At 47.5% G+C, this 72,089-nt stretch overlaps 1 protein-coding gene across 1 annotated transcript; it reads left to right on the top strand.

The window, feature by feature from the left end:
- Nucleotides 1-25,954: 25,954 nt before the first annotated feature.
- On the top strand, nucleotides 25,955-55,937 carry LOC142771401 (uncharacterized). Its single transcript, XM_075872880.1, has 5 exons — nucleotides 25,955-26,126; nucleotides 48,460-48,596; nucleotides 48,663-48,730; nucleotides 51,702-51,785; nucleotides 55,763-55,937. The coding sequence occupies exons 1-5, from the start codon at nucleotides 26,052-26,054 to the stop codon at nucleotides 55,918-55,920; spliced, it is 522 nt and encodes a 173-aa protein (XP_075728995.1). The 5' UTR covers nucleotides 25,955-26,051; the 3' UTR covers nucleotides 55,921-55,937.
- Nucleotides 55,938-72,089: the final 16,152 nt, after the last annotated feature.

Genomic DNA, 72,089 nt, shown 5'->3' on the forward strand with positions numbered 1-72,089 from the left:
GCGCGCTCGCGGTCTTCTCGATAGCTTCACATATGCCGAATTTGGAGGTATGTGCCATCAATAGATGATGAAAGTATATGGCTGCTCCAAAGGTTAGATTCATGATTCACGTGTGACGAAATAAATTCAGAACATACGCCGCCCATGATGCGCTCGCGGCCATTTCGTAAGCCTGGCGTATACCATATAGAGTATCAAGTGACGCGAACGGATGATAAAGGTAAATGACGCGTCCAAACATGATGTTCGGGACATTCGGGTCAAGAAAAACATGACTACTTGCTTCGTTCGTAGCACGTGGCCATTTCTGTAGCTCCTCGTATATCATATTTGGGATTACGTTACGTGAATATCCGAAGATTGTAAATTACACGTCTTAACATGTTAATCGTGACAAGGGATTCGTGTACGGCATATTTTAGGTCCGCCTCGTAACGTTGCGCTAATTTTAGGGTGACCTACCAACACTGCTATTTCGTGCTTCGCATATCATCGATTCCGAAAGTACGTGGTATCTGCAACGTTTTTATCAAGAGTGCCGGGTAACTCGAAAATATGCAAGGAAGCCGCAAACTTCTGTGAAGTTAAGCGTTTATAAAACTGACATATGTACCTGTACGTCGAAGCGCAGTTTTATTTTAGTCGATAAAATTAACATCGCTTGCCTTTGGGGCATCAATATGTTCCAGTGCCTGCCTTTAGAAAAAAAAAGAAGAAGCAGACTGGGCTCTCTTATCTAGTTTCTTTACCAGCACCACGCACGTGATCGAGTGCAGTCGTGCGGGATTCTGATTCCCGTTGTATGGCGACGCAACGAACAGATAAGAGAGCACTGCATTCGCTGCCGGCAAGTCAGGTAGCCACCGGTCGGACTTACTGTCCCGTAGTTTTCGCTGTCGCCGTGTAGTACGTGTTAGCTTCATTTCGGGCTTTTTGGGACGTTAAACCGCACATATCAATCTATTCGTTTCCGCCACAAGTCAGCTCAATAGGTTACCTTTTTAATTCCGGTCGTGGTCTCTCTCTCTACTGGCCTGTGCACCGTGCGGCGTACAGTCAACTACGTGACATTTGGTGGAGTGCTGATGTTTCGCACAACACCATCGCACCGCGACACCAGCCCAAGTGCCTCCCAAGTGGCTGACACTGACGAAGCCACCACAGAAGACAAGAAAGAACAAACACGCAGTAGCCGCCTGCTACGAGGGCTAGGAGCAGAGTTGAGACCACTCCTAGGCACTTTTCATCGCATGAACCACTGCTCAACTTCACCTAAGGAGGCCGCCAGTACCCCACCCCGGTATTCATCCAGCAGCCTTGCCAACCCCCAGTGTTTCATGGTTTCGCTTGCGAAAATCTCCTGTACGGTCCACTGTTGGGTAGAACACGGTGACTGTGGTCCGCTTGGCGCGAACTGGTTGCGAGATTTGTAAACGTGTCGCACGTGACTAAATGCATGAAGACGGCGCTAGTCGGATTTCACCTGCTTTTTTCCGCGGCTGAGCTTGCCAAGCACTTCATGTTTAATTCGCATGGCAGATCTTGATCATGTTTTTCCTCTCTGAGCGGAGCAATCACATTCCAATGGCAGATTGAGAGCGTGAATAGTGTGTTCTAATGGCAGATTGAGAGAAACCGCAGATCAACGATCGCTCCGTGGATCAAGAATTCTTGCTCCGCCAAAATCAGCTATTTGACCGGAAGTTCAAGGGAAGTTTTATGTGCGCCTGACTTTCATCCAATCACTGATTGATGCCGGGAAAACGCCTTGCACTCTCTCGCCCCCTCTCGTGCTCCCTTGCTAGACTTCCGCTCCCGTCGAGACTTCCGCTATATCTCGCTCGAATCTGCGTGCTCCATTCGCAATCCGGCTCAGCGCTCGCAATCTGCCATTAAAGTTCAACATTAGTTTTTCGGCAGAGCGATTTAAGCCACCGATAGGCTGCTGGCATCCCTTAAAGTGGTCAGTAGGCGCATAAAAGGTCCCCCTTGCTTCATGTGTAGTATCCGCCCGTATTTAATCAATGTGTTTAACAACCACAGTGGTTGAATTGCAATTACAGGCGATGCACAATAGAAAGCCATGCGATTGTATTTAGAAGCATGCTAATAAACACCTAATAATAAGAAATTTTGGAATTTACCATCGCAGAGCAGTGGTACAACTATGAGAGAAGCAATGAAATGCTCCAGAAATTTCAACCAACTGGGGTTGCAATCAAAGTACACGGGCCTCCAATATTTTCCCCTTCAGTGATAATGCGGCTGCGTGGCCAGGATGTAATCCCATAACGTTAGGCCAGCTGTCAAGTACCATAACCCCTATACCGTCGTGGCGAGTTAGGAAAACACTTGAGGATGAAATCTCTTTAATGAATCAATATGGCGTTATCCCGATGTTCTGCCTCTCACTGGCTGCATCCTGGCAATTATTTTTGCTAACGTTCTAAATCTTGTGAATTTTTTATTAAAGGAGCAACCTCTTAAGAGGCCCCAGATTTTGAATTGCGATAACATGCACTTTTATGAAAAGTGCAGCGCTTCCCCAACATTGCAAAAGTGCAGCACTTCCCCAACGCAAAAAAGGAAATGGTCTCTTCATTTTTGTGATAAAAGATAAAGCAGGCCAGATATACGCGCTCCTAACGTTACAAGAATGAAAATCTTCGCTCACTATCGGGTGATGTCATCTGCAGGGTGGAGTACGGCCTTTATTCTTTCAGGCGGAGATGAGTACAGAACTACCGTCAAGGATGCATTGCGCTTAAGCTGCTCCCACTCTTAGTTTACGGAAGCAAAGAGGTCATCTATAGATTTGACGCAGACGGTTTGGCTAGGGAGAGAGATGATTTCATTCTTTCCCACGCAATTTCTAATAGGCTGAAGTCAGGAGACTGGGGAAAAAGGGGCACATAAGCACCATCGTGGTCTTTAGTGGCCTGTTAACCACGGCAGTGACAGCATTCTGACTGTATCCTTTAGTGTAGAGCTTGACTGTGAGAAGCCTTTTATCCCCAGGTGCGCTGGCCACACGTAAGAGCTGGCACCACCGAAAATGCATTCAGCGAAATATTACGCTCACAGCTGTGGAATTCTGTGAAAGTGATAAAGTAGCCCATCACTTGCGTAATGCTCACAGAAATTTTAGTCGTAAGTTTGAATTTCCACAACGCTCCAACCTGCCGGCTGCCTTTGATAACAGACATGGAAATGAGTACTTCATGCAATGAGCCTAGCCGGATTCTTCAAACCGTTGAACCATAGTACGGCGTTAGCGCACACCGAGCGCAATAGCAGGGAAGTAGCACCCTACGCAGGGCACGAGGTTCTCACGCGATTCTGTGCGCATTCTCTGCGTTTCCAATGCTCGTCAGCAGTTGGCGCCTCGCGGACCACCTGCCGCGTGCTCGCGTGTTCCCCCTAACAGTGAACCGCACTATAAGAGGCTGGCTGGAGCGTTACGAGCGAGCCGCTGCACTGAACAAGTGGTGCGACGACGACCAACTTCGCAAAGTTTTCTTTGCATTAGAGGACTTTTCTAGCACGTCGAATGAGAACCACGTGCCCTACTTGACAGGGTGGGATACCTTCAAGAGACAGGCATCTAAAATGTTCGAAAATGTCCTGCGAAAATAACGACCTGAGGCTTTGCTTCAAACTCGCCAACAGCAGCCAAACGAGCCCATAACAATCTTTCCTGAAGAAATGCAGAAGCTATTCTGCCAAGCGGATGGGAACATGACTGAAGACAAGAACCTTTAGTGTCTTATGAGGGCCGTCAGAGAGCAACTTTTTCTGGCTCCCATTCGAAACACGCCCAAGAGCGGCGCAAAGTGGTTTATCCAGACCATTGTCGTAGAGAAGACACTTGAACTACGCCCAATTGAGTACGACCATAACAACTTGCTTTACTATCAAACTTCAATGATACCCGTTCTCCTATCACAGATTCTATTTGTGACACTATTCGTGCTTTTGTATGCGTAGATCTGCGGAAGCTCCTACCGAGTACACTACCCGCAACTTTATCGCTTGCGGCCGCCATACGGGAAGAAGTTAAGGAAGCTCTAGGAAGAGTTGATTCTACCAAAACATACTCGCCCACATCACTATCCATTTCGGAGCCAGGTGTTCTGACCTACGCCGAAGCCTTAAAAAGGCAGGTAAGACCAAGTGGCTAGTGACGAGATAGCTACACGCGTGACACCCAGCCTGCCATGGCCACGCACGCTACAACCCACTCGTTCTGCAACATACCAACAAACCGCACTGCGCAAGACTGATGTTTGGAGGACCCCAGATTGACGACCCCTTTCTTTCCACTGCAGTGAAGTCGATCACCTTCTGTGACACTGCGCATATTGCCAGACGTACCTTCGCGGATACCACATCAATGCTCCACCACCCCTACCGGTTCAACGGCCTCATGAAACTGAGGCCTACCTGTGAGAGGCCAACGATATGCGGCGACGGGGTAGGCTGACGACGCACCTCCACGTCGCTTCAGATCTTCGCACTTCTCTACCGCAAGTTTGCATGGCGTGTGGAGTCGTCCATCTACACCAATGTAGAGTGGATGTGCATATCTGCAATTATAGCGCGGAACCCAAACTCCTCAACAAAGGCACCATGGTAAGTGACGCTGTAGCGCTCTCCGATTCCTCCCAAGCAGCACCTTCAATAACAATCAATGAAGTGAACTTTGGCATTAACCCCAACTTTTGACAACACAAACGGAAGAAGTTACGTCGCATCTTCTTGGAATATATGGGATGCTTTTCTATGTCATTGAAGATCCAACAGACGCCATTAGCGGAGCACCGTATAATAATAAATGAATCAGTACGTCCAATCCGCCGAAGTCTCTATAGCGTTCCAGCACGAGAACGTAATGCAATAAAGACGCTAAATAAAGACGTTAAGGAGATGCTTTGCCACGACATGATACAAGCCTCCAAGAGCCTGTGATCGTCACCCGTGGCGCTTGTGAGAAAGAAAGATAGTTCTTTACGCTTCTGTACATATTATCGGCGACTAAACAGCGTCACCAACAAGGACGTCTACCCACTACCGAGAATATACTATACGTTAGACTGACTCTGCAGCGGCCCGCAGCGGTGGTCTAATGACTAAGGCACCCAGCTGCTGACTAACAGGTCGCGGCATCAAATCCCGGCTGCGGCGGCTGCAGTTCGGATTGAGGCGTAAATAAAGAGCTTTAGTACTGCGGAATGGTGCTACGTACGCATCACGCAAGCGCCTTGCGTTACGTGGCGTCGTTTGTCACTAATCGGCTTTTAGTACGCCGTAGTACCCGCGTACTTAACGAGCGTGAACCGTGTTGCGTCATCTGGTATATTAAAATAGAAGTACGTGTTGTTGACAGCCAATGTGAGCCAATCCAAGTGTTATAGCCAGATTATGGCCATATTTTAAGCCACAGAGCCGGTCGGTGCTTGCCTTCTATGCCGCCATTTCGCAAAACGAAGTCTCGCGCTGTCGCGAATTTGTTCGAGAGTGGCGCGATCACCTCATACGAACGCACGCACGCATCTCATGCGTGCGTACGTAGCAGCTGCGTACGTAACGCGATACGTGTGCGTTACGGTCTGCGCATGCGCACTACGCAGAACGTGGCGTCCTTACGTACGCAATGCCGCCACGTACGCAGTGTACGCAGTACTAAAACTCTCTAATGTTGCAGGCTCGTGTGCTCAGATTTCGGTGCACGTTAGAGAACCCCAGGTGGCTGAAATTTCCGGAGCCCTCCACTAAAGCTTCTCTCACAACCATATTGCCACAAATCAAGCACCGCAGAAGACGAGTGCAACAATTTGCGTTTGTAAAAGCCGCCACACAAGTAGCAAGAAAGCCCCGCCATGGAACGCCGTCCTGCACGCGCCACGATGCTACGCCACGGGACCGGCACAAGACTCGAAGTGAAGAAAACGAGACTGATGAAATTGGAGACAGCGAGTAAGAGACGTTTTGGCTGACCATTTAGTTTTGAGTTTACGGGCACAAGTTGACTCTAAGTAAATAGTTTGTGTAGTACCAGGTGCTACATTTTTTTGTAACATTCTGGTGGATTTGTTGGGTATGATTTCAAGCCCACCACAGCCCCGATCCCGGAATATTGGAGCCAACAGAATTAACACCTGTGCACCAACGCACGAGCCGCCAACTACGTGGTGAGCAGCCCGAGTTTGGCCCCCTAAGTGATCCATCAAGACCTGTCGAGACCTCAAGCACGAGCGTAAGTGCAATTGCCACCCAGTCGATGCCATTTGCATCCAACCTCATGGTGGATTCACCACGTAAACCAGAGGTCTTCCACGATGACACTTTCGAAGATGCCAAGGACTGGCTTGAAGGCTTTGAGCGCGTTGCACATTTGAATGGTTGGGATGAAGCCCGGAAACATTGCTACGTTTATGTCGCCCTGCAAGATTCGGCACATACGTGGTTTGAGAACCACGAAGCGTCCTTGCTGTCGTGGGACGACTTCCGACGAGGGGTAATTGTAACCTATCCAAACACGGACCACTAAGAGAAGGTAGAAGCTGCGCTTCAGGCGAGGCACCAATGGAACAACGAGAGCGTGACCATGTACATAGAAGACATGTCGCGGCTCTTCTGCCGAGCCGACCAAAACATGGCTGAGGAGAAGAAGTTGCGGCGCATAATGCGCGGAGTAAAAATAGAGATTTTTGCAGGCCGGGTGCTTAATCCACCGCGAAGTGTGGCTGAAATCTGGTTCAAAGCCACGACCATAGAAAGGACACTACAGCAACGTTCACGACTGTACAAAAGAAACTTCGGCGTCTCTTAAAGTAGGCCGGAGTCAACAACCCTTACCCAAAACGTTGAAGTCCTCTGGGAAATGGTCCCGGTTATCGCTAAGGAGGACCTCAAAAAACTGCAACTCACAAAAAGTCCTCCAGCGACTCCCTCAATCGCGGACGTTGTACGTGAAGAAGTGCGGCAAGCAATTCTGCAACCACAGCTTCAGGTCCCCCAACGCAAGCAACCGGAACCTCAGCCACAGCTGTCGTACGCGCAATTTGTACGGCAAAACATCAGACGCCCGAATTTCGCACAAGCTCCCGTTATGTCACCGACGTTGCCTTGCAGTACGTCACCACCGATGGCAGAAGCGAGGCCCCATAAAATTGATGTATGGCGCAATGCAGACCGGCAGCCCCTCTGCTACCACTGTGAGAAGGCAGGTCAACTTAACGAACATGCCACTACCGTTGGGTCGAGCTACGTGGCTTCCCTGTGAATGCAGCTTGCCCTCGTAATGGTGAGCGACCTCATGAATTTGAAGAATATTTATCTTCGCGCTATGCTTCTCCAAAAACTCACAGACATGAATCGCGGTCGATTGCACGAATGTGCAATAGGTCGCCGAGTCCACATCCATCATCTACTTTCTGAGGCATCGTTCACCAAGCCCACGACGGAAAAACTAGAACCAGCGACCTGTGGAGGCACGGCCGCTGATTTTCGGAAAACTGAAAACCCTGCATCGTTAACCAGATCAGATGATGACACTGAGACAACAACGAATAAGACGGGCAAGTGCAGTAATGGCGACATCACATCCAAGCCACAAGTCAGAATCGACGACTTCAAAACCATTGCGTTAATAGACACTTGTGCAAACTACTCAGTAATGAGTAACATGCTCGCAAAGAAGCTGAAGAAAGTGCTCACTCATTGAACCGAACCGCAGATTCGCACCGCCGGAGGGCACTTAGTCAGCCCCATAGGATTGTGCACAGTGAAAGTGGGAATAAAAAGCCCTGTGTACTTTTATTGCTCTCCTCAGCACTTTTATTGTTCTCCTCTAATGTTCCCGTGAGGCAATTCTGGGCTTAGACTTCCTGCAAGCAAACAGTGTCATCATCGACTTGCAAAAATCCCAAGTTTTCTTATCTACAGAGATTGGTGTTGCCGTGCGTCATGCGGAGCAACCAATCATTTCGTCTCTTCTTATTGTGAATGAAGGCATAGGAGTGCCACCACATAGCGGCGTGATTGCTGCTGTGAAGAGCGACGTTTTTCATGAATATATTGGACTAGCTGATGGAAATATTGCAAAGAGGATACTGCTAATCGGAAACGGTATACGTGTGGCGAGAGGTCTAGAGAACCTGCTGAACGGATACACTGAAGTGCTATTGACTAACTTTAGAAATGAGGTGAAGTATGTGGCAAAAGGAGCAGCCATAGCACCACTTCATGACTACGAACAAGTCTCAAATGTTTGTACCATAAAAAAAGCACCAACTTCCTCAACAGGGGACAGTGTCCTCCAGAGAATACATATTGACCGAGAGCTTTCATCTCCGCACAAAGACCCGATTGTGGAGTTCATCAAAGAATTCGCAGAGTGTTTTTTTCTTCATGGAAAGCCGAACGTACTCCCACAGCAATGCACCGCATTGTAATCAAAAGACATGTTAGACCAGTATGTCAGAATTCGTACCAAGTAGCTCCGAAAGAAAGGGAGGCGATAAAGAAGCAAGTACAGGAGATGCTCGACGACGACGTCATACAGCCCTCCAAAAGCCCATGGGCATTGCCGGTAGTACTTGTGAAGAAAAAGGACAACATCCTGCGTTTCTGTGTTGACTACAGAAACCTCAACCTCGTCACGAAGCGGGACGTGTACCCACTCCCATGAGTCGATGATACGTTAGATAAACTGCGCAATGCTCCCTTTTTTCATCGTTGGACCTAAAGGACGGTGTGGTGGTTCTTGGGCCCTCAGACGCAGAAACCCAAGACAAGGACAAGAGAAACATCTATTGACTTCACACACAAAACAATCACAACACTGTGGCTATCTGTACAACACACTGGCTCCGTAATTCAGTCATACAGTCATTATGTCTACGCGCCCGCGAGTAACCCACGCGTCCTCACTACTCGGAAGTCTAATTCCGTCTGGTGCCACTCACGCTCCCGCTGAAGACGATGGCGTCGACGACGCAACCTCGCCACGGGAAGGTTGCCAAGTGCACGGAAGCTCACGAGCAGACCATCAGCTGCTCGTGCTGGACCAGGCGGCCTCACGCTGCGGCCGACGCAACACCGAGGTCGCACCTTCAATTGGCGGTTGTGCCGGACCGGCTCCGACGTGGCACCGTGGCCACGATCTCGGTGACTGGTTGTGCCGGACCCGAGTCTGGACAGGATCAGCCGCTTGCCCTGGCCCGCACGCTCGTCCGCCACAGGAACAGCATCTCAGGCCCGGCTCGGAACCGCCACTCGCCTCAGGAACATGCCACGCTCGTCCCGGTTGGGTTGGTGACACCCGATCGTTGGTTTGGTCCCCTGAGGCACAACGCCTAGCGCTCTTGCTAGCTGGCCGCGTTCTTCCTCTGCCCGTCGCTGTTCCGAAACTCACGCGCTCACGTTCGTCTGACCCCGTGCACACTTTCGTCTTCGTCGGTTATTTTCCGCTGTCGGTTTCACTTCCAGTTTCGATTTTGGTTGTGAGAAGCACTCTTACCACAGACGGTTACTGGCAAATAGAAGTCGACGAACGAGATCGTGGGAAGACGGCGTTTGTGACACCCGACGGACTCTACGAGTTCAAAGTACTCTTATTTGGTTTGTGCTCTGATCCAGCTACCTTCCAGAGGATGATGGACACTGGGCTCTCTGGCGTCAAATGGCAGTCATGCCTTGTCTATCTTGATGACGTAGTAACTTTTTCCACTACGTTCTAGCAGCACGTACAGAGTACTGGGCGCCATTCGCATGACTGCACTTACGATCAAGCCCGAAAAGTGCCATTTTGCATTTCGTGAGCTTCGGTTCCTCAGGCACAATGCCAGTTCTAACGGTGTCCATCCAGACCCGGATAAGATCACTGCGGTTGAAAATTTCCCAAGGCCAAAAGACAAAAAGGCTCTGCGACGTTTTCTGGGGATTTGTGCCTAATATAGGCGCTTCGTCGAAAACTTCTTCAAGATTGTGGAACCACTGACACGGCTTATGAAGGAAAGTGTGCCATACATCTGGCAGCAAGAGCAAGAAGACGCCTTCTCTGAGTTACAACGGCGTTTGCAGTCACCTTCCATATTTGCTCATTTTGATGAAAATGCCAAAACAGAGATTCATACGGACGCCAGCAACACTGCCTCGGTGCTATTCTTGTTCAGTGGCGAAACCGAGAAGAAAAAGTTATTGCTTACGGAAGCCGCACTCTGTCGAAAGCTGAGTATAACTATTCAGCTACAGAAAAGAAATGTGTCGCAGTTATAAGGGCCATCAGTAAGTTCCGTCCATAGTTAAAGGTAGACCATTCTGAGCCATCAGTGATCATCATTCATTGTGTTGGCTTGTGAACGTCAAAGATCCTTCCGGAAGATTTGCTAGATGGAGCCTGCATCTACAGGAATATCGCTACGCCGTAGTCTGCAAGTCTGGCCACAAGCACAATAACGCAGATTGCTTGTCAAAAGCACCAGTCCGGTCCTCATCTCCTGAGCATGAACAAGATTGCGCATTTCTTGGAGCTGTAAATGTGTCAGAGATGGCTCATGATCCGCGAATGAACCCGGAGTCAATTCTGCTCATTCAATACTTAGAGGGGCAGAAGGTCGAAGTACTGCGAGTTTTCATCTGTTGACTACGTTCCTACGTCCTCCACAACAACATTCTCTACAAGAGAAACTTCGAACACACCAGTGAAACGTTCCTGCTTCTGATACCATTGTCACCGCGAGCGGAAATTTTAGAAGCGTGTCATGATGACCCATCGTCAGGTCACTTGGGCATTAGTATGATTTTGGCAAGAATCGATCAGAGATATTACTAGCCAAAATTGATGTATTCAGTACAGCGCTATGTGAGATCATGCCGAAAACGCCACAGGCGCAAAGTACCGCCCCTAAAGCGCAAGGTCTCTTGAAACTGATAGAGCCACCGAAAGTCCAATTCGAGCAGGTCGGAATGAATTTCCTAGGACCATTTCCTATGTTATCCTTCGGGAAGCGCTGGATAGTTGTATAAACTGACTACATGACCTGGTATGCCGCGAAACGTCATCTCTCACAAAAGTAGCGGAAATATGTGGCTCAGTTTTTGTGACCCAGATAGTGTTCCGACATGGTGTACCTAAACTCATTAAATTGACAAAGGAACTGCGTTCACTGCCAGGCTAGTACAGTCTGTCAGGATACTAACACACACCGTCCACAGAAGAACTACAGCACACCATTCGCAAACTTACGGTTTAACTGAAAGGCTTAAATGGACGCTTGCTGATATGATCGCGATGTATGTGGACCTCGAGCATCGTACTTTTGACATCATATTACCGTATGCTACATTTGCATGAAATACCGCTGTACAAGGGACAACCCACTTCCCGCCATTTCAACTTGTTTATGGCCGGAAAGTAATAACGACATTAGACGCGATGCTCTCTGTACAGCATGAATTAAGAGTATCCTGACATCAGCGAATATGTAGGAAGGGCATAAGAGCCGCGATGACTAGCACAGAACCGCATCATTCAGCAGCAGGACGTCGACGCCCACGATTACAGTTCAAGACGAAGGGACGTTCAGTACTCCCCAGAAGATCAAGTTCAGGTCTGGACGCCTGTACGTGCACGTGGCCTATCAGAAAAGCTTATGCGGCGCTATTTTCGCCCTTACCGGGTTCTTCTTCAACAAGGAGCATTAAACTACGAAGTGATCCTGAAGGTCAAGTATGCACAACACGACGCATAAATTTCCCGGAAGTTGTACATGTAGTGCGAATGAAACCGTACTACGACAGAAACTAAACAAGCGAACCGACTCACGTCGTCTAACACAAGGACAAGTCCCACTGTTTAGAGACTGCCAGCCGACTGTACGCGTCGGGGTGATGCGTGCTACGAAGGCGACTAATGCCACAGTTCTAGCACCGCAGAAGACGCGTGCAACAATTTGCGTTTTTAAAAACCGCCACACAAGTAGCAAGAAGGCTGCGCCATGAAACGCCGTCCTGCATGCACCACGATGCTACGCCATGGGACCGGCACGAGACTCGCGGTGAAGGAGAAAGGACCGACAAAGTTGGAGACAGCGAACAAGGGATGTTTTGGCTGACCATTTAGTTTTGAGTTTATGGGCACAGATTGGCCCTAAATAAATAGTTTTTCTAGTACCAGGTGCTATAAATAATGGTAACAATATGGTGGTTTTGGGACATTAAACCACACATATCAATCAGACAGACTGTGTGGCGCAAGGTACTTTTCTTCGATGGAATTCAGAAGCGGCAACTGACAGATCGAGGTGGACGAGAGAAAGCGTGAGAAGACTGCTTTCATCACGTTGGATGGCCGTTACAAGTTTTAGGTTATGCCGTTTGGCCTACACTCAGCACCGGCGACATTTCAGCGGGTAATGGACACAGTGTTACCCGGGTTGAAATGGCAGACATGTCTCGTATATCTCAATGATGTTGTCGTTTTAGCATCCACCTTCGACGACGAGCAGCTTAACAGGCTGCAAACAGTACCAGAGGCGATCAAAGCGTTGGGACTCACTTTGAAACCGCACAAATGTCGTTTCCCCTAAGAGCTCCTTTTTCTGGGACATGTAATCAGTCGCGAAGGCGTCTGCCCCGATGACAAGAAGACGTCAGTCATTAAAAATTTCCCGACGCCCCATACAATAAAACTGTCCATAGATAATTGGGCCTCTCTGCGTATTACAGGCATTTAGTACGAGACTCCTTAAGGATCGCCGAGCCTCTGACACGCCTCACGAAGGCCGACATTTAATTCACGTGGCAGAAGCCCCAAGAGGACGCTTTACGTGAATTTCAAAAACACCTGCATCCGTCGCCCTTACTATGTCCCTTCGACGCAAGGGCCGACACTTAGGTCCACACAGATGCAAGCAGCGTAGTACTCGGCGCAGTCCTGATTCAGCGAAAACACCGCCTCGAGTGAGCCATCGCCTCTGTCGAAAGATGAAGTAAACTACTCAATGACAGAACAGGAATACCTCGCTGTCACTTCGGCAGTCACAAAAGTTTGGCCGTATCTTTACGGGAAGCACTTCAAGGTTGTCACTAACCACCACTCTCTGTGTTAGCTTGCTAGCAAGAAACCCACCAGATAGGCGTGCTTGTTGGAGCCTGCCACTATTGGAGTAGGACGTCACCGTTTTGTGTAGGTCAGGTCGAAAGCACACAGACACCGATTGCCATTCGAAAGCACGCATTGATACCGTCGGGCCACGCGATCATGACGGCAACGATGTTTCATTTCTTGAGCCTGTCAGTTCCGACACGTTTGCACACGATCAACGCACTAAACCTGATTCACGTGACGTGCTTGAGTACCTTGAAGAAAGACCACTTCACCGCCAAAGGCGTTCAGGCGCGCTGTTTCGACGCTGTGGCTATGCCACGAAGTGCTTGTGAAGAAAAACTTCACGCCGCACAAAACAACCTACCTAGTAGTGGTTGTAGGCACTTCGCGGCAAGTGGTTTTAGAGGCATTTCACGACGAGCCGACAGCAGGACATCTGGGGTTCATTCGCGCACTGCGGCGAATTCAAGAAAAATTCTACAAGCCTGGCTTGAGCGTGGATGTTGTAAGTTACGTGAAAACCTGCCGAGGTTGCCAACGTTGAAAAACGGCATCAGAAAAATCCACCGGCTTTCTACAACCGATACAACTACCAGGGAAACCATTTCAGCAAATTCGGATGGATCTGATTGCTCCTTTCTCGACTTCACCCTATGGGAACAAGTGGATTGTGGTAGCAACAGACTACCTGACACGCTACGTGGAGACCGCGACATTACCATCCGGCAAAGCTAGCGAAGTCACAAGCTTCTTCCTAAAGAACATTCTCCTCTGGCATGGCGCACCCATGGTCCTTTCCACTGACAGAGGTACGGCATTCACCGCAGACCTCCTACAGCTGCTTATACACTTAAGCCATACTGTTCATCACAAAAGTACAGCCTACCACGCACAGAAAAATGGCCTAACGGAGCGTTTGAATAAGACGCTCGAGGACAATAAGACGCTCGAAGAATTATCCGACGACCAATTTACGGTCGCGTAAAACACCGCAATACAGGAGACAACGTAGATGACTCCTTTCGAGCTCGGGTTCGGCCGTCCAATCACGACCATGCTGGATGCAATGTTGCTTCAGGTCCACAACATGGGCATCCAAATGAATCTCGCCGGCTTCCTTCAACGTGCCGAGAAAGCCAGCCAGCTTGTTCAAATATTCACGCGCGTATCTGCCACTGGTGGCGACAACTAAGCAGCACGGGTGTCCTTGGCTGAGGGCAGAGACGAAGAATCTGTTGCAGTCTTAGTCCTGTAATCGCTAAAGCGTATTTGCACGAGGTGCTTTGTATGCTCGTCCATCCCGCGTTGTTAACTGGGGAAGGTGCTGGCTAGTCTTCATGCTTGACACCCCTTCGCGGACGCAACATTCGAGCCCGGAATCACTAGCACGCGTCGACACACCAGTCCACCGTTTCAGTCGCCGTCTGCTAGGCCTGGCTCCTGAACTCAATCCCCTTCGAGCAACTGCCGGAAATCGCTTGCCTCCTTCAGCCACCATGGCCACTGCAGCTACAGTGCACATGACACTACAGAATTCCATGATACCTGATTGTTTTCATGGTTAGACTTATGAAGATGCCCAATACTGGCTGGACCAGTTCAAACGCTGTGCGAAGTACAACCAGTCAATCACCCCAGAAGACAAGCTCGCGAATATTTGCTTCTACCTGAAGGACAACGCCCAGACGTGGTACATCAATTGAGAAAAAAACTTGGCTACGTGGGACGACTTCCTGAACCAGCTGGTTCACACACCAGTCTCGACAGAAAAAAAAATGCTCAGCGCCTTTTGGAAGTTCGAATTCAAAAACCAAATGAAAGCGTTGCTATGTTCGCCGAAGACATGACCCGTCTTTTCGGCAGGGCAGATCCCGAGATGTGCCCCGCCGCGGTGGTCTAGTGGCTAAGTTACTCGGCTGCTGACCCGCAGGTCGCGGGTTCAATTCCCGGCTGCGGCGGCTGCATTTCCGAAGGAGGCAGAAATGTTGTAGGCCCGTGTGCTCAGAGTTCGGTGCACGTTAAAGAACCCCAGGTGGTCGAAAATTCCGGAGCCCTCCACTACGGCGTCTCTCATAATCATATGGTGGTTTTGGGACGTCAAACCTCACATATCAATCAATCAAACAATCAGATCCCGAGATGCCGAAGACAGGAAGCTGTGGTATCTAATGCGAAGCGTGAAGGAGCAACTGTTAGCTGGGCTTGTGAGAAATCCAGCAACCACATTAGCTAAGTTCAAGAAAGAAGCCAAAGATAATGAACGGCTCTACAACAATGGTACCGCCAGCAGAATCTCGTCACCTTTCGAGCGAATTGTCCTGTTACGGCTGCGGCAGCCTCTCCGACAATGACAGGCCACTGCGGTAAGTCATCCGGAAGATTTTGAAAGAGGAGCTTCGGCAGCTTGGTTTAGTTCCAGCAACTGAACCGGCTCCGGCATTGTATTTTGTCGCCGATGTTGTCCGGAATGCGGTCCGTCAGGCTCTCTGTTCATCCGGCAATGGTGATGTGCGATGACACCTTACTTATGCTGATGCAGTCCACCGCCCCATTGTCACGCCTTCGGTACAGCGGACTCCAATTACTGGGCCACCACCAACCCTCCAAACAAAGCCGCTTTCAGCGCCGATGACTTTCCCAACCCCGCCGATCTCTCCGACAAGACGAATGCCGTATAGCCAACAAGTGAACCCCCCAACGTGGCAAAATAGTGAGTCCCCTTCTACCTATCAGCGTGGGAAAACCGATTTTCGGCGTACCGCTGACCGTAAATCGCTGACCATGGCGTACCGCTGACCGTGGACCGCTATGCTTTCATTGTTGTGAAGCTGGGCACGTCTCAGAGTTTGACGCTATTACGACGCTCAGTACTCGAGATTTCCTCGCTACTCTGATTATCCTACGTACGACGATGAACCCATGTACAACGACGCACCTGTGAACAAACCGCCACAAAATTCAGTAATGCCCGGATCACGTTCTTCATCTCCTGCGTGGGCCAGTTTACCTAATCGTCGCAACTTTGCCGACGTCAGCACGGGCAGGTCCCCTAGCCCGCGACGGGAAAACTAGACGCAATAACCTCGGGGGGTGGGGTTGCCAATAATCAAAACTCCGAACAGCCCCCTATGCAGAAAAATGACAGCTTAAAGCCACTGATGCGGAAGAAGACGACACCAACGACTAATCCGACGAATGAGACAACTGCCGACGTAACCACGTTATCTGCGCTGACCTCGTCGTTCACATTGACGGCCACCAAGTGCCGGATCTTGTGGACAGAGGCTCCCACTTTTCTATAATAAGCCTAGAGCTAGCTGAAAGACTAATGAAGGTGAAGATGTCATGGCATGGACCCAATATAAGAACTGCAGGAGGTCAGTTGATGACACCGGTTGGAAAGTGCACGACCCGATTCTTCATTACTCGTTCCAGCTTTGTCACTACCCTCGTCATTCTTCACGGGTGCAGCGAACAGCTTATATTAGGAATTGATTTCTTGTGCGAATATGGGGCTCTGATTGACCTCCGCAAGAGAAGCGTAACGTCGCTGTAAGCTCACACACTGCTACTATTGTGAAACACCAGCCACCTCGCTTCCGTAATGCCAATGACGACGTCATGCTGCCGCCACGTACTTGCTCTCTCGTATCAGTGCACTGCGACAGCTTACAAAACTATACTGGCATCGCTGAACACATCTAGGAGCTCGCATTCAGTAGCGGCATTTCTATTGCCATGGGTGTCATCACTATTTTTGACGGATGCGCTGAACTCTTGTTCAACAATTTCAGAAGAGAACGCTGACACATAGTTAAAGGCATGCCTATTGCCTATTTCGACGAACTCGCTCAAATCGAAGATTGTAATTTAGTGGAGAAAGCAGCAGCGTCTACTACCACTACACCGACATCTGTTGACGTTAGTCCAAATTTATCTCCCATTGAGCGCGACCGCCTTCTCACGCAGATCAGCAAGTACCACGGCTGCTTCTCATCCACATCGAGAGTTGGCCAAACAGTACTGACGAAACACCACATCATCACGGATTTCGACGCCAGACCCATCTGGCAAAATCCCTATCGCGTCGCTCCGAAAGAGCGTGAAGCAATTCAAAAAACAGGTGAAAACGATGCTAGATAGTATTTCTCGGTCGTCTAACAGTCCTTGGGCTTAACCACTAGTACTCGTCAAAAAAAGGGCGGCAGCTTGCGTTTCGGCGTCGACTACCAGAAGTCAATGAGATCACGAAAAAGGCGTCTATTCTCTGCGCGTATTAATGATTCATTGGATAGACTACGAAACACACGCTACTTTTCGTTCTTGGACTTGAAAAGTGACTACTCGCAAATTGAAGTGGATGAGAGAGATCGTGAAAAGACCGCCTTTGTTATGTCTGATGGACTATATGAATTTCAGGTACTTCCTTTCGGTTTGTGCTCGGCTCCAGCAACATTCCATCGTCTGATGGACGCGGTTCTGTCCGGACTTAAGTGGCAAACCTGCTTGGTGTACCTCGACGACGTTATTGTCTTTTCGGCGACTTTCCAGGAACATTTACGAAGGCTTGAAGCAGTTTTTGAAGCGATACGCTTGACAGGTTTTACTCTAAATCCCGAAAAGTGCCACTTTGGCTTCCACTAACTTCCATTCCTCGGTCACGTTATGAGCAGCCAAAGGATACAACCCGACCCAGATAAAATTGTGGCCGTGGCGAATTACCCGATGCCATCAGACAAACAATCAGTGCGACATTTTTTTTAAATTCTGTGCCTGCCCTTACAAAAGTCCTTTATATGCCCTTATATAAAAATCCCCGTATATGGCTACATCAGAAATTGGGCATATCAGGCTTTATATGGAATCCCCACATATGGGCCTTATGTAACCTGATATGCCCAATTCCCTATGTAGCCATATGTGGGTCTTATACAACCTGATATACCTAATGCCTTAAATACCAATAGATGGGTGTTGTGGTTTATAGACATATTTGGTCATGAAGGAAGGAAGGATTTTTGATTTGATTTGATTTGTGGGGTTTAACGTCCCAAAACCACTATTTGATTATGAGAGACGCCGTAGTGGAGGGCTCCGGAAATTTCGACCACCTGGGGTTCTCTAACGTGCGGGGTTTAACGTCCCAAAACCACTATTTGATTATGAGAGACGCCGTAGTGGAGGGCTCCGGAAATTCGGACCACCTGGGGTTCTTTAATGTGCACCCAAACTTGAGCACACGGGCCTACAACATTTCCGCCTCCATCAGAAATGCAGCCGCCGCAGCCGGGATTTGAACCCGCGACCTGCGGGTCAGCAGCCGAGTACCTTAGCCGCTAGACCACCGCGGTGGGGCTGAAGGAAGGAAGGAAGGAAGGAAGGAAGGAAGTAAAATAGGAGGAAAAGAACGGCAGGGAGGTTAACCAGCCTGTAGGCAGTCGGTTCGCTACCCTGGGCATGGGAGGGGGAGGGAGAAATGAAAGATAGAGGGCAGAGAGGGAAGAGATAACTACAGCACATTCGCTGGCTATATATAGACTCATCTATATAAGGTTAAACATGGTATTATATGGATACGTTTATATATAGCTACTCCAATTATTCATCTATAGGAGTTCAGCTTGTGTCGCTGGCAAAAACTATAGCAACACAAATCATTCTTCAGTTAGAAATATAGCTGCTTGTGGAAAGATATGCATGCAGTCGCCATCGTCTCCAAAACAAAGGCAGTACTTATCCCCTCAAGATTCTTGTTCATTTAGGTTATCCTCTTTCTATCTCCAATTATTTTCAAGAAATTATTGCTAAAATATAATTTCGCAACATATTTAAAGTTTGTGATGGGCACAAGTCACTGTTAGTCAACTTTCCCAGAAGAGATACATTCTTTGTGCTTAAATGTATTGCTCATTTATCAACAAGTTCTTTATTTATCTATTTGTTTTATTACCAACAGCGCCAATTAGCATTAGAGTGGAGGATAGTTTACAAAGAAGTAGAATACAAAAAAGATACACAGTCAGCCAAGCAAACAATCAAAGTCGCCTAAATTGCAGTTTGCAACACAAATTTATATATATATATATATATATATATATATAAATGTAACACATCCAAAAATGCTACACAGTAAATCTAACACGGAATAAAACAAATAAATTCAGATAGTTGAGGCAATGATAGAAGGGAGTTGCTTCTATCCTCTGATTCTTTTGGTAAAAAAAACATTTTGAAATACGTCAGTCTGGCATGCAAATTTTCTTATCTTGAACCTATGGTCAACACAGTCTGAGACATTGTACGGTGCAAGTAAATATTCAGCTTTATCGATTCCGACTTAACAGTAATAAATAGCATAAAAGAACCCGATTTCAGTTTCATAAAGAGATTTTTCACAGTGGGTTTATTTAAAACTTTTCTGGCATGTCAATGAAGCGTCCATAGTGAGTCAAAACAAAATATTGTCTAGCTGTTGACCGCATGAACTGCGTGCGCAATAAATAACTTAATTGAGTTGATAATCAACTTTTAAAGAACAGTCAAAAGCGATTGGTTTGGAAGTTTGTCATGCACAAGTATTGTGACTAGAAATGGCCTATAGCATGACTGCTAAAACAGGTGTGTATAGGTATCTGTGTGCGTGAGAACAGAGGCTTTTAGCGATATTTCTTGCCAACTGGACACTAAAAATGTCTTTTGTAAACGTAACCCACTTTCCATTCTGCCAATGATGCATCATTAACGTAACAGCGGTAAAGAACTCGTTCCGCAGAAACGCCGGAGTAGGCGTCGGTGACTCTCAGTGAAAAATCGTCTTGTCTATGACCGAAAATTAAGAGAATGCCGATGAAACAAATATTATAAATTTTCGGGTTTGAGTGACGATCGAAGTCATGTAGGCTATTTGCATGGCAAGCAAGTACTCTACCCTACAGCTATGCATCTGCTCCGAAATAAAGCATGAATAACTTCCTCTCGTTGGAAATGCAAGAAAAATAACTGTCTTGCTTAACGAATATATTCACCCTGTATGCAGGTTTCACAACACATTTATTATCGCAGCAATATTGCATGATACAAGCGTGCATTGTCATCGGACATCACAAAACGTTATTACTATCGTGACTTCGCGGTATAAAGGCAGCCAATCATTACAAACTGCACACACGTTATTGCACGTATTTCCTCACGACTGCGTAGTGGGTGCATAAGGTTCTAAAACATTTTACAACCGAAATATTGAGGAGCATGGTTTGCTGGGCGATATGGTAATTCATCTTAACTGAGTTTTGCGAAAAAACTTGAAGTGCAAAAGTAAGACACCTGGACACAGCGCCCACTAACAACTGAAACTTTATTGGACAAAACAGACATATGTATGCGGTTACGAGAACACTCGAGGTGAAAAAAAATGATTAGATGAGCAGACATTCAAGCATTTTCTTTCGCCGTGTGGACATCGTGTGGTGTACAGCACTGAGCTGTCTTGCGGGAAGCATTATTTAGGATTCCATATTACAATTGTGGATCACAAAGCTTCTCTAAAGGGACAACCATTCTCTAACCTATAATCCTATTGTGCAGAGTGCGATTGTGCGCCCTTGTTTTATGATACGGTAGTTAAAGCTAGATTCAGGGATACGGTAGCACGGGAAATGAAACAGGCGTATTTCATGAAGAAAGCTGGTGATTCTTGTGTCGCCTAACTCTCGGTTTTGTTGCATGCCGCTGAGGTAGCGTTTCTCAAAAAACATCATTAATACAATCTGTCTGCTCATCTAATCATTTTCTTTCACCGCACGGGTTCTCCTAACCACATACACATGTCTGTTTTATCTAAAAAAGTTTCAGTTGTCAATGTGCGCTGTGTCCAGGTGTCTTCCTTTTCAATTTTTTCGCGTAACTCAGTAAGAACATAATATTGCTCGTGCTTTGAACTATGCTACCCCTTTTTTACACAAAATGCAGCCACTTGCGAAACCTTCATTGAGACACTTTCCACTTTCTCAATTACACAGTACTATTCCACAATCAAAATGGTTCAAGTAGCATCATGCAATAAAAAGTACATATTGAGTGATTGAATTATGCACAAGAAACAGAATATTGCTATCGCGTTCAACTTTAAAAACGAAGCTTAATGGTCCCCCAGTTTTTTCACACAGTAGCAAGCCCTATTGTATAAGGCCAGTTTATCTGTTGGCTTGCTTAAAACTATCTACAGTGCGTTCTAATTAAAACGTGACATCACATTACTTTGTGTAACTATGTATGCGCGTATGTTCAGTTTCTCAAGATATCCCCGCAATGTTCAGTAATGATCAGTAACGATAATGTTGCCTGTGATGTACGCATTCCAGTCAAGTTTACACTTATATCAACTGAATCGTGGATGGTGAAAACAAAATTATGACCTATTCTTAAGTTTTTCCGTTTTGATTCGTGAGGATTGCACCCTGCGTTGAAGACACCTATTCGTCAGCGTGGCCTCTCCGAAAAGTTGTTGCGAAAGTACTTCGGACCCTTCAAGGTTCTGCGACGCACAAGTGACGTCAACTACGAGGTTGTTCAAGACGGCGTTCAGTGTTCGAAGCACCGCAGACATTAACCAGAGACTATCCACGTGCTTTGAATGAAGCCTCACTTTCAGTGACTAACTTTGCAGTTTTGGTCTTGCCTTGCTTCTCGAACATTTCACATCAGAGCGATGTTTTTAAAGGAGGAATAATGACGCGCGTATGTGCCAGTGGCGGCAACAACGAAGCAGCGCGAGTGTCTTTTGCCGAGGGCAGAGACGAAGAAGACGTTGCAGTCAATCAATCAAAAATCTTTTATTTTCACCATTTCATACAAAGGTGAAAAAGGGAAAACTGGAGAAGAAGCCGATAGTTCTTCGGCTTGACAAAGCTCCGCTCCCCCAGACAGACAGTGAAAAAGTTTGTTTCAAAACAATAGAAGAAAACATGTTACAAAGTATAAAGCATTAAAGCAATAATAACATTTCAACTGAATATAAAATAAACATTGAGATGAACGAAGAGGAATGTATAAATTAAAAACAACTATACAGCAACAAGAAGGTACAACCGAGAAACACTTTTTAATAACATATAAAATTACTATAGCAGCAGCATGCTATCAACAACCGGTGCGATTTTTTTTGTAATCCTAAGTTATTGAGCCGTTGCAGGAACAGGTCCAACATTTCAGTTTTGTTTAGCGGTAACACATCAACACTCTGTCTGTTGAAATGGAAATAGGGAAGGCAGTGTATGACGAAGGCGCTGTTGTCCATAATTTGTACGAGAAAAAGGAATTTGCCATGTGGGCTGACGACGAGTCCTTGTATTGTAATCAATAAAGCATATTTGTTCGAGGTGCTTTGTGTGCTCTCGATCCCACGTCGTTGCAATAGGTATCCTATAGCAGCAGCACAGGAATACTTGACTCTACAGTCAAGGGCGACGGCACCAACAGTACGCACCCGATGACCATGTTATGGTGTGGTTAACGATTTGCCGCCGCAGTATCAGCGAAAAACTATTGCGACAGTATTACGGACTATACAAGAATACCCAACAACTGGGGCCCCTATATGCAAAGTTGTGCGTGATGGAGTGACACAGTCACAGCAACAACGCCCGCAACCTGCAATAGTTTACGTTGTGCGCCTGAAAATGTTTTTTAAGCGTTAGCAGACTGGAATTTGCAAAGCTTTGGTCTTACTACGCACTTGTGATTTCCTTCGTTTCTTTTTAGTGGGTTCTTTCAGCATCGGTACAATGCTCTTCTTACATGAGAGGGGAGAGGGGTGATCCCACGCGCATCAAGAAAAAAAAGCAGGCTGAGCTATCTTATCTAATTCTTTACCAGTGCCAGGTATGGCGTCGAGTGCAGCCGTGCCGCATACTGATGACCATTGTATCGCGATGCAACAAACAGATAAGAGAGCACTGCATTCGCCGCCAGCCAGTCTGGTAGCCACCGTTAGGGCCGACTGTCCTGTATTTTTTGCGTCGCCAAGCACTGTGTGTTAGCTTCCTTTTGGGCGCAAGTCAGCCAAATAAATTACCTTTTCATTTTATTCCAGCCGTTGTGTTTCTTTCTATTGGTCTGTGTACTTTGCGCCATGCAGTCACCTAAGTGACAATATACAACATACTGTCGACAAAAGGTTTCATGGCAGTGCAAGCTCGGCACACCAAAGAAGACAGGCGTTGTAGTAGACGACACGAAGCCACTCTTGAAAGCACTCTTGTGCTGTAGAGTTGGCACTAGAGTGCCTGCAGTGCCTCCATTGCGCAGCTTCCTTGCGTGGCCACGCTGACAGCACTTGCGCTCTGCGGAGTGCGTCCACGCGCTTACACGTTCATCCTAACTGTGGATGGCACTGTACTGCAAGATAACATAGGCGAGTGGCAATACCAACAGCGGCTGCGAAAACACCCGAAGCAATATAAGACCTACGGTAACGACTATGCACCCATCGATCAATGAGAAGTTTGAGCACGAGGTTCTGTCTGTAGTTTGGACATCTACGTCACTCTTTCGACTGTGTCTAGTACGTATGGAATATCTTTGAGCTGAGACTCAACGTAGAACCTACGTATAATGACCTGACTATAACCTAACAGCAGCGTAGAAGCAATCCAGAAGCGACCATCACATTGCAAAAGCGTGCAAACATTTTGGAAAACTTAGGCTTCGCCTTCAAAAGTTCAACGCGATAAGGATATCCTGTTCTTATTGCGTGATTTAACCACTTGCAGTGCACACTTCACTGAATAATGTTGCTCTAGAAGTTTAATTTGTGAACTTGTACGCAATCTATAACGTTGAAGTGAATTGTGTACATGGAGCTTCTGTGTACTCCCGCATTCTTTGAGATGAGTAGCATGCTTAAAACCGCGAACATTTACGCGCGTGAAATTTTTCGAACTTTGTATGCGTCCACTATACGTGGTATTAGGGGAATATGCGCAGTAATGTGTGGGCCTTTTTTTAATGATTGGCCGACTTCACTCCCCCAAACTTCTTGGTATAACAGATATTCTGACGCCCGATGGCTACGTACTCTTGTACCACGCAATACTACTGGAAATGACATATTGTGTTGCGAAGCCTGTGTGAAGGACACTTGTGTTGGTAAAATGTGAATGTATTTGAGTGCATTTCCAAGTAGAACAATTTTTGCAATATTTCTAAGCTTATTTGTAACTGTGTGGTGGAACACCTGTTAGGCAAACAGACAAGCTACCCTCAATGCTGACTTGGACCCAGACAGTTTTATTCTTTCTATTCCCATCTCTTTCAGTTTTTGCATCCCGAATCACCTGTTAATTTTAACGACGGTAGTCTTTCTTGGGGACCTCCGACGCAAAACTTTTGGTCTGTCTATCTGTCTGTCTCTCTGTCTGTCTGTTTGTCTGTCTGTATATTCGTCTGTTTGTTCACTCTTAATGCCCCCGGGTATTTGAAACGGCTGACCTCATCCGCAGCGCCCACCAATGTTGCTCAAGGTTTACCGCTCATACTTGTGCAGATGTCAATTGAAACGGAATAGTTGCGCATGTCTGGGGCAACATAACAACAAGTATATATTCTGCATGTACGTCTTTTACCACAAAAGGCATATATAAGTAATTTTAAAGACCATAGCGTTTATCACGCTAGGCTGACCATGCAACGCTTGCAGAAAAAGGCGAGTGTTTCTAACGCTTTGCTAATACGAGACTGTGGTGGCATCTACCCGTCCCCTCGCGTTCTACACCTTATCACCTCTGAGACAGGCACGCACACCCATCTCAGAAACACGCGCTTGTTTTTCCAAGAAAACTGCCAGATTGCGCTCATGTCTCACGTGTGACGAGACTTGATGCACTCGTTTGCTTCCGCTCTACGCTCGAGGCACTCTAACGCAGCGCCTCTAGAATATCATACGCCGATTTTCTTGCGCAGGACATCAAATAATGTTTTCTTTGCTCTCTCCTCATGCAAGGCTATTGTCTTTAGACGATATTTGCAGATTAACATGTAGATACGGGTCCAATTTTTTCACTCGCAATCAACCAAGCCGACGCCGATATCCCAGCCCTAATTTCAGCGAAACGACTTTTACCGCTACGGCGTTGTTAACCTAAGCGCAGCCATATATATCTCAAATCACTCGGTATCACTCTCTTAAAGTTTGCGTGGCTTAGTGCTATAGGATCGATTTTTGTCTCTTTTTACTATCGTGCATTTCTAGTGATATATTCGTTCAAAGTAGCTCTTCAGCGTCATCCTCAATGTATATTGGCTAAGATATAGCATAGCTTCTGCATGTCAGTTCGTAAAAATTCATGTCTTTCTATTCCCTCACGTTGTCGGTATTCAAAAGACAAACTATTATCTCCAAGATGAGCCTACATTTACACCCAGTGCTTCGGCGTAACAAATTTTTTCTATTTCTAGCGAGTTCTTAGGAATGTCATTGTGTGTTAAACGCAATTTACCCGTACCTCAAAAAAGCAAAATCTTGCTTAATCAACAGAGTACGCTTTTGTTCTTAGAAAAAAGGGTAGACCAAAAATGTTTCCGCGCCGTCGATCAACCCTTCTTGAGTTTCAGGAATTGCATAAATGTCTGCGGCATTGTTCAGCAAGTAGGTTGTGCTGATTTAGGTGGAAATTTTCTTTTTACAATACTGATGTGAAACCTACGATGACGTGCCAATGATTCGGCAGTAGAGTCAATATCAAACACATAAGGTGCAAGCAATTCATGGCCACCGATGAAGATAACAGTATGAGCCCAAAAATGCGATCCATCTACGTCACCATGTTGCATAAAAGACTGGGAAGTGGCGCCTCTGCATTCTGTACTCACGAAACTGATGATCATTATAAACCCTCGTGCTGGCAGCCCAGACATATTACGAACAGTGAACTAAACCACCATGCAAACAGAAATTCTTGCAGCCATACTCGTTCTTGTTTTCACTGATGTTACGGCAAACAGGGACGTAAAGCAGGTTAGTTGATAATTCAGGACATTTCAATGTATTTTGAATATTTGACGCATGACTGGTCATAAAGCGCAACCTAAGCATGCAAGTACATATTCGTGATTCTTCCTGTTTTACAAATGTCCGTATCGGCTTTGTTAGGTAGTCATTCAAGGCCTGGACAGTTCAGCCTTGACACGTGGACACAATTGACATGAACCATCGAACATATGACCACGTTTAACCGGCAGACATGACACTTTCTAATGCTTCGTGCACAGATGTTTGATTTTTTCGCCTATATGTATGAACTTTGAGCGAAAGTAATAACATTTTTAAAGTACAAGGAGGCCTAAAATATGCTTGAATACATTGACAAAAGACCTGCGCATTACTTTGATGTAATATTTAACGCGAGTAAATATTGTATGCTAGTGAACGCTCGAAATACACTTGATGTAATGTAAATTAGAAAATGATGTGTTCTGCCTACATCATTTGTGTGCCTTTGTGAAATCATGCTTATTGTCGCCGTCAAAGGCTTTTCGAGAATATACTTTCTAATGTTGTGTTTAAATTATAAATAATAGCATGGGTAATTCATTCGTTGTGCACGCTGCTTCTTCATGTGTACTAAGAGTGGATAGTGTTGACTAAGTGTATTGTTTATGAACGAAGCTCCTTATGCCGTGGGCCACGCGTCCGCGTTGTATGTACTACTAGTAATAGTTAATAGTAGTAGAAGTGGTATGAGTAGTAGTAGTAAGTAGTTGAAGTATGTAGCCACCTCTCGTTTAGTCCTCCAAATGTTCACTAGATGATGTGACTGGTATATCATGAACATATGATAAAAAGCTGCGAGATGGCGGTACTTGGAGTGTTCTCTAGATGGATTGGCGGATGAACAGACTTACCTACAGACGGACAGACAGAGACGAACAGAGGGGAGCCTGGACGGACGGCCAGACAGACAGAGCCAAACACGGATGGTTGGGGGAACGGACCACTGACTGACAGACGCACAAACAGACGCACTGATGGACAGACAGAATGAACGTCTGACTGACTGACTGACGCACGGACGGATGGACAGACACACACGTATGCACGAATGGACGGATACACTGACTGACTCATGGTTGCACGGACAGACAGTGAGACGCACGTAGAGACGGATTGACAGACATACGTACTGATGAACAGACAGACAGACAGACAGACAGACAGACAGACAGACAGACAGACAGACAGACAGACAGAATGACAAACAGACAGATGAATGAACGCATAGATGGACGGATAGGCAGACAGACACACTGAAGAAAAGACGGATGCAAGGTTGTATGAATGCATTAACGGCAGCACGGACAGACGCACGGACCTATGGAGGGAAGACCAGATGGATGGAGAGAAGCACGAACGTACGGATGCACGGACGCACTGACGCACGCTTCGCCGAACTCATCATCATTAACTCCGTAGAGATGCTGGATTTTTTTACAACGCTTGTGAAATTAACTCATGAGAACTGCTTATTTTCAAGGTGGTGCGTACGTGGATTATAATCTCGGAGTGTTACCTGTCAGTTTCAAGTGCGAATGCATTTCCTAATCAGGGCATGTGAAACGTCTGTCGGTGTCAGCACACCGGCAGGTGGTACCTCTCCGCTCTCAGTCCCTCTTCAATAGCAACTGCTGCGAGCGGGCACACGGATTCTCTCCCCTAGCAACCGGAGTAGGTGGTGGGGGTGGAGCTATGAAGAGTGAGTAGAGAGGAGGAGCGTGCTCTGGCGGGAGAGGGCACTCGCATCGTGGGAGCTCGGTGGAGCCAGCGGACCTCCTCCGAGTGCGGAATGAATGTAAGAGAAGGTCAACGTTACAACAAATTGGCAGATTCCACGTTCAGTGGGAATCGTTCTTATGCGAAGCACAAATTAGAAAGGTTGGTATGTCACTTTAAAATCAGCACAACGTTACGAGGCGCCGATAAATGATGAAGTACATCACTTCCGTGTAACCATTATCATGTTTAAATGTGTTCTTTACCTTCGTCATCTATTCACGACACGTGATACCAAATTTGGTATATGTGGAGCTAGCGAAACGCCCGCGAGCACGCTATGAGTGTGGTATGTTATGTTCTTACATGACACACGTTTCAGGTTTGTCATGTTTGCAGCAGTCATATGTTTTGTCATCCATTGACGTCACGTAACACCAAATTTAGCATATGTGGAGATAGCAAAACGGCTGGGAGCGCATCATGAAGGGCCCGATATACTTCAGTGTAGCATTGACGCGTGCGCACGATGGGCACAGCAACGCTGCGTTAGCAAAACGCGAGCATACTATAGTCTGACGCCAGGCGCAACTGGCGTGACCAGCGTTCGTCAGCGTGGCTCAACGGCAACCAGCGCGAAATGCGACCTGCTGCATTTTGTGCCGGGGCATTAGAGAGTTTTAGTACTGCGGAATGGTGCTACGTAAGCATCACGCAAGCGCCTTGCGTTACGTGGCGCCGTTTGCCACTAATCGGCTTTTAGTACGCCGTAGTACCCGCGTACGTAATGAGCGTGAAGCGTGCTGCGCCATCTGGTAGATCAAAATAGAAGCACGAGTTGTGGACAGCCAATGTGAGCCAATCGAAGTGTTATAGCCAGATTATGGCCATAGTTTAAGCCACAGAGCCGGTTGGTGCTTGCCTTCACTCTAAGCCGAAAAAGACTAAAGTGGGGTATGCCATTGGTCCTTTAGGGGTCTAAATGCGCTGCCACAGATTTCGAACCAATTTTGGACTAACTGCGGGAGTAAATGCAGGGGCTCAACTGTTACACCAAGCACTTACTCCACTTGGTTTAACTGTTGGCCCCAGTAGAATGCTCCAGTGGGACTAACAGTTGAACCATCTGGACCAATGGCAAAAAAAATGGCGACACTGCGTTTGAGCAGTGTAATTTATGTTTATTCCAATTTAATCAGCACTGAAGATCATAGTATGTTATTCATGCAACACACACACACACATACATACGCACTATAATTTCAAAGTAAAACACCGTAAACACTGACTGCCCGCGCTGTACTGTATAGAGAGAACCGACTCTCGGGTATATATAGCACAGTATTTTGACCTCCCATCTAGTGCCAGTGGGCGACTTTTACTCGGCTCAAGAAAACAATAAATATTGACACCGTAATGCGAAAATTTACATGGGCTTATTCGTAGCACCGATGCGCATCGATCTTTTAATATGGATCTATCTAATCTTCAACATGCCTCCAGCCCGAGATAACGAATTATCAGCTGGTATTCGATCATGTCGGCCGAACCAGCGTTTTCAGTGCTGGCGCACGAGTCCGCGAACACAAACATAGCAGCGGCGCTTGTGCGGAAAAGCCGGCGAAGCAGCCGCAGGCGCCCCGCCGATGCCATACCGTGTCGGCTTGCCGACGGCGTCGCTAGGCTTACGACGAGTACGGCTAAACGACCGCCGGCGATCGCAACATGCGGCTCGCGTGGAATTTTCGTCGTCGTTATTTTATAGTCACAAATGAACAATAGGTAAGTGCCCCATGTTCGCTGTGTCTTACCGAGTGATGTAGATATCTGCATACTTACAGCGACGAGACCGTTCGCAGGCACGGTTCTTTCATCGTGCTGGTAAGGCACAACCTGTGTACCGCTGGCCGCACGATTAGTCGTATCCGCGATCGCCTACACGTTGGATTTTCGATAACGATTGTCGCATGGATAAAAAGACATAAGTTTACCTGAGCTACTATTTTTCTGAACTTGTACGCGACGTTTCCTTCGCTTGTGCCGGCAATGCACTCACACCGGCAGCCCGCTTGATACCGATGACGTACGAAGCCTACTTTTCCTATATATCGCTTTGAACTTGTGGTCACTGTGTGGGTACACGACCGCTGATGAACAGCTTACCTTTATTAGCATTGTCAGTGTTCACCGTAGTTCGAACTTATTCAGCGCAATGAAGCGAGTTATCCGCATTGCCCGTGTTCGGCGATTTTCACTTGGTTTCGGCCCGCCCGTGCCGGCATGGTGGAAACGCGATGGCGCTTGCTGTGTGCACTGACTGCGTGTTGTACTACTTGCCTCTAATGACATCTTCTGTTTGTTTCGTATTACTTCGCTTTCACAGTGGCGTATAGCCGATATAACCTTTTTTCATGATCGCCGACCACGCCGAGCATTGCAGTGCAGCATCGACAGGAGGCGATCGCGGCGCAGTTGCCCTCCCCGTTGGTCCCTTCATTGCCGGGCGTTTGCGCAAGACACGCATTGTCACACATTTAGTCCCTGTTGGACGAACCGTTCGTCCATTGGTTTAACGACTGCAGTTAGTCCAACTTTGCCGAATTTCGGCTTAGAGTGTTCGATGCCACCACTTTGCAAAACGAAGTCTCGCGCTGTCGCGAACTTGTTCGAGAGCGGCGCGATCACCTCATACGTACGCACGCACGCATCTGATGCGTGCGTACGTAGCGGCTGCGTACGTAACGCGATACGTGAGCGTTACGGTCTGCGCATGCGCACTACGCAGAACGCGGCGTCCGTACGTACGCAACGCCGCCACGTACGCAGCGTACGCAGTACTAAAACTCTCTTTTACCCAGACAACACTGCGTCTCTCTCTTTTTGTAACGGAGGGATGCTGGACGCGCTGAAACGTGCATGCGTCAAAGAAAGGCAGTGCGGCGCGCACCTGCTAGTATATGGCAGGACCGGCGCCTGGTGTGGCAACGCCGGCGTGACGCAACGAAAAGAATGCGGATGAGCACACGCACCACGTCACGTCTAAATGTATTGGCACCTTGACAGTGGCATGTCATCAATTTCTCACATGAAATGGATCTCATGATTATATTGTTTGCACCACTCACATACCTTCGTCACCCATTTACGTCACGTAATACTAAATTTCGCATACGTGAAGCTAGCGAAACGGCCGCGAGCACATTAAGAGTGTTGCATGCAGTCATGTTTTTACATGACACGAACCTCATGTTTATCACGGTCGCACAGTATCATACTTTCGTCATCCATTCACGTCCCGTGATACCAAACTTGGTATAAGTGAAGCCAGCGAAACAACCGCCAGCGCATTATGAGCTTGGCATGTAGTCATGTTGTTACATGACACGGCATTTTATGATTATCATGTTTGCACCAGTCACATACCTGTGCCATCCGTTCCCGTACCGTAATACCAAATTTGGTACATGTGACGCTAGCGAAACGTCCGTGAGCGCATCATGAGCGCTGCTTGTAGTCATGTTGTTACATGACATGCATGTCATGATGTTCATGTTAGGATCTGTCGCTTGTGTTCGCCATGTAATGATGTGATACCATACCAGTTTTGCAACATGCCACGTGAACGAAGCCTCTGCAAGAACTGCAGGACCATGAAATGGAAATCATAACATTCATGGCTTATGTCATGATTCTCATGTTGTGACTAGTCAAATATGTTCTTCATGCAGTATTGTAATGCCATACCAAGTTTGGCATTTATACCGTTATCGAAACGTCCAGGAGAGCTAAAAGTCGTAGGCGGCTAGTTAGATAGTGTGGGAATCGAGAGCGCCTTCCTACCTAGCGCCTCGTTCCCAACTGCCGCACGCGCGCCAGCGGCGTAGCCCGGGCGCGCATAAGCGCAGGCATCCGCCAAGATGGCCACCAGGGCGCCTCTTGGTCTGGGCCAGTCAACCGTCGGCTTCTTCCCGCGCTGGCATGTTTGGGCACGCTGCGCTGGTGCGCTGCGCGGGCCTACGTCACAACGCAGCGCCATTTCCCATTGGGCGCGCGTGACATCCTCCTCTCCTACGAGCTGTGTTGCGGCCGACGATTCGCTTGTCGCGGCAGATGCTCTCAGGCCTCCACGAGATGTTGACGCGCTGCTTAGCAGGCGCCTTCTTGTTCGTGCGTTCGACTTCGGCCCTTGTGCGGGAGTCGTAGCGCCCTAGGCAAGCGTACTTGCTCGGTCTTGAGGAGTTTTTTATACGGCCTGCAAGCCCATGAGTGTCGCACTGTGCTGCATCTTGGCTTAATAAACCCGTTGTTGTTGTTATCCTGGCTCGAGCGTGGTTTCTGCGCCGTGCCGGAGAAAACGACGAACCCGGCCGCAACGTCTTCGCACGCAGCGGTAGTAGAGGACGTCGCATCCCTACACGGTTGCGTCTAGTAGATAAGCCTTGTGTAAACCTATCTACACACAACTGGCGCCCAACCTTGTTTCGGCATGGCTTCAGACCAGACCCCTTCGAGTCGCTCGTTCCTGTTCGATCCTGTGGCGACGGACGCGATCTCGTTCGAGGCGGACCGCTGCAACAGCCCGGGGTACTGCCCTCTCTGCGACCCTCTGCTTTCGTTCACCGGGAGAGATCTCTTTGTCGGGACCCCCTATGGTGATGCGAGTCGCTTGAATGAATACCACAGTCCTAGCCAAGCCAGTAACAGGCTGTGTAAGCTGTTCGAGACTCACGCGCTTACGCGCCCATCCCCGGCGCAGTCTCCGCTCGCTGACGTTTCCCCGTCAGCAGCACGGTTGACAGCTCAAATAGCCGCACCCAGTCCTTCTTACCGGGGGCACTCAGGTGTTGGCGGGAACTCGCTTACTGACCCGTCGTGGTCGCGAGCGCAAAGGGTTGACAATGTCATTCGCGAGCCTGCTCGCTTAACCGACAACGTCGCCGCGCTCACCGACGCTCGCTGGCCTGAGACTCGCGTGGGCGACGCTTTCGACGGACGTGGGCCACCGTGCTCCGCTGTCGACCCGTTTGCCAGTCGCGTGAGGCCTCAAGCATCAGTCGGAGCGCTAACCCTACCCTCCTCCATGCCGTGTACTGGCCGTTTTCGGTCGGACGTACAGGTTGGGGAACAGGCGCGCGCACCTGTTACGGCCGCACCCGCCTCGGAGAAATCACCGCTGCAGGCTACTGTGGCGCAGCGCCTAAACATTCTGTTGGAAGTGGTGCGCTCGCAGCCTTGTGCTTTGAAGGGAGACCCCGAGTCTCCTCAGCCAAGCTTTACGAGTAGCTTAAGGGTACCTCTGCCTGCGTACAGCGGTTATTCGGACCGCATCAGTGCCACAGAGTACCTCGAGGCGCTGCACCGCTATCAGCAGGCTACGTGGCTGGGCGACAGCGTTATGCTTGGCCCTGTTTTGCCCGTGTCGCTGACAGCCCAAGCGGCGAGATGGTACTGGCTCGTCGGCCACCAAGCTCGCTCAATGGAGGAGTTTAGGGCGCTCTTCCGTAGCGAATTCCTTCCTCCTGTATACGAGTGCCGCATGCGTCGCGAGTGAAAGCTTCACACACAGCATCCCGACGAATCTCTTCTCGAGTACGTTCGGGCTTTGCAGGAGCTCTACCTCCTTGCCGATCCTACGGCATCATACGCCGAGAAGGTGGAGTGAGCCATACGTCAGGCTCATCCAACCTTCGCCGCTTACCTTCGGAGCGCCCGTTATCGTGACCTAAACGAGCTGTCATCCGATGCGAAGCGCCCCGCCGCGGTGGTCTAGTGGCTAAGATACTCGGCTGCTGACCCGCAGGGCGCGGGCTCGAATCCTGGCTGCGCCGGCTGCATTTCCGATCGAGGAGGAAACGTTGTAGGCCCGTGTGCTCAGATTTGGGTGCACGTTAAAGAACCCCAGGTGGTCTAAATTTCCGCAGCCCTCCACTACGGCGTCTCTCATAATGATATAGTGGTTTTGGAACGTTAAACCCCACATATCAATCTATCAAATCATCCGATGCAAAGCGTATTCAGGGTGACATTTTGGCGGTGCGAGCCTATCGCCCGCCGCCACCACCGTCCACGTCTCTCGAGCCTCGATGCGCGGGGGCTGGTCGTGACTCGACACACTGGGGATCCCCGAACCATGAGGCGGCCTCTGCCGTGAGAGACCAAGACGGGCTCGACGTGTCGGACCGCGCTCTGGACCCGTACTCGTACGCCCGGGCGGCCACCGTTGCCCGGCAGCGTGAACAAGAACGGAAACCCCGTGCTCCAGTGCACGAGGGGATATCCGATCACGGAGCCCCCCCTGCGGCTAGCGAACGGACACCTCGTAGCTCTAAAGGATCACAAAAATCTTCCCCCCCCCCCCCTGTTGGAGGAAAATGCGTGGTCTGCTTTCGTTGCCACGAGCATGGTCACACCGCGCGTGAGTGCAACGCGCCCCAATTGACACAAGTGCGCTTCGTGGTCGCGCGAGAGTGTTCGCTCATCATTTTATGCGCCTTTTAGGCTCATTCTCTTCTTTTTCGGTAAATTAAATCTCCGGCCTTCCTGGCGGCTTTTCCTGATGGTTGCGGATCATCGCAGCGATTTCGGACGCACGCTATGTGATGCGGTGTGATTGCTTTTCACCACTTTACTCTTACCTCTTCTCTTCTGTCTCTTTGATTCCCATCCCCCCTTCCCTGCGCTTAACTGTGGAGGTGCCCTCGTTTAAGAGAGGCAGTAACGAGACTGCGCCTTTTTCTTCCTTTTTCCTCTTTCAAAGCCACTTGGTTGGGGACACAAGGGCCTCCTCGCCCGTCGGAAAACGAGGTGAGCCGTCGGTGAGCTCCCCCTTTCCGGCGGCTGCAGCAGTAAGAGAGCTCGGGGGTGTAACCCAACCTCTGGCATCGATGGCGTGTCGCGCTGGACATGACGTTCCAGCCACGCCAGCGCCGTTCATCACCCTCACAATCGCTGGTCGTGTGTTTGCGGCGTCGCTGGATAGTGGGGCTTCGATATCACTGTTTGGCGAAGAGGTTAGAGCTCATTTGCGCGACCGCTCTGTCCACATTCGAGCTTGCGACACTGCCTTCCACCTCGCCAGCGGTACCGCCACCTCGTGTGGCGCTATGAGGTTGGTTGTGCGTTGGGAGAATCGCGCACGCCGACAGCGCTTTGTGCATCTCCCTCGTCTTTCTGTGCCTGTGATTCTCGGTCGCGACTTTCTCGCGCGCACAGGTATCGTGATTGACGTCGCAAGCGGAGGCTACAGGGACGGACAATCTGGCGCCCTACGGCCTTTCGCTGCACCTCCCGTGGTCTCTGCTGCCAGTAAGTTGCCGGACACCACGCGGAAGAAGGAGGAAAGGAGACCAAGCGTTGCCCCCGCGGCCAGCGTCTCCCCCTTTGACGCCAAGACTGGTCCTTTGGCCGGCGCGGCGGAAAACGGTCCGTGCGCACAGCTTTCTCTCGAGCATAATGATGCCGCGGTGAACGCGGACTCGGCTATGCCGGTGACCCTGCCGCTAAGCAGCAAATCGAATGGCTCACTGCCGCCTTTGCCGGACAGCTTGTCGAAACGCGAGAAAGCATGCCTGTCGTCGCTGTCGACTCGTTTCAGCGATACGTTCACGGAACGCCCGGGTCGGACCTCTCTGGTGAGGCACCGGATCGACGCAGGTGACGCACAACCGTGGAAATGCAATCCTCGCCCCGTTAGTGCGGCAAAGAGGAAATCATGTGACCAGGCACTAGATGAGTTGATTGAGACCGGAGTTGTCCAACGCTCAAACAGTCCTTGGGGTTCCCCGGTGGTAATGGTCCCCAAAAAAGACGGCTCTCACCGGCTCTGTGTGGACTACCGCCGGCTGAACGAGGTCATGAGGAAGGTTGCTTATCCTATGCCTAACGTTGACTCGACCGTGGCTGCTCTAGGCGGTGCTTGCTACTTCAGCACCTTGGATGCTAGCCGTGGTTACCTACAGGTTCAGATGGAGCAGGCTGACGCGGAGAAAACTGCGTTCACCTCTCACAGGGGGTTTGTACGAGTTTACCCGCATGCCGTTTGGCTGTTCTGGAGCTGCAGCTATGTTCCAGAGATTGATAGACCGTGTTCTAGGGGACGCTAAATGGCAACACGCCATGGCGTACCTCGACAACATCGTCATCTTCTCTCGAGGGTTCGAGGAACACCTTCACCACTTGGAGGATGTCCTCGGGAGATTGCGTGCCGCAGGGTTGACTTTGAACCCGAAGAAAGCTCAAATAGCTGAGACTCGATTCTCACTATTAGGCTTTACCATTCAGAGCGGTCGTGTTCTGCCGTGTGAGGAGAAGGTACGTGCCATTGTGGAGTACCCGACGCCAGCAAACATTCAGGGCCTGAGGCACTTTTTGGGCATAGTGAACTACTATCGACAGTTCATTCTAAACTGTGCAGCCCTCCAAGCACCCTTGACTGCACTCTTAAAAAAGTCGGCACGATGGAGCAGGGGGCCAGAACTAGAGTGAGCCTTCAAGGCGCTTTCCGAAGCTCTAGTAGACACAGCCGAGTTAAAGCTGCCCGACCTGAACAGGAAGTTCGTTGTCCAAGTGGACGCGAGCGACCTGGGTCTCGGCGCGGTACTTCTTCAGGAGCACGACGGCATCCTCCGGCCAGTCGCGTTTGCGAGCCGGTCACTTAACGCCGCCGAGCGTAACTATAGCGTCAATGAAAGGGAATATCTCGCTATATTTTTGCCCCCAGAAGTTAGACTGCTATGTCGGCGGCGTGCCATTCGTGGTGGAAACGGACCACATGGCACTCACCTGGCTTAAGCGCTTGCGCGAGCCCTCGGGCCGCCTCGCGCACTGGGCGTTGACCTTGCAGCGGTACAACTTTGTTGTGCGCTACCGAAAAGGGAGTTCGAACGCCATGGCTGACGACTTGTCGCGTGCCCCCGTTTCGGCGTCCGACACTTGTGTCCGCCACTCCCGAGAGCAATCGCATCAAGTAAACCCCGGGCCCTCTGGCTCCAAAGGGTCGAATGGCGCGAACTTCGATTTCGAAATTACTTTCGAGTCGACAGCCTCGGGTGAGGACGCATACCTGGTAGACCCTGTCACGTCCGCCGGTATTGTCTTTAGCAGAGAGGAGCTGCTCAAGGCTCAGCAGGACGATCCGTTTTGTCAACACATTGTTGATAAGCTCAAAGAGCTCAGCTCCAAAGTGGAGCCTGGCGGTCAAGCCGCCGGGCGCGAACAGACAGCTGGTATTGCTGTCCGCGCCGAGTGCCGTACGCAGGCTGGTATTGCTGCGGACACGTTGGACTCGTACCTGCTTGATGCCGACAGCGTTCTCCTGCGCTACGTCTTATCTGAAGAAGCTCCTCAGGAGTCTTTCAAGGTGGTGATACCCTGCAGTCTAAGGAAAGACACCCTAGGTTATTTGCACGACTCGCGGTTGGCCGGACACGTGAGTGGCCTTAAGACTTTTCAAAAGTTGTGCCGCTCCGCAACCTGGCCTGGCATGAAGCGCGACGCCCTTCACTACGCCCGCTCATGCCGCGTGTGCCAATTCGTGAAGCCTCGCGGGGGCAAGCCTCCCGGGCTCATGCAGCCGATCGACAGCCAACAACCTTGGCAGGTCGCGGCTTGTGATATTATGGGACCTACCTTTCCCAAGAAGCCGGAGAGGCCATGTTTTTCTCGTGGCTGTCACAGATCACTTCACGAAGGGGGTCGAACTGTTTCCTCTTCGGACGTTAACGGCACGCGTAATCTGGGACAAGTTTACCGAGGCCTTTACCCGCTTTGGCTTTCCGGCGGAGTTGATCACGGATAATGGGTCCTATTTCACGGCCAAGGTGTTTGTGGATGCGTGTGCTGCCTTTGGCATTAAGCACCATAAAACAACCACATATCACCCACAGGCCAACCCGACCGAGCAGATCAACCGGAAGCTTAAGCCCTTGCTGACAGCCTTTGCGCAGCAACACAGGGATTGGGATGCTTGTCTTAACGAGATTTATTATTATTTTTTATTACGTTAAGTTTTATTGGCGCAAGGGCATCTAAGGCCAAAGAGCGCCAGTACAAGTGTTTCATTTCGGTTATTGGTTTAAAAATTAAAACAAATGATTAAAACATGATTAAAAATTAACAAATATCTACGAACCATTTAAAACACAGTACATTTAAAAGAATGTCACTTTGTTTAAAAAAGGAATGTCACTTTGCTAAAACCTTCATTTTGTTGGCTGAAGTCTGTGCTGAAAAATTTGTCTGCAAGGCCCAAGACCCTCGCAGCTGAAGTCCTTGCCTGAGCAAGAACTGCGAATGCTCAGACATACTTTTTATGCACCAGGGGGTACCTCACACTTGAGGCGCAGCCTGGTGCCTAGGATGGAATGATATCATTGTTAAAAATTTCACTTTCCCAAGATAATGAAGAAGCCTCTTAAGGTCAACCACTGCATCAAGTGATAAAAACAGCGCTGGATGAAGTGGGATATGATATCGATAGAGCTCCCTGAAATGGGTCAGTCGTGCTTGGTGAAGCATAGGACATTGTATGAGGACATGCACAACGGTTAGACTCTCTCCACAGTGTATACATGTAGGTGGATCAGTGCCTGTCAAAAGGTGTTTATGTGTGGCATAAGTGTGGCCTATTCTGAGCCGTGTTAGAGCGACTTCGGCGAACCTGTTGAGTTTTTGGGGGATAACTTTTCTCAGCTGGGGTTTTACAAGGTGGAGTTTGTTGTCGATTTCTCTGTCCCATTCAGCTTGCCAGTGGTTGCGTAGACCTCTACGTACAACAGGTTTTAGATCTACACCCGGAACAGAGGTTATATCTATGGTTTGCCGACCAGCGGCTTCTCGTGCATTCTTGTCCACTATTTCATTGCCCGCAATTCCAGAATGACCTGGAACCCAGCAAATAACAATAGAAAGTTTTAAGTTGTAGGCTGCATAGATTTCATTAAGGAAAGTAGGGTTTTTGCTGTACTTGCCACAAGACAGGGCCCTGACAGCACTTAAAGAATCTGTGTACACTATAGACTTTTGTATCTTGTGTTGTTTAATGTGTTGTATAATAAGCAGGATACCATAGGCTTCCGCTGTGAAAATGCTGGTATGTGTATGCATGGTTCTGGTGTCCGAGAACTTTTGTCCATAGGCTGCACAAGATACAGATGTTTGAGATTTTGAGCCATCAGAGAAGAACGCAGTTGAACGATATTTGTGTTCAAGGGCCAAGAAATGTTGCTCAATAAGTGCACTTGGACAATTTTCTTTTATGATGTCTTTGAAAGACCAGTCACAAGTAATTGAACATTGCTGCCAGGGAGGAATGTGTTCGACATGGTCACTTTCCTCCAAGTCATTGAAGAAAATTGCAAGTTTTTTTACTGCAGGTTTTATTGCCAATGGGAACGGTGGGGCGATAGAAGAACGGTTTAGGTATAACTGGGTAGTAGACACATCGTTCATAAGTGTTTTACATGGGTGCTGCTTCAGAGACATGATCTTAACTGCATAGTTGACTCCTAGATACGTGCGCTGATAGTCTAGTGGCCACTGATCTGACTCTGCATAAAGGCTTTGAATAGGGCTGGTACGGAAGGCACCAAGTGCCAGCCAGATACCTAGGTGGTATACAGGGTCCAACATTTTCAGTGCTGTCCTTGAAGCTGACTGATATACTATGCATCCATAGTCTATACGTGACAAAACCAGGCTTCGAAACAGAGATATGAGACAGTGCCTGTCTGTCCCCCACGACTGATGCGATAAAATCTTTAAAAGGTTCATGGTCTTGAGACATTTCAACTTCAGCTGTTTTATGTGCTGGATGAAGGTGAGTTTTGAATCAAAAATTACACCGAGGAATTTTCGTTCTTTCACGATGACTATATTTTGTCCATTCATTAGAATGCAGGGGTCAGGATGCACACCTCGTCGTCTCGAGAACAGCACACTAGTAGTCTTGTCAGTGTTAAACTTAAAACCATTCTCGTCAGCCCATTTTGCAAGTCGGTTAATACCTACCTGTATCTGGCGTTCGCATACAGTCAAGTTACACGATTTGAAATTAATTTGAATGTCGTCCACGTACAGAGAGTACGATATCGCAGGTGGAATAACAGAGCGAAGAAAGTTCATTTTAACTATAAATAGTGTGCAGCTTAATACTCCTCCCTGCGGCACTCCATTTTCTTGGATAAATGTGAGCGATAACACAGCACCTATTCTTACACGGAACTTCCTTTCAGACAGGTAATCTTTTAAGATGGTAATCAACCTGCCACATATACCGAAAGACAGTAGATCTTGCAAGATTCCATATCGCCAGGCAGTATCATATGCCTTCTCAAGATCGAAGAAAACAGACAGACAGTATTGATTGTGTACAAACACGTCACGTATATACGGCTCGAGGAGGACAAGATTGTCAGTTGTGGATCTAGCTGTACGGAAACCAGACTGGCACGGGTCCAATATGCCATTGTATTCCAAGTAATCGACCAAGCGGCGGTTAATCATTTTTTCAAACACTTTGAGTAGGCAGCTTGTGAGGCCGATAGGCCTGTAACTATTTACCGAAGAGGGATCTTTGCCCTGTTTAAGGATTGGTAGTACTATTGCCTCTTTCCAAGCAGAGGGTATTTTGCCGGTACTGAAAATCTTGTTGTAAAGTGCTAAAAGGCATTTCAGGGTTTCATCAGGGAGATTTCTGATCATTTCATAAGTAATCGTATCGGAACCAGGAGCAGAACTTCCACAGGAACCAAGGGCGAGCTTCAGTTCGTATACTGTTAGTGGTTTATTGTATCCGTCTGATCGAGCCTTGTTCCGGCACAGAGGTACACTTTCAGCTATGCTTTTGTGGCGTAAGAACTTAGTGGTATAGTTTTCTGAGCTTGACATTTTCTCGAAGTGTTCGCCAAGAGCGTTTTCCTGTTCTTCTATTGTATCACCGCAGTGATTCACCAAAGGGAAGGGATTTGGGCCTTGTCCTTTAAGTTTATGCACCCTATTATAAACCTTGCTGACGTCTGTGTAGGAGTTTATTGAGGATATATAGCGTTTCCAGCTTTCCCGTTTGGCTATACGGCGAACACGCCTTCCATTCGCTTTGCAACTTTTAAAGGTTATCAAGTTTTCTGCTGTTGGGTAGCGAGAAAAAACCCTCCATGCTTTGTTTTGCCGTTTTTTAGCAATTTCACACTTCCGATTCCACCATGGCTTTGCGTTAACCTTATCATTCCTGGACTGCGGTATGCACTTTTCGCACAAGTAAGAACATATTCCGACATATAGTTGGCCATCTCTTCTACTTCCAAATGGTCTACCTCTTCGAGGTGTAGTGTACATAGCTCTCTGAATTTCACCCAGTTTGCAACATGAAAGTTCCACTTTTTGGGATAAGACGGCCGGTCATCCCGTTGTTTTGTAACTAAAAGAGTTGGAAAATGGTCACTTCCTAATAGATTGTTAATAACTTTCTAATCTAAGTAAGGTAGGAGTGACGGCGACCCAATGGCTAAATCTATGCATGAATATGTATTGTGTGTGGTACTGAAGTATGTTGGCTCTGCCTTATTGAGCAGACAGGCTCCAGATGCGAGAAGAAAGTTTTCTATTGCACGACCTCTCGCCTCACATTTGGTATCACCCCATAGCAAACTGTGAGCATTAAAATCTCCAATTAACACATATGGTTCTGGAAGCTGATCAATAAGCTTTTCGAACTCTGTTTTATTGAATGGTTCGTCAGGGGCTATGTAGATCGAGCAGATAGATATAAGACAGTTGAATAGAATAGCGCGAACAGCCACAACCTCAAGAGAGCTTTGTAGCACAATGTGCTGGCATGCTACGCTTCTTTGTGCAATGATGGCCACACCTCCACAAGAGAAATTGCCACCATTTCGATCTTTACGAAAAACCACATATTGATTTAGGAAATTCACATGAGTCGACTTTAAATGAGTTTCTTGAACACAGAACACTTTTGGCTGATAGTCATTAAGCAAGTCTTTGATATCATCTAGGTTATTAAATAGGCCTCTGGCATTCCACTGTAGTATTTGTGTGTCCATTTTAGGTGTGTTTTGTGTTCTGTGCTCAAGGATGGAAAGTAAGCTCACGGACCCTTTCCAGGGGCCGTGACACGAGATTTTTCTTTTTTGGATCGGTCGACAGAGTCGCGCCGATCCTTAGGCGCTGGCTGCGCCTTCACGTTCGGTGTTGTGTCCATTGCCTCTTGCGAGGCGCTGGACACACGCTCTTGCGAGCACTGCATTTGTTTTGAGGGCCTCGCCTCAAACGACGAGACCTTCGCGGCCCCCAGCCCGGAGGTTGGTGGGTCTTTCTTGGATGGCGGAGCAGCACTTGCTGCAACCGCCGAGGGGGTGGAAGGCGTCACCGCTGGCTCACTACGCGTGTGCCAGACAGGCGCCGGGGGCCGTCGTGGCGCTGCCCCCTGACGCGCCACTTCGGCAAAGCTGGTTTCTGGTAGGCAGGACAGCTGTTTTCGTGCCTCCCTAAATGAAATGTTTTGTTTCACTTTAATTTTGATAATTTCCTTTTCCTTTTTCCAGCATGGGCATGACCGTGAGTATGCGGCATGCTCCTCATTACAGTTCGCACAGTGAGGAGAGTTTTCACAGGCATCAGATGCGTGGTCTTCAGCACTGCATTTTGCGCAAGTTAGGCGGCCTCGGCAGTTCTGCGAACTGTGGCCGAACCGCGGGCATTTGAAACATCGTAGAGGGTTTGGAATGTAAGGCCTCACTCGAAGCTTGATGTACCCAGCCTCAACGGAATCGGGCAGTACACTTGAATTAAACGTAAGTATTAGGTGCTTAGTCTGGACTTCTTTGCCATCACGTCTCATCCTAATTCGTTTCACGTTTATGACATTCTGTTCGCTGAAACCCTCCAGGAGTTCAGCCTCAGTCAGCCCTAACAGGTCATCATCTGAAACAACACCACGGGTGGTGTTCATGGTTCGGTGTGGGGTTACTATGATTTTGGTATCTCCAAATTTCACTAGATTAGGCAGTTTCTCATATTGTTTCTGGTCGCGGAGCTCCAACAGGAGGTCACCACTTGCCATTCTCGATGCTTTATATCCTGGGCCAAAGATTTCTGTCAAAGACTTCGAAACAAGAAAAGGTGAAATTGTTCTCACTGGTTTGCCGGGTGTGTCAGCATGAATAACGTGCAATCGGGGAAAGGATACTCTCTGGTGACCAAAAAACTGGAATACTTCATCGATGCGCCCTCTTTTCTGAGGGCGATCAGGGAGTGGGGGAAGGAACAAGCCATAAGAAAAAGTTCATTTTCGGCAGCAGCGCCAGCCACCCACCATGGAGTCCTACAAGGGGACGCTGCAGGGTCTGTAAGCACAGGACCTGCAGACGCCAGCTGTACACCACCACTATAACCGAATATGGTGTATCCAAGGTAGGATAGCCACACAGGGTTAACCCTTGCCGCCAGGAAACACGGAAGTCAACGGAAGAGAAGAGAGGACAGGAAAGATTTAAAGTAAGAGAAAAGACGAAGACGTGAGCGGGAGACAGGAAAAGGCGACTGCCGATTCCCCCCAGGCGGGTCAATCCGGGGGTGCCGTCTACGTGAAGCCAGGACCAAAGGGGTGTGTTGCTTCTGCCGGGGGGCCTTAAAGGTCCAATCACCCAGCGTCAGCTCAACCCCCAGGATCCCCTTTTCCCCGGACACGGCAAAGCCACGCACGGCTAGGCGTGGGAGGGAGTCAAAACTCCCCCGTTAGCTCGGGTCCGTGGTGTCGCTACACACCAAACGCCTGCTTGTGCAGGCGCCCCTGCGGGGGTCTTAACGAGATCGGCTTCTCCTTGCGGTCTGCAGTCAATCGCTCGACATGGTACACGCCCACTTTCCTCAACTTTGCGAAAGAGCTTCATAACCCCAATGACCGCGTCCTACGGGGCGGAGAGGGGACAAGCGCCGCGAAGGTCAGCCCGTCTGGCTACGCGGCGGAACGGCGCTCACGGATGGACGCGGCCCTCAACCTGGCGCGTTCCAACTTGGCAAAAGCGCGAGCTGGTCAGAAGGCTCAATACGACCGGTCGCATCGGGATGTCCGTTACGATGTCGGTGATCTCGTCCTTAGGCACAATCACGTCTTGAGTGATACCGCCAAAGGCATCTCGGCCTCCTTTCGGCCAAGTGGTTGGGCCCATACCGAGTGCGAACCAAAGTGTCGCCCCTGGTATACAAGCTAGCTGACTCCCAAGGGAGACCAGTCGGCAGTCCAGTTAACGTCTGCGACCTCCAAGCTTTCGTTGCTCGCAGCAACGACTTCGGGGAGGGGGAGGCGGTTACTGAACCGCAGGGAAACAGGGATAAGGCTGGTTCCAAACCACGCCACCGGTACAACCTGCGAAAACGCACCTAGGCTGCTTTTCACCCCCGGCATGTAGCGGGACGTTATCCCCTCCATGTTTGGGAGCGGAGATTATAGCTGCTGTGCGATTGCCTATCCAGCAGCAACAGTAACGGCTACCTGGCGAGCTTTCCCCCTGGTAACACCATTACACGTGCTGCGCGCGAAATATCCACCCGATTCCAGCGCTCCCGGCTGCTCGAGAGAGAAACGCCCTTTCCCCGGTGGCTCACTCTCTCACTGGGTATCTTCCGCGTAGTCGGCGGGAGAAGGGAAGCGTGCGCCCTATTGGCTCACGCAACCTTCAATCCGATGGAGTAGGCTCTCTTTATTGGTCCAGCATGTCGCGCCTCTAGGGCCGAACCTTCAGTGCGTTTCCGCTTTTCAACGACACCCCAGCATTCGTGATGTCCTCCTTGATGGCCCGTTTCTCCAAGAAAAAAAAAACCGGGAGACCAGCCGCGCGCTCGGTCGTTCCTCAGGCACCGGCCACGTCCATGCCGCTTCCGTCGAATGCACCCCCGCCGAGGCTAACAAGACACCGCCTCGTCGTGAAGTCGCTACATGGACGTTCCAACATGGCACTGAGGCCCCGGTCGCCTTCGTGTCGACTAGTCGCTGGTCCAAGCAACGCAAAGTCTGGGTGGGGTTAGAGCCCAAGTCCGTCCCGCGTCCTTTCCGCGGACGCACCCTTTCGGACCTGCTCGACGCTTCTCGAGGTGCCTGGGTGCCGCCTGGCCCGGGCCTTCAACCTGCCTGTCGACCGACTCCAATCAGGCGGTCATGGCGGCGCTCTTCACGGACTCTTCATTCAAGTCGGCCATCGCTGCTGCGGTGTCCGCTGCCTTCCCGCGGCCCCAGGCTCCTGCTGAGACGCCGCCGAACGAAGACACTGGGGCGCCCAACGATCTCGTGGAGGGCACGGAGCTGGACCTCAGTTTTTTTCGGTGTGAGTGGATGCTGCTAATACGGCGTCTTTAGGGCAGCCTCGGTCTTAGGAGGGGGGATGTGGGAATCGAGAGCGCCCTCCTACCTGGCGCCTCGTTCCCAGCTACCGCACGCGCGCCAGTGGCGTAGCCCGTGCGCGTAAGCGCCGGCGTCCGCCAAGATGGCTGCCAGGGTGCCTCTTGGTCTGGGCCAGTCAACCGTCGGCTTTTCCCCATGCTGGCATGACCGGACGCGCTGTGCTGGTGCGCTGCGCGGGCCTACGTCACAACGCAGCGCCATTTCCCATTGGGCGCGCGTGACATCCTCCTTTCCTGCGAGCTGTGTTGCGCCCGACGATTCGCTCGTCGCGGCAGATGCTCTCAGGCCTCCACGAGAGGTTGACGCGCTGCTTAGCAGGCGGCTTCTTGTTCGTGCGTTCGACTTCGGCCCTTGTGCGGGAGCCGTAGCGCCCTAGGCAAGCGTACTAGCTCGGTCTTGCGGAGTTTCCTATACGGCCTGCAAGCGCGTGAGTGTCGCACTGTGCTGCATCTTGGGTTAATAAACCCGTTGTTATTGTTATCCTGCCTCGTGCGTGGTATCTGCGCCATGCCAGAGAAAACGACGAACCCGGCCGCAACGTCTTCGCACGCAGCGGCAGTGGAGGACGTCGCATCCTTACACGGTTGCCCATATTAGGTAAGCCTTGTGCAAACTCATCTCCACAATAGATAGATAGATAGATAGATAGATAGATAGATAGATAGATAGATAGATAGATAGATAGATAGATAGATAGATAGATAGATAGATAGATAGATAGATAGATACGCTCAATGTCGCCGAAGTTCGCTAAGAAATGCTTCGCATTTAAATCTTTGTTTGAAAGCTCCACCAGAGAAATAGCCCGGGTGGCGGTCACGAGAACTGGTGGCGCTGCAGCTCGATTTCACTCGTGCGACCCGGGGTGCGCGTGTTGCGAATAGAATTATCGATGGGAAGCGGTTACCGCAAATGGTGCACTGTATTTTCGTGTAACTTCTTGGGCTATCCTGGACACGGCTTATTTTTTTGTACTGAAACAAGTTTGTCAGGTATTAGGCGTACCTAAAAAGAGCAGATTTATCTACAATCAGTTACACCAACCGCAAAGGCGACTCCGCTTCACGCAACTTGTTCACTTGTTTGTTTATTCATTTATCTTTTATTAACATGCTTACACAGTGGCAGAAGTCAAGATGAATGCTGCTATAAGGAGCCTGGGATGCTCATATACGTAGCTCCCTGTCTCTCGCGCCCTGCAGTGGCGGGCTAGGAGGTGGACGATTGCAAAGAAATTTTCCCGCTAGGCTTGCACGTTACCTCACAGTTCATACTTCTGTGCAAATGAAAACTACCATTGCATAATAATAATAATAATAATAATAATAATAATAATAATAATAATAATAATAATAATAATAATAATAATAACAATAATAATAATAATAATAATAATAATAATAATAATAATAATAATAATAATAATAATAATAATTTATTATTATTAACAGTAGTAGTAGTAGTAAATATATTAGTATTATTACTTTTATAACATGCGGCAGCAATTGGCGAATATAGCAGAGGTGATGCCATCATGTATATATTGTATGAAAAAATTACACAACAGTTACAAACACAGCCTTTCCAAAATTTGGACGGCGCTTCTGCTTCGCCTTCAAGAGCAGAGCGTGATAGCGTAATTGGGCCTTGTGCGAATCATCTTTTCAATTACTGGCCTAGCACTGGGAACGAACGAATGCGCGTGCAACACTGGGCTTTTAAACTTCCCGTAGAATGTCTATATAAAGCACAATTGTTAAGTGCCAACTTTTTACGTCCTCTACGCGTACGTAAGGCAGCACACGGACATATCTTGGAGCGCTCTGTAATGAGTAGGTCTTTAAAACACGCACTCGTTGGGCATTCACATGTTCGGACGCCTGGCGTAATTCTACGCATCTACTACTTGATATGATACTACATGCGTTAATGAGATTCTTTCTGCTACATGACCGAAAAAATTTTAGGCATAATAAAGCCTGACTTTTTTGGTTAGACACAATGTCAGAAAATTTCCACCACAAGATAGTCATATTGTTTTTTTTTTATTCAGCTTTGACAAATGGCGTGTCCGTGCCTCTGTGGTAGAACACCTGATTGCGCGAAGAGAGCCTCGGCTCGATTCGTACACGTATTGTAGTTCTTTATTGATTGTTTTACTGGAATTTTTTATTTTTTGTCACAAACAAGTATTTTTTCTTGCGCACAAGCGGAAACACCGACCTCGGAACTTTTGCGAAACGATCTCTTTAACGCTACCACCTTCAGATAGTATAAGCTGCATACAAATTTTAAATATAGGTATAGGTGAAGAGATGGTTCATTTTACTACGTAATTTGAAACCATTGTCAAGACGGACACTGAAGGGTAGTTGTAACCTTTATCGAAATTACCACAGAAAAATTTACAGATGAGCGGATCAAGCTTAGACCATGTTATTACATATAGCCAAGTTTTTGGATTCCTCGTGGTGAAATAAACCATTTGCATGCCATAATGTGTTCTTAATTTAATCCAACTATTGTTGACCGTGAGAAACCTCCAAAAAATTCGATGCCAATCAAAAGGTGAGAGGAAGCTTTACTTGGCAAAAATAGAAGGTTCATTGCAAATACAAAATTTATGACGTTTAACGTACCTTTTTTACGACAGGTACGGCACTGCCAGCGGCGGGAGCCAAAAGCAAATTTGTTGGGTTTCCTGTCGACGGGACAGCGTTTGAGCTTGTGCGTTCCATCGCAACCATGGCCTCTGAGGTGGCCCGCCGGCTGATTCCGGGGGTCACAAGCCACACAAAATGTTTCAGGGTGGTGCCGCCAGAATGTTTCCGGTGCTAATAGACAGAAGGCGCCGGTAAAAAATGTCTATTCGAGAATAATTACGTGGTAATGCATCACATAGTTTCCCTAAATGAACTAGAAGGGACTCTGGTGGTGTGAGCCTACCGCGACAATGGGAATAATGGGTAGTACACGGATTTTTTTAGGCTTCGTTATCCCAGTTGTGGCATCGTTTGTTGCTGCGTGTGTCTGTTTCAATGAAAACAACAAACATTTTTGAACTTCACTTGATCTTCGATTTGAAATAGTAAGCTTAAAACAACAAATAATATATATATATATATATATAATGTGTGTGTAATGTTTTGGTTTCACTTATTTCAGTTCCTTAACCAGAGGGAGCCAATATGGACATCCAAAACAACTCGACGAATGCTTATCAAATGCGAGGTAGATGAAGTTCTGTCCGTCTCACCGTTGTCCATTTCATTAACTAGATGTGCCTTAATTGGAGGAAGCAGGTTAGTTTTTGTGCGCCCGCTACCTACCTTCACCTTAAGCTGAACACGCATTTTTCTTATTCGCAGATCCGACTTGACAATATTTGGAGTGCTTGATACAGAGCACAAAGAGCGGATGACTGTATTTTACAGAGGTAACGATAATGTTCTTGTTAAAAGTAATCAAGCACGATTTTACTGATATTTTATTCTTATCCAGTAAAGAGTCTTAAACTATGTACAAGAATTCACATTTAGTATCGCTCACTCATATCCTCATTAGTTCTTCTGAAATCGAGTATTTGGAATAATGTGGGTAGTACCTTCTTCATAGCAGATGCTGCTACAGGGCCATTTACGTCATTACAGGCCATAATTAATACCTATCTTTGTTCTTGAGGCATCGCCTTTTAAAAGTTGCGAACGTGCAGCCTGAGATGTTTGGTGTTTTACCAACCAAAAACCGTTCAACAAGCACGCATGCGGAATCTTCCAATGAAGGTCTTATACAGTCGTCAATGTAATGTTTAATCAACGAATTGGTTTCATTACGCGCCCCAGGAAATCAGTCGAGAGACTCTCTGTCCAGGGGATGTGTCATAATGTAATCACTCGGTAAGCATGCTCTTCCAGAATCCCGTAAGCAGATTTTAACGCAACACTGCTGCAAAAGAAGCTATTTAATACAAAATCGGTTTATTCACACTTACAGATAGTTTGAACTGACGCCACCGTCTTGGCGCAATCATGCGTCAATTTGTGGTGAACAACTTCTGAAAAATCGAATAGGCTGGTGTTTATGATGATTATTTGGAATGATAGAGTGCGATAAATTTATCGCTGCTCGCAAAAGGTGGCCCTCAGGAATCGCAACATGTCGCTGAACCAAACTAATATAAATTTATAAGACATTAAATAGCACGAAATAGCATTTTTTGTAGATAAAGTTTTGTGTTCTGCCCTTGAGCTCTTGCACTAGCTACAAATGATGCTTCTAGAGTTCTTTTTGTTTTAGGCAAATATTATAATGAATTATTAAAAGAGTGCGGTTGCAAAAGCTCCGTAAACTTGATAGATGAAAAGACCTTCCGAGGACATGTAGTACTACCTAATTCTCAATACCGTGTCCACAGCTGAGTTTATTGTGAGCTAGCCGCGCAGTGTAACGCAATATTTTTATAATTAGCGCCCACGCACTTGTTCAAACTCTGCTAAATTTGAATAATTTTAGACCGCAAATGGTCCTCTCCAAAGAAGCTTTCAGCGAGATATATTATTGCTTTGGTAGCCTGTAATCACACAAGGTCGTGCTTGCTAGTCCTCACGCTTAAAAACGAAGACATTCCTAACAAAATTTCCCAACATAGTGTTTAAATTTAGAACATAGTCTAGCAAAGTGTTCTCGACAGCAAAATGCTTGAGTGATTGATAGGTGTTCAAATAAACCAATATATTGAACTGGCAGTGACACTGCTAATTCGAAAAGAAACACGTTCCTGGTAGACTTAAGACGTGCGCAATGCGTGTCGAAAGTAGTGCGTGGTCAAGTACAGTATTTGCTGCCAGCTTCGTTATATTGGAGATGGTTTGATGAAAAGTGCTCAAATTACGCAGCTTACGAATTTTCTGCAGTTTTTATTATGAGTTGCAATGCGCTAGCTACGGCTAAAGTAACACAAGACCTGAACAATGACACCGAAGAGCAATAAATTGCTTTTGCAACCACCCCTAGCTGATAGATTTTTTTCTCAACAATTTTTTAATAATGTCCGCGCCAATTTAAAGTTCTGCCACGATTTTTAGGCCATAAAGCTTGCAACTAGTATTAATTGCGACTATACATGCCCCGTATTTTGCTTCAGAGCGAAGCGTTACATGCGGATGATTTCGTTGCGAGCATAAGACAAGTCACGCCGACCACCCTACTATACTCTGAGGCTATACTCCTAGAAAGCGGCCGTCTCAGGTTGGAACTAAGATGTTTGTTTTATTCCGGAAGAAAGTGCGCTATGGTGTGCCTGTCGTCAATGTCATGAGCTATGTCCTTTAGCCTGGTGCTGCAGTCAAGCACAGCCATGGGACCCAAGTGAAACACTCCTAAATTCATTTGGACTATGTATTACGAAGATCTTAGAGCAACCACATAAGAATACGCGATTAGTACGTTAACTAGTGAACATCAGCCGACAAACGATTATTAATACACAAAGAAGAATGAACACTGATAATTAGGCAACTTTGACTGAAGTCAACCGAACACGTATAAGCGTTATCCTGTACTAGCCAATGTGAAACACCTCTGCAAACGCATCAGACAGTAGCCGATGGTTATCCCACGTTGGGGAACAGTTAAGCGGCGCGAGCAAGTATCTTTAGGCGACAGTTATAATCAGTGTACAGAAGATGACATGCTTCACACTGTAATGTTTGCTAGCGTCTGATAGCCAGTATTATCTGAGAGCTTGTGTTGTTCAGTGCAAATGAAAAGCCTGTTGGACGCGCATCCTTATGTCTGTGCAGTGTTTATTGATGAAACGACCAAGGTTACTTCCCGTCGTATACATCTTACCTCTCCGAAATCCATATTTTGACACAGGGAATGCCCCCCCCCCCATTTATTTATTGGACCTTTTGCAATGCTTCTTACTCAGACATGCCCCTCTGCTCAAAATTTATTGATAGCTGTTCAAATAATACTGAATCAGCCATTCTTCTGATAGTTTTTAAATATACCTAATAGGCCATTATTGTCATAGTGTTTAAGTATTGCCTGCAAGAGCAGCACCTCTGCGTGTAGGCCTAACCCTGTTTATTTTGTTTAGGTCAACTGTAATAGTGAATGACTTAATCTTTCTCCACTCAGCTTGTCCCCAAAGGACTTACGGCTGAACACTCGAGCTCGATAGCGAGAAATGACCTACAAAGTTTGATCTCTATTCTTGACACTTGTGAAGATTCAAGCTGTCTACTTGAACAAAACTCTAATGCTTCCGATTTTGCCATATAGTACAAATTTTGTGCAATGATGTTACAGTGATGAACTTTCTTCTGTCAATCGTGCACTTGTTAGAGTCCTAAGAAAAAAATTCAGCAAACGTTAATTGTTTCTTTTGTTTCCTTTTTCAGACACCTTCAAAAGAACTGAAACTTTACTGTTCATGGCAGTTAACCAATCTTGCGCCGTCTTTAAGGTCCAGTCGCTAAGATTTTGTACGTGTTCTAAGTTTATTCTTACGCTGTAACACAGAACTGACAACTCTGTGTAGCAAATTGCAACTTGAAAACAAATACAAGCTCCACCTCTGGCCATCAATGTCCCACCCAGAGAAAAACTACATAAGCATTGAAACGAATCATATAGCCTCATTTGAGTGGCGCTGATCATCTTTTTTGTGCTTTCGAAAATTCACGTTTCTATACAGACGTCCCTCTATCTCGAAAGATATCTCTTTCGTGCCGCCATTTTTTGAAAATTTTGTACATATATAGGTACAAAAGTTTTTGGGTTTGTTTTAGTGGGGCGTTTTAGGAACGAATGGGGACGGTTCTGTTTCCTAGACAATAGGCGCTACCGAGAGTGTCATCTGTGTTCAGCCTGTCGGCTTGATTCGCGTTGCAAGAAATGTGAAGTCTGGGAAACCATCTAGTTGTATGGTTGAGTGGAAAGGCAACACACGTTGGGCTGTCAGCATCAGAACGGAGGGTAGATACAAGTGTTGAAAGAAGTTTCGTCAGATTTGCTTCACGCGTATCGTGTCGCGGGCACAATCATAGCCTGTTCAAGGCGTCCAAGTCGTCGACCATCAGGAGTGGGTCCCCTACCAGCCACCTGCATTTCTCTAGTGAACGCTTCGCTGAACGAGATGTTCTTAAGCTTTGGGGGTCATTGATTGTTTACTGTATGTAAATGTGGGTCACATTGCTTTACTGGAAGCGCAGTTACTACCGTGTGAGAAAAAAAGTGGTGATGTGGAGAGTTTGGCCTAAAGCGTTGTATAATGCTAGGGAACATTCAGCTGTGCTGAATTTCTTATTAAGAAATATTGCAGGCCAACTGTTTGGCCAAACCATGTAGGGCATTAAAGTAACAAAAAAAAGAAACAAAAAAAGAAATATAAACTTGCAAAAACAATGCCATACATAATGCACATAATGCGTCAATACATCAATAGGCGAAAATTACGATCACTCACTGCTCGAGGGAAGAACCGTCTTTGTTAGCGCTTGTTCGAGTGAAGATCAGCCCAAGCGAACGTTTATGACTGTGGCTTGGTTTTCTCGTAGTGTATCTACATACCAAAGACGACAATTACATAGTTTCGCAACAAGTTAATGCGTGATAGTAGATTAATATGTGCGGTTTAACATTCCAAAACCACCATAATATTATGAGATATGCCGTAGTGAACAGCCCCGCAAATTTCTACCACCTGGACATTTTTAACGTGCACTCAAGTTTGAATACAAGGGCCTACAGTGTTTTCGGCTCCATCAAAACACAGCCGCCGAAGCCCGGACTCGATCCCGTGACTTGCGGGTCAGCAGCCGAGTACCTTAGCCACTAGACCATTGTGGTGGGGCTATTGCGTAGTAGTATAAGACGGCTAATTTACCTGCATGCCAACTGTCTGTATTTGGTTTTGTGACATTAGTGAGGATGAGGACTCTAGCCTCGCATAATTTTCGTGTACAAATCTCGCAGATGTTTCTTTGCTCGCTCAGGTTTTTGAATGTCACTTTTGGTATGTGGGTGCGAGACTTCAGCAACATATTCTAATATAAATAATACAAATAAATTGTAAGCTAATATTTATTCTTTTACCTTATGTTTATTTAGGCTTCTTCTTGACGAACGAAAGTTTCTTCATTATGATTGAGACATATCTGAGACTTGTGTAGTGTATATATAATAGTTTATTGTTAGGAGTACCTCCATTACACTCCTACTTTTTACATTGGTTACCTTTTTTTCAAGTTCATAAGCAAATTGGAAGGGGTGAGTGGTTCATGTTACACGCAAAAGTGCAAGTTGTTACCGCATTTAGCTGCATTCCCGATTTGAGCATCAGTCAGACATTGCTGTAAGACCAGGGTGTCAAAGAAAGTTAAGGGGGCCAATGAAACTTGAACGTTTGCAAGTAGAACATGGCAGCGTGAAGTACGAGAACGCGTTACTTGGTGAAACACTGATGAAGCCTTTGCCATGAAGTTGGCTTAGTAAGACTGGTGACGATCACAAGAACTCTTAATGATCATCATGTGAAACAATTTTTCCTAAAAATAACACCAAATTTAACAGATATTCGAATAACAACATCTGGAGAACTAACATAAAATACACGATTATTAAAAAGTAGAAACAATAAAGGCCCTCATACACTGCCCTTTGGACCTCGTGCGGTGACCGGGCGCCTACCAGAACTGCAGCTTCGGACATCAACATGCTGCTTTCTGTCTATTATGTAAGAACAAATTCAATGTTTATTAGCATTAAGCAGTCTACTTACTGCTAGTTGATATAATTTTTTTATGTTTCACCTCTATTAAATCAAGGAACAGCCCATCTACTTGACTGGATGAATCAAATACATGTTGAAGTCATGCACGGTTCTTACTATTTGAGCCACTGTAAATAGTGCTTTTTATACCCGTTCTGAACAGGTGTCAGTTTATTGTGAGCTTTCAAAAGGTGGTGTATAAAACCAGCGACTTCTTTTAAAAGTTTACGACATGTGTTAGTAATAAATGAAGGTCGCTACTTAGAATCTAAGGCACGGTATCCTCTGTAGTGTACCGGCACAACGTGGGCCATGCACCAGTCTGCCGGCATTTTTCCTGTGTTAGATAATCATTGAAAAAAATGTTGAGAAATAAATGCGAGTATTTATCTGGAAGTGCAGACCATTATGAATGTTTGTTCTGGTTGTTCAGACTGTGGAGTTGTCAATTCGCTTCTCTTTCTTAGTCTTTTATTCCTACGTTTTCTTGCATAATTTCTCCTATTATCCACAGAACTTTTCACTGGCGTCTAACACATTTTGACGGGGCAAAAATTGTGTGCAGTGCTTTTTGATATCTTGAAATGATTTCAAGGAAAGTTCAACATTATTATCAATATTTTCAAGATATGTATCTAGGTAATCTATGAATGCAAAATATTTGACTCTTTAGAATCTTTTTCTTCTTGCAAGGTTCGGATTATCGTGCGCCTCTTTTGAAACTTCCTTGGAAAATTATAAGAGCGTGTGGTTATATGTAGCCGGATAAACAACCGCTGTACAAATATTTCGCTCAGCAGTTCTATGTCCAGGATTTCCGGGATGTTATTATTCCGCGCAACGATGTCTAGGTGAACGTCACAATACACCGGAATGGTCCAAACAGTCTGTGATGCTGAAGCGGCAGGAGACGTCCTGAAGTACGCAGACGCCAGCAGCCCAGTTGATCTACGAGGTCCAGAAAAGAACGCAGGAGCTTTTGACGGTTCCCGTATGATGTGGCCTCAAACTCGTGTGAGCCGGCTACACCCAATATAGTATCGATTGCGCACGCTCTGGACACAATCTCAACAAAGATCGCCGAATTCGATCGACGCGATTCTGTGGGAACTCGCCACGGCACTTTCTGTTGACGCGCACGCAAAGTCAGTGGTGGTTGTATTCGGGGAGCTCTGGTCGGGGGGAACCGATAGGATACGCAGTCAGATGTCGCAGCGGGAAGCGTGAACGGCATTCCCGGGCTACAGTGAGTCATGCACTGTTTTGATTGATCAGCGGTGAGCCTACCTATGAGCCATCGAGAAGGCCTGGAGGCCGTCCTCAAATGGCGGCATAGGTGCTCCCGGCAGTAGGAGAGTCATCGACTTCGTGACTGCTGTGCCGTGAGTGGCTTAGCTAGAAGACAAGCCCACGCCAGCGGTGGCCGAAGGGGCGCACTTACTGTTCGCTGGTCGTAGTAGACTGCACTGAATCTGCATCATTGTAATGAAGGTTCACACACAGCATTTGCTGGCTGAGACAGCTGTTCTTTATCTGCCTTCGTAATTGTCTGATTCGCAGTATATATATATATATATATATATATATATATATATATATATATATATATATATATATATATACGAGAAGTGAAAGCCTTTTAGAATTGAATTCGGCATAAATTTCTTATTCTTTTTTCTTTCTATCAAGGGGACTTGGTCTACTACGATCTTCGCATGAGAGATTCTGCTCTTCACAGAAGACTTCATCCAGCCTGTCTAGCATACTTTAGACGCGTCATTGGGAACCAACGCGTTACCAGCGTGTTCAATCTTCAATGTCCAGAGCTACTTAGGCAAAGAAAATAAAAGTACGAAATCCTTTACTTGCTTGTTTCAATTTCTTCCTAAATTCAAACAAAGGACCCTCACAAGCACCTCACCGAAAACTGTCAATTCATGTAGAGGAGTTGATGCGTCATTCGATTGCAATTTCCTGTAGAAAAAGGGAATTATGCCCACTGTAGCGACAATATTATTAGGACAAGTTAAATAGGACACATAGTAGCTTGCCACATTACACACTACAATCTATAATTATTATAGCAGGCGCAACCTCATAAGTGGGGTAGCGCTGGTGTATATTTGGTAGGCTTTCGCTGAATCCTGCAGCTTCTCGCAGCGCATAATATACAAATATGTACGTCATTTTTGTCAGCATAGTATATCTACCCACGTTACTTTTCGGTCCGTCGCAGTGTTCATCAGGTCACACAGATAGAATGCACGGGCACCTTTCCTTATTTCCGAACTTGATAAAGTAAGGAACATTTCGCCACCAGAAGCCTCTCAATACGGCCTGCCTCGACGTTGCTGACGAGATGATCGTGAGAAGACGCCATCCACCTTGCTCCTATCGAATTTGATAACATGTGAATCAAACAACCTTTGTTCCAGCACGGTTGTGAACAATGGTATATAGCCTCGAATGTCACGGTATCTTTGTTTGTAAGCCTTTCAATTACCCATCGCGAAGGCCACATTCCGTGTCAACTGAGCCAAAGTATTTCTCGGCTAGAAAAACGGCTCAAACTGAATTAGCATCCAGACTAATTACACATCACATAACTCCACAGTACCTCTAGCGTCCAAACAACATACATTCTTTCTATTCTCTCAACCGCTATTGCTTTGAAGCCTTGGGTCCTTTGTTCAATGAAGGGTAGAACAGCATACCGACGATTGGTCTATCTAGTTTTGTTAATGCGCAACCAGAAGAAAGTGATCGAACAAAGCATAAGCATATATGCAAGTGCAAACTTTGAACGCTACAATACATTCAAAATAGTTTGTGGCGTAGAACAGTCCCGCAGCAGTTGTGTAATTGTTCTTCATTGGCACGATTGTGGCGAAGCAAATTATGTTTTTGTAAAAAATCTGCACTTTTACTTTCTCGAAAATGATAATGTGGCACTTCATTTTGCGATTAGTACATGCTACGAGAACTTTCCACCAACACTTGCGTTCAGTGAAGATATTCGCACCTAATTTCACCTTCTTGAGTAACTTTTTTTTGAGTAACTATGGAATAATTCAACTGCAAAGGCGTATTTCCTCACAAATATAACTCTACGAAAACTTTAAGGATCCGTTCAGTACAAGCAGAGTTACAAAGATTTGTCACACGCTGCAATCGCCTTCCCTCTTCACTCGTCCCAACAAAAGTTCTGGTTACTAAGCAGGGAGAGTAGGGAGGGGCGAACAAAAAACGCCACGCGCGCCTCATGACCTTGAGCACTTTTTTGTTTGTTTTTTTCGAATACGTGGCTTTTTTTCTGTGCGATCGCGCACGCACGCGTTGACAATGAAGAGCCTCTCTGTAACAACCGATTGCGCCATGTTCAAATTCGCCAATGGCTGATTGATGGGTAATATACGTGTCATTTTCGAGCATCTTCCGTTATTTGTCGAGAAAAGAGAAAGCAATGGTTAGCCGACTTTCATCATTTATTTCGAATTCCAAGCCACGTGCTGCACTATCCCATTTGGCTCGCATGTCCTCAGTAACGAGTAACTGCATTTTCTGTCCATGCTCAAAAAGTGTTGCAGGGCCCCTTCAGGATCCTTTACTGCAAGTCTCTTTGAGAACTGCCGTCAACTGAAGAAATTCGAACAGCCATTACCACCGTAAGGAAGCTCAAGTGTTGTACTTGCAACACCAACAAAACTTCAGTGTCAGAATCCCAATAGAAGAAATGATTAGATTTGCTTGATTATCAAATTTTGCTTTCCTGTAAATACAGTCTATATCATGTGTTGCCTTACACATTTGCATAATTCTACCATATTTGTGAACATAATTAGGTTAACAAAAAGTACATCATGAAGGTGGTACAGGCCTACGCGCCTACATCAAACCATGATGATCAGTTGGTGTAACGCTTCCATTAAGATGCAGAGTCAGCCATCAAAAAGTAAAGGCAGTATACTATATTAATCGGCGACGTTATGCCAAGTAGGCAAGAAACAGGCCGGAGACCATGCAGTGGGGGAGAATGACATCGACTTTAGGCATCTCGGAGTGGAATTGTGGGTAGGGTTCGCAGAACGTAAAAATTCACGGATCATAAATACGTTCTTCAGAAAATGAGCTAGCCGTAAGTGGACCTGGTCAAGTCCTAACGCTGGCACTAAGAATTAAATACTTATTCTGTCTGCACACCCAGACATTGTACAGAATGCAGATGTTGTTGGCAAGATGTTATGCAGTGACAATAGATTAGTAAAAGGTCGTATTCACCGAGATTAAAACAAAGCATGAACTGACACGCAAAAAGCGAAATAATAAATATTCAGAGCTCTGATTCACAACAGATTCCAGGCTCTAAACGAGGAAACGGACATAAGCGTTGTTACAATAATCAAATAGTGTGAAGTGAAAGTTGAGGGTACAGTGACTAAACAGAATAATGGTAAACTATAATAGCCGACAAAAATGTCATTAAAAGACGACAAAGTATGAAAGCTTCAAATGCAACCGACAATGTAGAGCTATAGTGAACCTTTAGAAGTTCATCAGCAGACATCAGCAGTAGCCGACATCAAAAAATACCATCAATAGAATTGAGCAAGTTGCGAAAATCGGCGAAAGCCTAAAAGCTGTGAAGGCAAACTTGTGTATCGGCAAAATTCAGATATATGCATTAAGAGACAAGGAAGAAATGCCATAACCAATATGGACAGAGTAGTTGAGGTGGCGGAAGAGTAGTACTCTACAGAAGCCGGAACAGCCACGATAATATCGTGAGACAAATATTTAGCACAGAGGGATGCGACAACTTAGAAGTAATGACAAGGAAAGTAAGAAGAATGCAAAGAGGCAAAGCCGCTGGTGATGTTCAGGTAACAACAGAGCTGCTCAAACATGACGGAGAACTTGTGTTAGAGAAACTGGCCACTCTGTATAGAAGTTTGTCTGAACCAGATGAGTGCCAGAACTTTTGAAGAGGGTCAACATTCATTTATATCATAAAAACGGAGACGTCAAAGACTCGAAATAAAAACAGGTTAATCAAATTACTATTCATTCCTTACAATCAATTTACATAAATAATCGCTAATAGAAATAAGGTGACATTAGAGTTCAAATAACAAAAAGAACAAGCAAAATTTTGTAGAGGGTGTTCCACAGTAGACAACATTCATAGTATGGATCAGGTAAAAAGGGATGTGCACAAAATACAGCCGATCCCTATGAATAGCTTGCGTAGATCAGGAGAAGGCACTCCACTCGATCATGACATCAGCAATAATGAGAGCACTAAGGAATCGGGGCATCGATGAAGCCTACTTAAACATACTTGAAGAAATCTACACTGGATCCACAGCCACCATGTTTCGCCATAAAGCGACAGAATCCCAATAAGGAAGGATCTAAGGCGGGGAGACATGATCTGTTCAATGCTATTCACTGCGTGTTTACAGGAGGGTTTGAGGGCCCTACAATAGGAAGAGTTAGAGATAAGCGTTTATAGACAGCATCTTAGTAACCTGAAAATTGTCGTTGACAATGCTTTGATGAGTGACTCATGGGACTAAGTTACAGCTCATGATTACAGAACTGGACACGCAAATAAGAAAAGTAGGCCTCAATATACTATGCGTCAAACAAAAAAATTGCGCAACCATCTCGGCAGAAAACAGCTCTTTGCGATAGGTCGAGAGTGTCACAAACGAGCGCTCAACAAAGCGCACGCCTTTGAACTTTCACTGCTACCTGAAATCAAGGCGCCGGTAAGACGCGATAAAAGCAGGCGCGAAGAAGCATTGAAAGACGCCTTGCGCGCGCCACCTCTCCCCCTCGGAAGCGACGTGACCTCCCCGGCCAAACTCCTCGGATCTAACTCCCAGAGAACTCAAAAAACATCTTGAAGGGGCGTGGTGCTGCAGAAATGCATTACGTTACGAGAGAAATCGCGTCCTTTTGATAGCCTTGGCTGTGCAGCGCGCCGACGAAACACCTAGAATTTTCGGGAATTCGGTGGTTAGTGCTTATAAGACAGCTGTGAAGAGAGTCACTGGAGGAGATAAAGAAGTTTTAAAGACGATAGTTTTTATTTGGGACCTTCGACGCCAAAGTTTTGGTCTGTCTGTTAGTACATTGCTCGGTTTGTGGCGGTAACAAATCCCCCTAAAGGCACCAAACAATTCCTTCGAACGGCCAACCCCATCCGCAGCGCCCACCAATATTGCTCAAGCTTCAGCGTTGATGCTTGTGCGATTGTCAATTATTGCAAAGATTTTAGGCACCATAGCAACACGTCGATGTGATGTATGTGTGCCTTTATACTAGAGAAGACACTCACAAGCAATTCTATGGACCGTAGTGTTTATCCTGCTGCGCGGCGTGAACGTGCAACTCGATGCTCAAAAAGGCAAGCATTTCCAACATGTTGCTAAGACCACACAGAGGTGACCCCTGCCCGTCGCTTTGCGCTCTACTTCTTATCACCTCCGAGACAAGCGCGCATCTTTATCCGTGAGCACTGACGCCTTCCTTCGTTTTCTAAAATAACTGCTCCTTTGTTTTCTAAGATAACTGCCTGATGGCACTCGTGTCTAACGTGCCTTGATGCGCTTGTTCGCTTCGCTGCACGGACGACGCTCTGTAACGCAACACTTCCAGAATACAATTCACCAGTTTTTCGCGTTGATAATCGCATAAACGTTTTGTTCACTCTCTCCCCAAGCAACACTATTGTTTTTTTTTTTACATTTGCAGTGTGTGAACGTGCAGATACGGGACTAATTTCTTCACCTGTGGGTGAAGGCTTGTCCTACAAGCAGGAGAAATGTCTGTGTCTACCGCCCATGGGTAAAGACGTGTTCTGCAGTCGCAGCGCGTGAGAGGCAGAAGTGTTCTTTGCGAAGAAGTTTTTTTATTTGAGTGCAAACATTCACTGATTTTGATCTTTTGAGGCACGCAGAAAGCAGAAGCGCGCACAGGTCTACCGTGTATTACGGCCACAACCAAACCCCTCATGCAGGGAGGGAGACGTGCACTTCGCGTTCCAGTTGTCTGACCCCACCTCATTATTGCCGTTTTTATCGCAAGGCTAAGCTATCTGGCGCTTCAGTTAAACTGGAAACGTGGCTGTACGGCGCCTATTGTTGTCAAAGGATTAGGTGCAGTGTCGGGTTAAACTCACTGCTATACACCAGGGCCACGTTCTCCGCTTACGCTAGTTAACCAATTGTAAGGAGTGCTTGGCCCATTATTTTAGGAGCGAAGCTCCGCTAACCATATCCCGTGTGAGGCGTAACCAGCAGTATCTTCTGATCAGTATAAGAGATGGCGCGGTGTCATAGAAGTAAAACTGCCGTTGGATGAATAGATAGGTGGATGGATGGAATAAACTTTACTTTGCATCCGGTGCGTTAGTGGGCTGGGTTCCCGCCTAGGTGTCGGCTGCAAGGTCTTGCCTCTTAGCGGCTTCCTCGGCCCACTGGATTGCCCATAGCTGATCGTCCAGAGCTGAACTGAGCAGCACGGTCAGCCAACGTGTGCGGAGGCTGGCGATGGAGGCCGCGTTCTCTTTACTGTGTTTTAATCACTGACATTCCTATGGTAAATGTTATAAAGGAGCTAGTGCCTGATAATGTTTGCATTGAGCGGTCGCATAGATCTCTGGATACATAGCATGTAGGAGCGCTGGATTCCTAGAGCATCTGCTTTGCAATTGTCATCTGGTTTGTAACAGACTATACCCTGTTGAGTTTATAGTAAGGAGGGGATAACCACGCCTCTCTTATTTATAATGTTTCGTAATTTCATTGAATGTTCTCATTTGGTCCTCCCACTCCCACATATTTGTAAATTCTGACGAGGCATCAACATCGGCCACAGCCCGGAAAGTGAGTCCTCGAGATTCCTTGTCCACCACCTCCTTAGGGTTGATATCTACCATGGTGTCGGGCATGTGAGCTCAGAACCAGAGAATGCAAACGTATCTGTCATCTCGGTTGGTTTTGTATGTTCTAAGAATACGCAGTACCTGACCACATGCCACACTGATGATGCGCTCACGGCCGTTTCGCTAGCTTCATATATGCCAAATTAGGTAATACGTGACGCCACTGGATTATGAAGGGGTGAAATATGTGCAAACATAATAATCATGAGATTCGTGTCATGTGAGAACATGACTCTATGCCACAGTCAATGCACCAACACATTGCGACGCACACAGTCAAGGCACCAATACATTTTGACGTTTCGACGCTAGCTCTACATATACTAAATTTAGTATCACGTGACGTGAATAGATGACGAAGGTAAATGATACATCCGAACGTGATAATCATGACACAGAAGTCATGTACGGCATCATTCACCTTGTGCTGGTTTTAAACTTTGTGCTGGTTTTACAGTGACATATCAACATTTCTCATTCGTGTTTCGCATAATATTTATTCACACTGTACGTTGGATCTGCCAAACTTTTTTTTATAAGGCTGTTTAAATTCATTTTTTTGTTTGCTGCGAAGCATCCATGGTATGCAGAAAAATACGTAATGTGGCTGAAGACAAATGCGTGGTGAGCCTTATGGCATTTGCCTCTTTTATGCCGCTATGCTTATCCGTAATTTTTTTGATTAGACACTGAGTGTGCGCGCGTGTGCTGCCGAATATGCAGTGTTTATCTCTCTTCCCTCTCTGCTCTTTATCTTTCACCTCTACCATCCCGTCCCGTGCGCAGGGTAGCAAACCAGCTGCCTAAAAGCTGGTTAACCTCCCTGTCGTTTTTCCTTCCTATTTTCCTTCTTTATTTCTGATTAGGCGCATCGTTTGAGAAACTTTCGCTTCGATATTGCGTACCGTTTCCCCGTTGGTGCCTTTGCTTCCAATCATTAACCCTAGTACTCTTGTCTTGTCGACGATGGTTGCGGTGTGTCTATCGTGTTTTAAGTTGTATGTCTATGTAGGTATGTGAGTTGTGGTGCTTGGGAGTTTGGCCTTTTAATGTTGGTCTATATAGTAGCAGCTCAGACTTGTAGGCTGACCCCATGAGACCAGTTCTTTTTTGGTATTGTACTGCGGTGCCGATAGCTTCTTGTAAACGTTGTTCAAATGATCCATTGTTACCGTTGCTTACCCACAGAGTAATATCATTTGCATATATTCTGTGGTGCAAATATTCTATCTTTTCTGATCTACTTGAGAGGCCAATTTTAACTATGGTAAATAACATGGGTAATATCACCGATCCTTCGGGTGTCCCTGAACTATCCTTAGATATTTCTGCGAATATGAGGCCTCCTACAACAACTTTGGCTTGTCTAATTGTTAAGAAGTCCCGGTTCTAATTATACGTCTGCTCACATAAACCAAAGTTTCCTACATGATTCACTGTGGCGGGGGGGGGGGGACTATAAAAAATGCCTTTTTTGAATGAACCCCAAAGATTGCGCAAGTTGATCTGCTAGGGTCTTTCAGGTGTTTCAATCGTAGCATGGCGTCTTGTGTACAGAGATTTTTCCGACATCCTATTATTGTACATGGGGGTACGCTGTTGTCTTCTAGGTAGTTAGTCAATCGGGTCAGTAAGGCGTGTTTCATTACTTTACCCAGGGAGGAAGTTAGTGATATAAATCTTTGGTTTTCAAGCTGTAAGCGTCTTCCATGCTTCGGTATAAGCACGACGTGCGCCGTTTTCCATTGCTGCGGTATGTGGCCTTGTCTCCAGCATTCAATATTAAAGTCTGTTAATTTGCCAATAGTCGTATCGTCTAGGTTTCGCAGTGTTTTGCCCGTATTGGCTTCAGGGCCCGGTGCCGACGTAGTATTTTGTTTGTGTAGAACTGCTCGAATCTCTGCTTCGTTGAAATCTCCCTTAAGGTCAGGGTTCGGCACTCCTACGTAATTGGCGTGAGTACATGGTGGTGCCTGGGATATGTATTTAGGCGCGACCTCTATGAAGAAGTCTTTTTCTGTGCCTTTAGAGGCATGCAGAGTTTTGTTCATATTTTGTTTGTGTACCATTTTTTGTGTCTTCTGGTTAAGAGGGTGTCGAAATAAATTCCGCGTTTTGCCTCGGCTCACTCGGTTGTCCACGGCGGTACAAGTTTCTTCCCGTTGTTGGCAAGACAAGGTTGTGCATATTGCCGCCAGCACGTAGTGGGTTGACAGCAAGAGCGGCTCTAAATCTGGAGGAAAAAAGAAGATCGCGTTCTTCTTTGCTCGAGGGCCAGCCACGACTGACGCATCGTCCTAGTGCTAGCTACCTGGTGCTTTATTAAATCCCCCAGTACTTGTGACTCATCGTGACAACTGGTGGAAGTGCTGGGTAGTCTCACGGATGCTACAGACCCCCCCCCAGGAAGCCGCGATACGAGTCCAGTGCCAGTCAATACTCCCGTGCATCGGACCAGCCGCCGAATCAGGGGATTGCCTCCGGAAGCCGACGATACTGCTCCCACCACGTCGACAAACATGACCAGCGCTTCGGTGCAAACCTCGGCGACCGGCACGGGAAGCACGACGTCGAACCGCTACACGTTGGAAAGCCCACGCGCACCGGCGACGTTCCATGGCTCGGAGCACGAAGACGTTGAGGACTGGTTGGCGGATTTCGAGCGCGTAGCCGCCTTGAATCAGTGGGACGACGCGGCGAAACTGGGTCGTGTCTACTTCTATCTCGAAGACGGGCACGTACGTGGTATCAAAACCGAGAGGAACAGCTGACGACGTGGCCCGAATTCTCTCGTAGACTTCTGCAGACGTATGCCAGTGCTGATCGCCAAGAACGAGCTGAACGAGCTATTCTGGCCCGCGTCCAGCTGCCAAACGAAACTGTGACCACGTTCGTCGAAGACATGACGCGCCTCTGCCGACGGGCCGATTCAAGAATGACGGAGGACAAGAAGTTGCGTCACTTGATGCGCGGTGTCAAGGACCAACTTTTTGCCGGCCTCGTGCGCAGCCCTCCGAAGACGGTCGCGGAGTTCTTGTCCGAGGCCGTGACAATGGAAAAAATGCTGCAGCAGCGATCCAACCAATACAACAGGCAAGTCAATGGCATGTCTACTGCCGACATTTTCACCGCCACTAGAACCAACAACGACTATCTACGTGAACTCATCCGTGGTATAATACGTGAAGAGTTACAAAAGGCCGGTGTAACACCTCATCCTACAGTAAACTCTATTACAACTGTGATCAAGGATGAGCTGCACCAGGCCCTCCGGGACACCTTGCCTCATGATACAGCTGTGCCAGCTCCTGCTGAATACCACCGTGAGACAACCTACGCAGAAGCTTTGAAACGCCCTGCTGCATCGCCGCCATTATTCGTCCATCCTGTTCCTGCTGTTTCACTACAGTCAGCGCAGCACATGCCGTACTACGAAGGCACGTACACGCCACCACCGTTGGCCTTTGTCCCTGGTGCTTCTGTCGCCCATCGTTCAGTGCAACCAATTCAGTACATCGACGATCGGCGCACGTCTCCTCGAAAGTCTGATGTTTGGCGCACACCTGATCGCCGGCCTCTGTGCTTTCACTGTGGAGAAGCTGATCTCTTGTACCGCCAGTGCCCATATCGCCGTCTTGGGCTTCGCGGCTTCTCTGCGTACTCACCGCCACCCCGTTACGGCCAGAGACCGCGCGACATCGAAAACTACCTCTCCCAGCAGCATGCACCACCATCTGCCGGGCGCCAGTCGCGCTCGCCATCACCGAGGCGATTTTCATCAACGCCCCAGCGGTATTCTACCACACGGTCTCCCAGCCCCCGTCGGGAAAACTAGACCAAGCGACCTCTGGGGGCGGGGTCGCTGAACGTCGAAGCGCTGAAGACCTCCCATTGACGCAGAACTGTACAGAAACCGGTCCGACATCGCATACTGCTGCAAAGGATGGCCGACTTTCACTCGACATAGCAGTGACAATTGATGGTTGTGCAGTTAATGCGTTATTGGACACCGGCGCAGACTATTCCATACTGAGCGGGAAACTGACAACGCAGCTGAAGAAAGTCATTACGCCGTGGCATAACTCGCAGATTCGGACAGCTGGTGGCCACGTCGTTACTCCACTGGGTGCCTGCACAACTAGAGTACAGATTCAAGGGTACACATTCGTAGCAAGCTGCCTTGTTCTACGCGAATGTTCCCGTGACGTCATTCTGGGAATTGACTTTCTACAAGAAAATGGAGCTATCATTGATCTGCAAGAGCGCCGCGTCACGTTCTCAGCCCAGCGAGCAATCAACGTGCAAGATGGTGGAAGGCGTGTCGACGTACTCCGTATTTCTGAACAGAGTGTGACGCTTCCTCCACGAACAAGTGTTCTAGTCGACGTAACATGCTGTGGTTTGGGCGATGGCGATGTGGTGGCTGAGACAAATTTAGAACACCTCCTGCAGCAAGGCATTTGTGTAGCTAGAAGTGTAGTACACCTTCGTGATGGTCGATCTGAATTGCTCGTAACCAACTTTAGCAACGAGCATCGACATCTTTTCCGTGGCACTTCGATAGCGTTTGCCCACGAAGTAGCAAACGTCACCAACTGTTTCACGTCCGAAATAGTGGATACCGCCGACACGTCAATGAGTAATATTGACATCAATCCTGATCTGCCCACCGTTAACCAGACTGCACTACGAGCGCTTTTGTTCGAGTTCAGGTCTTGCTTCGCAACTTGCTCAAAGATCCGCCAGACGTCCATCACTCAACACAGGATCATCACGTACGAAGACGCACGTCCGATACACCAGAACCCCTACCGCGTGTCGGCCAAAGAACGTGAAGCAATACGTACGCAAGTCACCGAGATGCTTGACGATGGCATTATTGAACCATCGAACAGCTCGTGGTCATCTCCAGTCGTACTTGTCAAAAAGAAGGACGGGTCGCTACGCTTCTGCGTCGACTACCGAAAGCTTAACAACGTGACAAAAAAGGATGTGTATCCGCTGCCACGTATCGACGATTCGCTGGATAGACTTCGTCGTGCCCATTATTTCACTTCTCTCGATCTCAAAAGCGGGTATTGGCAAATCGAAGTAGATCAGCGAGACCGTGAGAAAACAGCCTTTGTGACTCCAGACGGCCTATACCAATTTCGAGTGCTCCCTTTTGGCTTGTGTTCAGCACCGGCAACTTTCCAGCGAATGATGGACACTGTCCTCACAGGGCTCAAGTGGCAGACTTGTCTTGTCTACCTTGATGATGTGGTGGTCTTCTCTACCACGTTTGAGCAGCACCTTCACCGCCTGCGCAGCGTGCTGGAGGCTATCCGATCGGCGGACCTCACACTAAAGCCACAGAAGTGCCACTTCGGCTATAAAGAACTAAAATTTCTTGGACATGTAGTTAGCGCCGAAGGAATCCGCCCCGATTCGGACAAGCTTGCCGCTGTTGCCGAATTACCAGCTCCTGTCGATAAGAAAGCCGTCCGGCGCTTCCTTGGTTTGTGCGCCTACTATCGCCGATTCATTCATGGCTTTTCACAGATAGCAGAACCTCTGACTCGTCTCACAAGGGACGACACGCCGTTTGTCTGGGAAAACGAGCAACAAGCAGCTTTTGATGAGCTGCGACAGCGCATGCAATCAGCGCCCGTTCTCGCTCATTTCGACGATGATGCTGACACGGAAGTCCATACTGACGCTAGTAACATTGGGCTCGGTGCAGTGCTCGTTCAGCGTCAAGAGGACATCGAAAGAGTGATAGCCTACGCCAGCCGCTCTCTATCCCGTGCCGAGGCGAATTATTCCACTACGGAGAAAGAGTGCCTCGCAGTCGTGTGGGCAATCACCAAGTTCCGCCCGTACCTTTATGGTCGTCCCTTCAAGATAGTGACGGACCATCACGCGCTCTGTTGGTTGGCAAGCCTGCGTGACCCTTCAGGTCGGCTAGCACGGTGGAGTTTGCGGCTGCAGGAATTTGATGTCACCATCGTCCATAAGTCCGGCCGTAAGCATGAGGACGCTGACACACTGTCACGCGCACCCCTTCATGTCGTCAGTCAGGAAGCAGAGGAAGACGAAGGCTTTCTGGGCGCTGTTAGTGCATCAGACTTGAGCAAACGACAGCGAGATGATGCAGAGATTCGTCCAATCATTGATCATTTAGAGGGCCAGGGCGCAATTATACCACGTCATTTATCCCGCTCGTTGACGTCGTTCTGCCTACGAGACGGTGTGCTGTACAAGAAGAACGCTCGTTCGAACAATCGTGCTTACCTCCTGGTGGTTCCTCGAGACATGCGAGACGACGTCCTCTTCGCTTGCCATGACGAACCCACATCCGGTCATCTGGGCTACTCAAGGACACTTGCCAGAGTGAGCGAGAGGTACTATTGGCCAGGACTTTCAGCAAGCGTAAAGAAGTACGTAAAGAGCTGTCGGGAATGTCAGCGCCGAAAGCAACCATCTGTTAAGCCAGCTGGTTTGCTTCAGCCCATTGAAGCACCCTGCACGCCGTTCGACCAAGTCGGCATGGACATTCTCGGGCCATTTCCTATGTCTGCGGACAGCAACAAATGGGTGATCGTCGCGACCGACTATTTGACACGCTACGCTGAAACCCAGGCGATCCCACGAGCCACGGCTTCTGAGGTAGCACAATTTTTCATGCGCCACATCGTGTTACGACACGGTGCTCCTTCCAGTGTAATAACGGACAGAGGGACGGCATTCACGGCGCAGCTTACGGACGAAGTTTTCAAACTGAGCAACACCAGACACCGAAGGACAACTGCGTACCACCCGCAAACCAACGGACTTACTGAACGACTGAACAAGACCCTCGCAGACATGATCTCAATGTACATCGACGTACAGCACAAAACATGGGACCGGATCTTGCCTTACGTGACCTTCGCGTATAATACCGCCGTGCAAGAGACCGCGAGATTCACGCCATTTCGGCTTCTCTACGGCCGCGAAGTGCAGACCATGCTAGACTCAATGCTACCGTGTCAGGACGAAGACGAGTTGGCAACAGACGCCGAAGAATTCGCAGAGCGTGCCGAGGAAGCCCGGCAGCTCGCGCGACTGCACATCGGCCAGCAACAGCAGGCAGACGCACGACGCTATAATACCCGCCACAGAGGAGTGTTTTACAACCCCGGAGATCAAGTTTGGGTGTGGACGCCCGTCCGCCGCCGTGGCCTTAGTGAAAAGTTGCTGAGCCGGTACTTTGGCCCATATAAAGTGTTACGCCGCGTCAGTGACGTGAACTACGAAGTGGTTCCGGACTCAACACCCCATGCACGGAGCAGGACACGGCTACGGCTGAGGCCGGACGTCGTTCATGTGTTGCGCATGAAGCCATTTATTGCGCGTTGTTCGTAACTTTTCCTTTACCGTACAGCGTTCTTTGTGTTTTTTGTTTATTTTGTGAACTTACTTTCTCGTTCATTGACGTTTCCTATGTTGGCACGCTCTTCAATTTTTACTTTCACTTCATCCGAATTTCCATTTTTTTTCACGTGCCTATGTAGTAGCATCGCGGTGCTCCTATGTACTTCCCTTTCCTCTTTTTGGTACTTGTTTTTTTTTCTTTTCGGAAGGGGGGATAATGCCGCCAGCACGTAGTGGGTTGACAGCAAGAGCGGCTCTAAATCTGGAGGAAAAAAAAAGATCGCGTTCTTCTTTGCTCGAGAGCCAGCCACGACTGACGCATCGTCCTAGTGCTAGCTACCTGGTGCTTTATTAAATCCCCCAGTACTTGTGACTCATCGTGACAATATTGTTCGAATTTCTTGTTAAGTGTGGCTATCTTCTTTTGGTGTTTTGTTATGTTTCTGCGTTTTTCAGCGTTTTCGCAGCCCTTGTTTGGCTTCCCACATATGTAATAGCCTTTTGTCCCGAATTTCACGCTTAGGTTTAAGTGAGACTATTTTTGTTCATTTTGAAATATTTTCCTTTAGATTAGCTGTTCATTGGTGAATATTTGTAACGTTTTATGTGATGCCCTCTCGTATATTTCTGGCTTGAACACAGTCGACTAGCCTAAGCTGTTTGCCCATGTGCCTGACAGACCACCCAACAAGCTCGATTTCAATGATGGAATGATCGCTTCCAAAGTATTCCTGAATATTCGTCCATCGTGCAGATTGCGTGTTCTTTATAGAAGTAAGAACAAGCATGGTATCACCACAGACACTATTTTCTTGTCTAGTGGGTATTTTGGGGTCAATGACGAGTGTTAAGCCTTGCTGCTTGGAGTCAAACCAGAGATTCCAACTCTTGGGGTGGACGTGTTTATAGCCCCATGTACAACGGCGCATTAGAGTCTCCTTCGATTATTACAACTCGGTCGCCCGCTTTGGTAAGCGTGCGCCTAAGGAGAGTTAAAATCTGTGCTTTGGGAATTTCGGGTTACTCTACACGTTTAGGATGATCAGACTGTCTGCGGTTTTTCTTGTGGATATGATTTCAATTATTATTTTATCTATCGATAACCTGTGTGCTGTGTTGTACTGCCGTGTCGTCCCCCCGCACTGAAGTTGAAATGGCTTTAGTCGCTGTTGTTGCATTACTGTATTAATTAGCTGCATGATAGCCGTTCTCCACTCTTTGATTTTTGCTTTCATGGTTTCGTTAATGTCATTTATTGCCTCAATCTGAGTTTTGACAGCTCCTTCAACATTTTTTAGTCGTAAATTTACGGATTGTTCAGATTTCTCTTGACATTTTGTTACATGTTAGCAGTTTGTTTTCCTTTGCTTGCAAGTACCATCGTCGTTGTTCTCTACAGCCTTACGTTTTGAAAAAGGGGAATGAGTGCTCTCCTTCAACTGCTTGCACAATCCTGTGTTATAATCATTGCGTCTATGCACTCACCATGCCTGTTCTGTTGTTGTGAATTTCTTCCCTTATTTTTTATTTTCCTCCCTCATAGCGGCAACTATCTGAGTCTTTTGCAGAATCATTTGTTTAGGTTGTGCTAACTCTGCCTCGAGTTTGGCGACTTTCTGGTCAGAAGCAGCCTCCGCTCGTGCATCCCATTGACCCTGTTTGCCCAGCTCAAATTGAACGATGTATCAGGGCTGGGGTATCAGGGCTTCTTGGCTATCGACTGGAAGCGTGACTTTTACCTGAAGCAGTTCCTGGACATTGAGCGGCTTTTCCTTTCATGTGGCAAACTGGTGGAACACTCCGATCTGTTGTCCCTCACTGCGTTGGCGTGAGATGGCCTATCTTGTAAGGTGAAGGACGTGTTGTCGTGTTCTTGTCTGGGTTTAGACACCTTTCCGCACTAGGAAAGGTGTCTTATACCTTGCCTTGCAGGTTTGGTCTGTTGTAGCGTGGTCTTCGTCGCACAGCTGGAACCTGGTCTTACATTCGTGGCTTTCGGGAGGATTCGGGATTCTGCAGCCTCGCCAGACCTTATCTTCAGGGTTGCGGCAAACATCCGTCCTATGCCCCAAGCACCCACAGTGGTAGCACACGTCCAGTTGTTTTCTGTACAAGGAACTCCGTAGCAATGCCCCGCCGTATTTTACGTAATTTGCCATGCGGTAGCCGTCGAATAGTACAATCACAGCAATCACATTGGTGGTATTGCCCGTTCGCTTTGCCAGGAGCGCAGTTGGGTTCCTGAGGCTTACGACATTTCCAGTTATATCTCGGGCAGTGGCTTCTAGCGGTATTCCCCGGATTCCCCTTGGGGGTGTTTTCTGGGCCTGCTTCGTAAGCGCTGGCTTCAAAAGCTCACGTGCCTATTTTGATAGAGGCAATTCACTGGTATCTGTTGGCATGTTCTTCAACACGAGTGCTGATCACAACGATGCTTAGTTGGTAGTTGAGGCAGATTGTGTGTTGCTCTCTCACTTTCCATGCTATATTGACCGCTTCGTAGACACTGTTAGCAATGCGGGTGGCACCGTGGCCGCTGACGCGAAGTCCCCCAGAAGTCGAACATTTATAATGTAGCTTTCTCTTGCAAGAAGCGGCATTCTGCTACATCTGGTGATTTGGCGAAGCCATTGTTCTCTCAGTTTTTTGTCCTGCTCTGACGAATTCCGC

The sequence above is a fragment of the Rhipicephalus microplus genome, chromosome 9 (assembly GCF_043290135.1).
Source record: "Rhipicephalus microplus isolate Deutch F79 chromosome 9, USDA_Rmic, whole genome shotgun sequence".
In the NCBI taxonomy this organism is placed as follows: Eukaryota; Metazoa; Arthropoda; class Arachnida; order Ixodida; family Ixodidae; genus Rhipicephalus; species Rhipicephalus microplus.

What these genes read in the sequence shown, in the direction of transcription:
- LOC142771401 (XM_075872880.1), top strand. Translation starts at nt 26,052, where the DNA reads ATGCAAACAGAAATTCTTGCAGCCATACTCGTTCTTGTTTTCACTGAT. An exon ending in CAAACAGGGACGTAAAGCAG is followed by an intron (nt 26,127 to 48,459) that starts GTTAGTTGATAA and finishes CACTTATTTCAG; the next exon opens with TTCCTTAACCAGAGGGAGCC. An exon ending in GGTCCAGTCGCTAAGATTTT is followed by an intron (nt 51,786 to 55,762) that starts GTACGTGTTCTA and finishes CTTTCTATCAAG; the next exon opens with GGGACTTGGTCTACTACGAT.